Genomic DNA, 70,116 nt, shown 5'->3' with positions numbered 1-70,116 from the left:
CTGTCAAATAAATAAAATCTTTAAAAATAATAATAATAATAATAAAGACAAGTAGACGGATCTGGTGTATGGATTATCTGTTCTTGGCAGTCCGTCAAGCTCTTTCCCTTCTTATACTGAAACCCGGTGTTCCTCTGGGGACCCTTCTCCCTGGAAGCCCTCCCATGGAAAGGCTATCTTTCTTCTATCTTTCTTTCTTTCTTTCTTCTATCTTTCTTCCCCCAGTGGACCTGGAAGAGAGTAGAGTTCCCCTTCTTGCACTACCTCCAAGATCCCCATCTGGCAGCCAGTTCCAAAACCTCCAGCTCTGGCTCCAACTCCCCCTTGCTGGGACCCCTGGTCCTCAGCTGCTGTCAAACCCCATCTTTCCAGTTCTTGGCCTTCCTCATTTGGCTTCATAATTTTCCCCTTGCCCCTTTGCTTGACAGAACCCCAATCCTGGTTAGCTCACTTCTACATGTCCTCTTCCCTCGAACTCAAGTTACCAGAAATAGTTGGCGAGAAAAGCCCCTGGGGACGAGCTGAACTTGTCCTTAGCACCCGACAGCCGTCCTTCTCACCCGTCCCTCACCTGCTTGCTCTGCTCTCCCTCCTGGAGCTGTGGTTGAGCAGTCCTCCCGCCTATCAACAGGACCTGTGCACGCAGCCTACCAGCGTGGCTCCTGGAGTGGCCTTTCCCTTGCTCGGATTTGACCTCTGCTGGATCATTAAGTCAGCCTCATTCATGGCTTCCCACTTTAAAAAACAGCCCGCCCTTGGCCGCACACCCCCGTCTTGCTTCCCATCTCTGTAGAGTTTTGCAAAGGACTCCCCTTCCCGTTCGTCCCTCTGTGCTTCCGAACCCACCAGGCAGGATTTCTCGCTGCACAGTGAGTGGCCTCCATCTTGCTAAACCCAAAGGGCATTTCTTTCTCCTCTTGGTTTCACACAGCTGGCCCCTCACCTGTTCTCCCCCTACCCTTAACCTCTCTCTACTCTCCTGGTTTATTAATCAAACCTCCTCTCCCTTCCCATTTGCATCGCTATGATCTTGTCCAGAGCGGAGCATTGGATCAACCCAGAGCTCACCGCTCAGTTACCTTTCCTGGGTTCATCACTCCTCAGAGGAGCATGGCTAGGCCTGGGCTTTGAACGTGCTCCACCCGCCAGGGGCACCCAGCCTCATCTTGAGCTTCCCAACTGTCCATGGAGCTCCAGAAGTTAAGAGACCCAGTGGGTCGCCCCAGCTCTAAGTCTCTGGGACCAAAGCAATGACTCTATCCCAAGTCAGCAACGGCGCCCCCATTCACCTTGCTGTGGACCCCAGACCCAGGGGACAGTCTTGTCTCCTGATAGCCCATGCATCAGCTCCCCTGGCCCAGGGAGAGGAGGTCTGCCTTCAACACACCCCTGAACCTAACTGGGCTCCCACCCCGTCCTGTGCGGCTACTACCTCCAGCTTGCGCCATTGCAACAGCTGAAGTGGGTCCTGCCTTCTGCTTGTGCCCCTGATTTTCCAAGTGGCCGGAGTGACGGGTTTTGCCAGCCAGGGTCCTCTGTCTTCTCCTCCATAGGTATTTGCCCACCTAGCTAGGACGCCATGCCTGGCTTCCCTGCAGCCGGGGTGGCCCTCTGCAGGCCATGAGCACACGAGAAGTAGTTCAGAGACTTCCAGACCTCAGTGGCGGCACAGGACAGCTCTTCCTGACTGACTCTCCTGCCTTCCTAGGGCCTGGGACATGGACACGGACATGCCCGGGGCCCATCCGTCACAAAGATGGGAAGGCATCAGCAGAAGACTGAAAGGAGCCAGGGCTGCTCTGTGACTGAACAGTGCGGCCCTCCTACCTGTGGGCATCTAGGCGGGAAACGGGGTCTGTTCCAGCTCCTGAGGCCCTTCTGCGTGGGTCCTGCCCTCCTCCTCCTGGCTCCTACTCCTGCCTGCCCTTTCCTGGCTCTCTGGGCCTCCCAGGAGCATGGGCCGGTCCTTCCCTTTCCATCCTCCACCCCGCTTTCTAGCACTGGCCGATACTTGAAGCCATGGTGTCGTCCGCCTCCCCACGAGAGCTGGGGAGGGAGGCTCACAGTCACGGCTCAGTCCCCGGCACTGTTCGTGTTTAAAAAGGACTCCCGCAAGGACTCCCTTGGGGATACGACTAGACAGCTCAGGCAGGAGGAGCTCACTAGACTTGGGGAGGAGTCTAGTGATCTTGACCCCCACCTCCCACCCTGCAGACGGACCTGGCACAGAATACCAGGAAGGACCTGGCACAGGGACCCGAGGGTCTCTTACCTGCACAGGTAGACCTCTAGAGGCATCTGGGTGCTTGGAGTGAAGACACAAGGGGCCACCCGGAACACCACCGTGTCTTTGTATGCCAGGGTCTCTGGAATTGACTGGAAAGTCACACCGGGTCCCGTTGGTGAGCCGGTTCCACGTCGCCCCTCCCCCCCAGCCTGTGCACCCCTGCCCACCTCTGGACCCTCCCCTGTCCTCTGCCAACTATTCTCCCACAGGAGGCACAAGACCGAGACCGTAGCTCTGTCTGCACCAAGCCTGGTCTCCCCCCATTGCTGCGCCACATGAGAAAGGCTTCCTCCCCATGCGGCCCCTGGGAACATACCGGGTCTTGCGACTCTTCCAGCAGGGAGACAGAGTAGGAGACGAGGCCCGAGAAGCTGGCAGACGGGAACTCCACAGCCTCCACATAGAAGGTTTCCTTCAGGGGGCTCTCGAGGGGAGTGAGGGTGTAGGTGGACCGGCCAGGCCCCAGCAGTAACTCAAAGGTGCTTGAGCTGTCTCCTGAGGACAGAAGGGACGGGCCAGCTGCTGACATAGCCCGGTGCCCATCTCCCCCTCGGACGGTTGGGGTGCCGGCTCGTTCCTCTGGGCAGAAGCCAGGCCGGGAGCTTCAGCCGAGGAGGAACGAAGCTGGCTTTTCTGTCCCCGCATTTCTGGTGTGTGGGGCTTAGGGGACAATCAAGTGTTTGTTCACAAACAAGGGCCAGAGCTCAGCAGCGCTGTTCAAAGACCTAGCACACGTATCACAAGGTCGGGGCTCGGATGAAGATGCCGGCCTTCGAGGCTCCGGGTCCGGGGTGAAGGCCAGAGGCAGCTGGCCCCATTCTCGGACCAGCTTTGGGGAGGAAATCCTAAAGAGCCTCGAAGGGGAGAAGCAGCCAAGGTGGGCTTGGCAGCCTCGTCTGAAACAGCAGACCCTCCTCGAGTAAGCGGCAGGGAGGCTTCCGTGGGAACAGCCTGTCGGACAGGGCAGGCCTCGGATGGTTTCCAGAGAAGCTCAGGAAAGCTCCCATCCGCTGTGCGGGTCCCAGTACCCTCAGGCTTCTTGGGGGTGTGAAACAGAAAACCACGCACAGAACAGAGAAGTTGACCACACCCTGCGGTTATCTCTACTGAACTCTGTTCACTGTCCGTTTGCAGAGATGGTCCTGACCCGAAGCCACCAAACTTCCCCACCTGACCTTCCAGCCACTCTCCTTGACCTTCTGACCCATTCCCAGCATGGCCACGCTGCCCTGATGGCCTCTAGACTCCCAACTCCAGGAAATCCCAGTCTCGGTTTCCCTGGGTCACCAAGAACCATCTGGGCACCACATGCCTCTGCACAGCGGGGGCCAGCTGCCTTGGCCTCGGACTCCACCACGCCACAGATGGCTGCCGAGGTCACTGCCGTCCCCAGGACAGAGGCACGGCTCTTGTTCACTGACCTCTTACTCTGGGTGATGGCACTGCGGTGGCCTGCGTGGTGGCTATACCCCAGATACTAGCTATGGGGAATTCAGCAAGAAAGTCTTACAGGCCTGGGGTGCCAGCTGCGGGGGACCCCAGCTTCTGCTGGCCACGTTTGGGACGGCTTCAGCTAGGACTGCCCCTGGGGACTCCTGCCTCTAGTCGGCCTGAAGGCTGCCCTTGCTGGCCCGGAGCCGGGCCTCAAAGGGGCACACCCGGACAAGGTGGAGCCTGCCACCAGGACCCCCAACGCGGCCCAGCACAGGGACACAGCCCTTCCAGCAGGCTGTGCAGGTTCACAGCTGCCTGGAGCATCGCCGGGTTCCCAGCCGCCACGACTAGACTGTGCTGGACACCGCTTGGCGCCCCAAGGACGTTCAGCAGCTTCAACTGCGCAGGGCCCTGGGCTCCCCATGGCCCCTGCATATGAAGGTGATGCTCCATGGCGTGGTGGGGCTCAAGAGGGGCCCAGGTCTGCCTGCTGCGGGCCCTTCCCAGCCACTTCAGTCCTTCTGTGGCTGGCTGGGGGGTGGGAGGTCTCTCTTCTAGCTGTTGGTCTTTAAGCATAGCTGATATTTGGTTGTGGCTGTCCTATAGGCCAGGAAGCGTGGCGGAGGCCCGCGGACTCCTATGCACCCTCCCCACATTTGATGCAGGTGCTGTGACTGTCAGCCCCATTTTCTGGGTAAGGAGGGAGAACAGTACCTGAGCTCCCAGACAGGCTCTTCCTGCCCACATTCCTGTTCGCACTCAGCTCTTAGCTCCCCTACCCTTGAACTCAAGCCACTTCCCAGCCCCTGCTCGGTCCCTGGCTGTCCATCCCTAGCAGACTTGGAGAACAGGGAGTGAACTTCCCCTTCTAGAGCTGGGACCCCAGAACCCAGTCAATATGGATGTGAGTCATGCTTTCTCCCTACCTGCTAGGACCATGAGGGTCTGTCCTCAATACTTCTAGCTCATGTCTTCATCCTTCAAGAATCCTAATCCCTTTGAAGGTCACGCTAGCAGATCACGCCACCTGCCCCCGTCCTCGCCGCGCCGTCCTCCATAGACTGTTCTAGCCCTGGTCCGTCTTCCCCACGATCGTGGTCATGGCTGGTCACACCATAGCCCAGCCCAGCCCATCCAGTCCGTGCTGTTCCTTGACCTCATTGCCATGAGACAGCCCTGCACCACCTCAGCCGTGCCTCCCCGTGCTCACGGCCCGGACGTCCCCTCCACACAGACCATCTGCATGTTCCTGCCTTTTTAGGTCACCTACACGCCCACCTCCATGATTCTTCACCCCAGCCCCCACCCTGCCAACTCCTCCCTCTTTCTGCCCCTCCCCTCCCTTCCCATTCCAAGAACTACGCCTGCTCTCTTGCACACACGGCCGGTCCCTTCCCACCCCGAGGCCTCAACTCCGAGTAAGCCAAGTCTGCGGAGCACTTTCGTACCCGAGCAGCCAGAGGAACCACAACGCTGAGAGACCACACTTAGGAGGGGACCAAGCCTCAGAGCTGCTGTCACCGCGGCTCAGGAACACGATGGTCACACTCCTGTCTGTTAGTGGTCCCGTTTCCAGGGTCCTCTGAGGAGGATGTTCTCCTCCCTAGTTTCCTCCTCTGAGTTGCTCCCTCACCCCCACCCCTGCTAGGCCCCACCCCCCACATAGATGGGCTACGTTCATCTCCAGTCACTCCCTGCTCCCTCCCAGCCCCTAGTCACCACCTCCCCACGGTTCCCTTCACAGCACAGTCGGCCCCCGTGCCCGTCCGCGGTCTGTCCGTTTCACTTCCAGCCCCACATTCTTACCAAATTCATGAACGACGGGCATGTTGAGAACTGCGACATTACCGCGGATTTGATTAGCCTAACAACAGCATCAGCCCCGGCCCATCGCGGCCCTCATGAAAGGCTTCCTTTCCTTGCTTTCTAGAACTTTCTCTGGCTTTCTATTTCTCTGCAAATCTCCCCTCAGACTCCTTTGCTAGATCTTACAAAGCAGCCTGCTTCACAATCACCCGGAGGGCTCGTGAAAACACCGCGTGCTGTGTCCCCGCCCTGTATTTGTAGAACTTAAAAAAATTTTTTAAGTTTAAACTCTACCCCCAATGTGGGACTCGAACCCACAACCCCGCAATCAGGGGTCACATGATTCACTGATGGAGCCAGGACACCTGGTTGCCCTGGATTCCTAAGTTTTTCAATTTTTAAGTAATCTCTACACCCAGTGTGGGGCTCAAATTCATGACCCCGAGATCAAGAGACAGAGCCAGCCAGGAACCTTTAAGTTTTTTTGAGTAAAAAAGCCCCGACAGTTGGACACAGGTGATGAAGTACACCTTTAGCAAGGTATACAAGTCATGGTCTCGGTTATCCGTCCACAAGGGACCACACTGGGCCAAAGCATCCGCATGGCCTGAAGCTGGCTTAGACCCAGCATACAAGTGGAAGCCCCTGAGCACAGGTCAGGAAGCAGCCGAGGCGTGCTCTGCAGGACTGGAGACCAGGGATGGTCGTTCTAGAGCAGAACCTTCCCTAGTCACCCAGTGGAAGCTGAACTTGGCTTCTCAGAGAAGGGAGCCTACTGGCCCATGCCTCCAGAAGCAACGTTAATGTCAGTTTGATGAATACAGAGGCACTGAATGCTAAGTCAGTTTAGTTACATCAAAAAAACTTGTTCGGGGACGCCTGGGTGGCTCAGTTTGTTAAGCGGCTGCCTTCGGCTCAGGTCATGATTCCAGCGTCCTGGGATCGAGTCCCACATCGGGCTCCTTGCTTGTCAGGGAGCCTGCTTCTCCCTCTGCCTCTGCCTGCCACTCTGTCCCCCTCTGCCTCTGCCTGCCACTCTGTCTGCCTGTGCTTGCTCTCACGTCTCTATGACAAATAAATAAAATCTTAAAAAAAAAAAACTTTAAAAAAACTTGTTCGTTCGAGGACATTTTGCTGGACACGCCCAGTTCTGCTTTCTGAACCAACAGCCCTTGGGCCTTTATCTATAGGATAGGAACGTGCACCTGCCTTCCAGGTAGGGCTACAGACGGGCAGGGTGCGGTGTGACGCCAGGGACAGACATGCGGGCACAGCTGCCACGCAGCTACTTGGCCTCTGAGTTCTGGAAACTCAATCTAGTGGGGCCTTGTAGAGGAGTGAAGACGGCCTGTCCCGGCAGGAGTGATTGGGAGAAGAGCTTAGCGGGTCTGTATAAGGCAATAGCTTTCAGCCAGTATGCATTTCTTGTCTCCCAGCCGTGAAACCTTGCTGGACAGGCACTGCTGTCATCCCTGCTGGGGAAGTGGCTTGAAGGGACACTGACTCGCCCACATGTATAGCCCGAGGAGAGGGAGATGGCAGCCGGAGGGTCTCAGGGACACAAGTGTGGCCCTACCAGGCCCCGACCTGCAGCCCCCGGTCCCTGCACGCCTCCAACAAGGTCCCTGCTGGGAACGACCTGGCCTCGGCTCCCCCCTGGTGTGTTGGAAGAGAAGCCAGAGCTGGATGTGGTACAATCAAGAAACTCACTTTGGGGCCGGTAGACTCTGGCCTTCTCTGCCTCTTCCTCGGAGGTGTGGAGAAGCAGTCGGTATTTCTTTAAAGCACAGCTGGGCCCTTGAACATTCAGGGTCATCTGGGACAGACTCTGTATTTCTAGGCAAAAGGCAAGATAAAGCCAGTGCTGCAGGGGTGGAGGGAGGAGGGGAAGGGGCTGTCGGGCCAGGGCTGGGGCTCCTATATCAGGGTCCTGGGGACCCTCTGCCTTCCGCTCTGGCCCAGCCCTGCAACAGGTCTCTGCTCCCTGCTTCCCCACATGGCCGCGGGCAACTTGTCATCCTGGGGTCTGCCGGGAGTTAGGATGGCCGTGACCCCAGCTGGGGCCAGTACACAGCCCCTACAAACTGAGAACAGGGCCTGGCACGGTCCGCTCAAGGAGGGTCCCCCGCCAGCCTGGGTGTGAACCAGGGCATCCCTTTATACTGCTAAGACCCAGAACTTTGGTGCCGACCACAAGGGAGGACCAGATCCAAGACTGCTCTTGCCTAAGACAGTTGGGGCTCCTGGCCCAGGTCACAGGAGGGTTTTTTGGAAGATGCTTGCAACCCTCGGTTTGGCCTTCTCATCTAATGTGTGAAGCCAGCTAGATCATCCCCATTTTACAGATGGGAAAGCGAGACCAGGGAAGTTAACTTGCTCAAGTCCATAGCCAGGAAATAAGGTTGCTATCCCACACCAGGACCCATGCTGCCCCCAAGCCAGAGCCATGTGGACTCTTTCTTCCTAGTTATAAGCTTCAAGCCTCTGACAAGAGACTTTAGGCTCAGAGTGGGGACACCCTTGCCTGGCATCCATGTTTGCTGGGGCTGTGGCAGCAAAGCCCAAGGGAGAGGTGGGTCCCAGGAGAAAAGCGGCAGCAGTCCCAGGACAGCAGCCAGTCCTCACCTTCTGGAAGGAACACCTTCGTGGTCTTCTCGTCTACAATCTGGCCCTTGTCGGCAGGGCTGCAGTTCACAAGCAGGATGGCACCCCAGCCGCTGGGACCCCAGACCCAGTTTTTCTGCAAAGACGACAGGAATGTTGACTCAGGAAGAAGCCAAGGAAATCCTGCTTTCCAGATGCTATCCCACAGCAGGAGTGGACCTGAGGCTTTACAGGGGGACTGGGACCTCTTGGGGAACTCAGGTACTTAGAAGCAGGCAGCATCAGGGGAGTGGGTGGAGAGGCAGAGAGGAAGCTGGGTCGGGTCACGGCTCCCCCGCCTGATTTCAGTGCTGAGCCGCCCGGTCCCACACAGGGGGCCTGTTCTGGTTCTGGTTGACTGTACAACCAAGTTAGGATGGGGACTTAGCGTCACCAGACATTCCAGCTTTTTTTTTTTTTTTTTTGAAAGAGCTAGACATGGACTTCTGTTTTGTTTTTAAAGATTTTATTTGACAGAGAGGGCTCGAGCACAAGCAGAAGGAGTGGCAGGCAGAGTGAGAGGGAGAAGCAGGTTCCCTGCTGCGCAAGGAGTCCCATGCCCGCGGGGCTTGATCCCAGGACCCTGGGATCATGACCTGAGCCGAAGGCAGACACTTAACTGACTGAGCCCTGCAGGTGTCCTGGACTTTACCAACTTGGATTGTGTTGGAGCCATTGGACTTCGAAGACACTGTGTGATCTAGACAGTCTGTGGGCCCGCGCCCTTCCCCGGGCCGCCTCACCTTAGCCTGCTTGTCACTGGTCATCTGGACCTGCCCAGTACGGTAGATGTCCACGTCCAGGGAGACCACTGAAACAAGAGAGAAAGTTTCCACCACCCACATCTGCTGCACGGAGCCTCGGAGTGCCAGGTAATCCCAGCGGTGCCCAAAGCTGGGATCAGGGATGCCCAGCCTTTCAGGCATGCTGTCAGCTTAAAAGAAAGGTCTTCTGAGGCCGACTGCTTCTCTGAGGGAGCCTGGAGAGGACCAAGTACCCGCGTGTCTCCCCCAACCCCCTGGGAAGTCACAAAACCAGCCAAGGTGGTCCTGATCCATCTCGTGCCTCTTGGACTACCCAGGTGACACCCCCCAGAATGAACGATGTTCCTACTGCTCTGGAAACCTCCTGGTGCTCTAAGACTTAGGAAGGGCCAATCCACAGCATCTCCAAGCCTCTGAGAGCAGAGGGATCCAGGCTGGGCTCGAGTATCATCACCGAGGCTCCTCCTACAGTCTCCACACTCCACCTTCCACTCCTCCCCACCGCACGCTGACCACCGTGCAGCTTTGCCCTGGCTTTATTTTCGTTCACAGAGCGGATCACCTGATGTGCTCTACCCCAGCTGGAATGCCAGGGCCAGGAGAACAGACCACAGTCGCCGTGTGTACTTAGCCCCTGGTCAGGGATGCTCAGGGACCAGATCCCTGCTAGGAATCAGGTACAGTTCTGGGTCCTAGGGACATGGCAGCGTGTGAGACAGGCTCGGTCTTCTGCAATCTTGGGGATGGGAGTGTGAGGGCGCGCGCGCGCACACACACACACACACACACACACACACACCAGTGATAAGGGGTCAAGAAATGAGTAAAATGCACATTATATCTGATGGCAAAGTGTTTAGGAAACTAGGAGGGGCTTGGGGGGGTCGTTTTAATTTTAGACAATCCGAAGTCTGCTAAAGAGTTGAAATATAAACAGAGGCCAGAAAGAGGGAAAAAAAAAATTGGTGTTATTTTTGGTAAAAACAATTAGAACAGGAAGTGTGAAGTGGTAAGTTCAAGGGCCCAGGGCAGAATGAGCATGGAGAAGAGAAACAGGCCACCGGGCAGAGGTAGACACCCAGCTCATGTAGCTTTTGTGAATAAAAGGGACGCCAGCTTCCGTGCGACTATGCAGAAGCACCAGAAGGCTCTGATCTGAGGAGACATTATCAGATAGCCTTCTGAAGACACGCTGCTCTGGGAGCCAGGTCAGGAGTGGACAGTAGAACAGGAAGGCCAGGGTTCCCACCCGGGGAACCTGTGCAGTGACCCAGGTAGGAGAGGATGGTGGCTCAGATCAGCCAAGAGCAGCCAAGGTGGCTCGTGGCTGGATTCCAGCGAACTCGGAGGAATCAGCAACAAGACATAAGGACCGACAGGGGTGGAGGGAGAGGGAAGAGGAACCCCCAGGGTTTAGGCGTGACTGGCTAGAAGGGAGGACCACAGTCCACGGCGATGGGAAGACCACCGGGAAGGTAGGTGCTGGAGGAAAGGGAAACCGATCTGGGTCCTCTTACTCTGCCACCATCTTCCCAGAAGTAGAACCAGTTCCATTCGGGATATAGTAAAGATGGAGACGTTGGTTAGACATCCAAGAAGTTATGCTGGGGTCAGCGGATACCTGCGTCAAGCTTGTGGGAGATGTCTGACTGGAAAAGTTTGGGGGATCTCCTTCAAAAAGTTTGAAGATGATCCAGAATCAGGTTTAAGAGAACAGAGGCTCTCTCTTGTTCCTTAAGACAGTAGACAGCATAGTTTGCTCCTACTAAAGGAATAGAGGTTCTGGCTTGTTCTGGAATGATCCAGAAAAGGAGTGAGGAGAGGAGTAGAGGCTTCCTCCATCATTAAGTTGAGGAAGGAAGGTTCTGAATCAGTGGGGAGAGGACCGGATGTGAGAAAGTGAACTTTGCACCAGACCCACCATGGTAACACGGGAGGCAGAATGCTGGTTTGGCCAAGGGTAGGCAGGCCAGACAGTAGAAGCTCAGGGAATTTCCCATGCCTGTGCTCAGGGAATGAGGTCAGCGGTGAGTGAGCGTGGCTGGAAGGGACTGTGTGAATGGGCACGTTGGGATGGCCCATGGGAATGGGTCCATCCAGGACCCACAGGAGGGGTCTTATTGCCAGGAGAGCCCCTCCCCACCCCCCAGGGTACTCACCGATGCCGGTAAGGCAGAGGACAGCCGTGGCCACAGGGACATCCTCATCAGACAGATAGTATGAGACGGAAACCTGTGGAGACAGCACCCAGCACCCATGGGGGGAATGGCGGGGGAAGCAGGAACGGGACCTTGGGCTAAGCACCCACAGCCAGCCATTGGACTTCAGCCTCCGTTACAGCTTCTGCTGTCAGCCAGGGGGCTGGGGGGCAGGGTCCTCCACGTGCTGGCTGTCTCCGGGGCAGAGAGCACTTCTCGGGTCCTCTGGGCTCAGCCAGGATGCGTCACAGCTGTGAGTTTTCCCTGGGAGCTGCGTCGTGCTTCAGGGTGCCCTGTGCCTCCTAGGGAGGGGCCGCTCTGGGCAGAGGGCAGCAGCGGACGGGTACTGCCCATCGGTCTCTTGCCAGTCACCAGCAGACCGTTCCAGTAAGTTTTGCCGGCCGAGTGCCCTGGTCCTGAACGGGCCTTCATGTTCTCACTTCCACTTCACAGTGGAGTCAGCTGGACAGCTGAGCCGCAGAAGCTGGGCTCCCCCGGGGGCTGACTTAATTGGCAGAGGGTGTGGTCTGGGAGGTGAGTGTTAGAGTCCCAGGTGGTCCCAATGACCCTGTAGGAGCCATCAGCGGCGGCCCTAGAACCCCCCCAACAGCAAACCCGGGAGCTGGCTTTGCAAGGAGGTCATCCTCCTGCCACCAGTGGTGCCCCATTAGAGGGACAGCTTGCCCAGGAGAAAGAACACGGCCTTGGGCTCAAACCCTAGATCTGCCCCCACTAGAGTCACGTTTTTCAGGTTGAGAAAGGTCATCCTGTGCCTCAGTTTCCACGTATGGAAGATGGGGGTAGGGCTGACCTCTTGGAATAGAACCCCAGATACCCAGGACACAGCATATGCATTTACTACATGGTAGCTCCTCAGTTTCCTTAAGCTCTCCACACCCCGAAGACCAGCTTTAGCCAAACAAGGCCATCTGAGTTTTGCTGCTAAAACCTTTGAGCCAGATTTGCAAAGCAGCTTGTTGGGAAGCTGGCCCAGGATCGTGGTCAGCAGCATGGGGAGAGACAGACGTGCTGGAGCTGGAGCCGATCACGCCCTCCCTCCCCGCTTGTCTGCATCCTGGGGTCACCGAGCGCCCCCCTCACAATTCTGATGCAAGCATTGAATGGCAAGCAAAACACCTGCATGGTTCACAGACTTGGGGCCCCAGGGAAACACCAGCTCCCAGGAGGGAGCCCCTAGGGGTTGGGTTGACCCCTCCCCCAGCTAGGGGGTTCTCCCTCACCTCCACGCCCAGGCTTACCTTGTCACCGTCGATGGCAGAGCTGGGGGCGGTCATCTTCACCAGCACGTCTATGGGATGTGACAGAGGCCACCGGGTCGGGGCAGCCTCCTCTCCACTCCCTGCCTGGATTGTGTTGAGGACATCCACCAAGACCCCCGGAGAGCCACTGACCGTGAACGACTTGCACTTCTCCGGGGCACACCTGGTTGGCCCAGCAAGGAGACAGATCTCAGGGCACAGGGGTCTCCATCCTTAGACCGCAGGGCAGGTGGCTTGGTGGGGCATGAGCTCTGACCATGGCTCCCCTTGGGGTGTTGAGCCAGAGGCCAGCTGGCCAGGACAGGTTTGTGGACCTCCATCTTCAGCCTGTTCCTGCCTTCACCCACTCCAAGGAGCCCGCCAGTGAGTCTCCAGAAATTACCAAAGCTACATCTTATTTGTAAGCCCGTGGAGGGAGGAGCCGTTTGTATGAGCCAGAAGGGATCCCCATAGGGGGAGAAACAGGACCCGAGCCTCGGGAGGTCCACGTGGTGGCTCTGGGGAAGACTCAGCCTCCAGAACAAGTTCCACCCCTCCCCCTCCTCTAAGGCTCCAATTTACAGGAGCTCCCCCCCACCTTAATTAATCCTCATGGCCTCCTGGAGAGCCAACCTCACCCCTGCTTTCCCAGTAAGGGCACAGGATCGGCAAGGCATTGTTTCTCTAAGGTCCCACAGCCCATACGGGGCTGAGGCAGGATTTAGGTCAGAATCCTGCAGCGTCAGGATCACAAGGCCCGTAGAGACCCCAACCAGGCTCCTGGAGATGAGGCAGGAGCCAAAGGTGTAGAGAAGGGCAGTGACCCCCGCCTAGCCTAGGGGTACCCCCGTACATGAGGCAGGCACCTGCCCCCCCCCCCCCCCCCCAGCCAGAGCCCCCAGCTCCTCACCCATTGATATCCAAGCAGATTTCCGTGCCCAGGACACACAGGGCATGCACCGGGCTGTCCAGAGACAAGCGGACGATGCTCTGGAAAGACATGGCGCGGCCTTCTAAGCCGTCAACCCTCAGACCTGCAAGACGGCCCTGACTCAACACAGCAGCCTCACATAAACCCCAGGGCTCACCTGCGTCCTCCCCTCTTATGGGCTCAGGGCCTCCCCAGGCCACTCCCTTGTTAAGGAGGCTTCAACAGCTGCCCAGGTGTGGCTGATTTTCTCCATTGAGACTTGCTGGGGTCGGGGGGTGGCATGGAGGAGCAGGTGGGGTCCAAGCCCCGTGGCTCCTAATCAATCAGGCAACTAGTTCCTACAGATCCAGGGCCTCTGAGGCCGGCTGCTTAGGTCTCTGGCCTTGAACTAGGAGCAAGAGGGGCTCTGGGGAGCTCGGGCCGGGGGCAGGGGTGAGGGTAGGGGCAGGGGGCTGGGCAACCTGGCCATGACACCGCAGGACTAACTCGGCTGCAAGCTGCTGTCAGGAGCAAATATCTACAGAGGGTACATGGGGTTTCACGCAGGAGGGCAGCGCACAGCAGCATCGCCAGGCACCGGGACCTCAGCCCTTCCAGAAAATTCCCAAAGTGAGCCGGGCAAAGTAGCTGGATCAGTGGTCCTCGATGCATGGTGGTTGCAGAAAGGATCAGGAGGCTTGTTAACATTATAGACTCCTGGGCCTGGCCGGTCTGGGGTGTGGTCCAGGTGGTGGGGTGCTTCTTGTCCTCAGGGGTGGCAACAACTCCCAGAGGGGGCGGGGCAAGTATTGCTGGAATGAATGAGCCGAGGAGTCCCTGCTGAGCCGGGTTCAGCAGCTGCCTCCCATCGTCCCGGAGCTCACGGAGCAAAGGATGAAGGATGGCTCCCGCACCAGGGACCCGCCAGCTAACTCTAAAGCAGGGTTCATGACATGGTTTAAGTGAGGGTCTGTGGTTAAGTCTATCTGTTCTTGAATAGGTACCACGTTCACAGGGTCCCGAGTTCAAAGGGGGGTTTGCAACAGTGTCCCTCCTGCTCTATCTCTCACCCACCCAGTTCCTTCTGGAGGCAGTCAGGGGCATGGGTTTCTTCAGTGTCTTTCCAAATAAATGTGATGCTTGAGCAAGCAAACACCATGCTTATCCTCCCTCCTTATTTTTATGTAAGTGGCAGCAAATGCTACACAGTATCTATATCTTGCTGTTTGCATTTCATAGTACAACTTGGAGAGAAGTTCATCCTGGCAGCATGTGAAAAGCATCCTTATCCTTTTTTATGGCTGCTGGAGCCTCCCAACAGAGCCACACTGCGATGGGTAGAAATATTCATTTTCAGTCTTTGACACTGACACACGACGAGGTGGTGTGTAACCAGTGTGTAACGGCACAGGGGGCGTAAGCTGGTCCTGCGTGAAGTCTGCTCGGTCAGCCAGACTTGTTAAATTCAGGACAAAAAGTAGAAGTATCCCTCCCTGGAAGCATTAAGCATTCAACGTACCTGTTGGGGTGGCTTTACTTAGGAGGCTCTTGGAGATTATGGGTCAGCCGGGAAGACCCGAAAAGCCCTTCTGTTTGGGCTGAAAGTGGCAAATATTGAACAGGTGGGCCGTGCTCAGCACACGGCTCACACACACGCCAGCCGGAGGTGGGCCGGAGGGAGGGGGTGGTCGGGCTGGGAAGGGGTTGCTGAGGGCTGGGTTCTGGCTTCTGGAGCCAAACAGTCTGGGAGCTCTGTCCCCCTTGAGCTCGGACAGCCCTGCCTTGTGCAGGGTTCTGAGCGCACGTGGGGAGGACACTCTCAACCTGGGGGATGGAGACCCCTCTGGGCATGGATGGGATCTGGAGGGATCTAGAGTGGGTCTTGTTCCCTCTCCAAGGGGTTTCCTGTTCACCACTGAATCCCCAGCACCCATAAAAGAATCCTGAACATAATACATGCTCAATAAATTCTTGGGGTGCCCATGATGACATGACCCCGTGACCCTCAAAAAAATGCCTCTGTGGGCTTCCATCGGGCTCTCCAATCAAACTAAGAGCTTTGTGACCATGAGGCAAGTTTACTTAGACTCCCACAGGCCCGTATGCTCTCATTGTAGACAGTGCCCCTCAGCCGAGGACTGTAATTCAGTAAATTTTCCTCAGTTTTTGCACAATCAGCTCTGTGTACCTTAGCCCTATGCAATGTTATCTGTCCCTACATCTCAGTCTTTACTGATGGATTGATTTGAAGATTTATTTAAAGATTATTTTATGGGGGTGCCTGGGTGGCTCAGTGGGTTAAAGCCTCTGCTTTCGGCTCAGGTCATGATCCCAGGGTCCTGGGATCGAGCCCCACATCGGGCTCCCTGCTCAGCGGGGAGTCTGCTCCTCCCTCTGTCTCCTGCTCCCTCTGCTTGTGCTCTCTCTCTGGCAAATAAAAGAGTAAAATATTTTTTAAAAATAAAGATGATTTGTTTTAAAGAGAGAGCAGGGGGAGGGGCAGAGGAATAGGGAGAGAGAGTCACAAGCAGACTCCGTCCTGAGCGAGGAGCTTGACCCGGGGCCCGATCTCGTGACCCCAAGACCACGACCTGAGCCGGAACTAAGAACTGGTACTCAACTGACTGCACCACCCAGGGATCCCTTTATCTCAATTTTGTAAAAAGTTAAGTCTTGTCCCTTTCCTGCTAGGGTTTAGTGCAGGTGCAGCGCTTCAAGCTGTGGCAAAGGGATGCCTCTTCTTTCTGCTGCAGCTGGACACGGTGGTTCCTGACCTGTGGGAGGTGGACGAACAGCCCCTAAAAGACGTCAGGTTCCAACCCCTGGAACCTGTGACGTCTCACACAGGAAGTCTTTGCACAGGGGACCACGAGTCTTTGAGATGGGGAGATCATCCCAGATTTCTGAGTGGACCCTAAAAGCAGTGACAAGTGTCTTTATAAGAGAAGCCAAGGGAGCTTTGCCACACACAGAAAAGTAAGCAAGGTGACCCCAGCAGGTCCTGGAGGTTGCCGGCGGTCACCAGGAGCTGGGAGAGGTGAGGAGTGGACTCCTTCCGGAGCCCCCAGAGGGAACACAGCCCTGCCCGCCCCTTGATTTCAGCCCCCTTGAAACTGATTTTGGACTTCTGCCCTCCAGAAGGGAGAGAACAAATTTTGGTTGTTTCAAGACACCCGGTTTGTGGTAACTTGTTATGTACGGCAGCTACAGGCAAGTAACTGGTGACTGCCGGGGAGGGGAGGGGAGGCAGCTGGAAAGTTCTTGTTTCCCGGGGCGCTGTCCTAGGACGGTTCTGTCTGCTCTGCGGGGCTGGCAGCACTTCCAGAAGGTGCTTCCTTGCACTTGGGCTTCCCCAGTCCTTCACAGAGGCTCCTGCCCTGTGTGTGGGGAGTGGGTCCATGAGGCTCCCCTGCATCTGTCTTGATGCCAAGGCTGCTTCAGTCACCAGCTTGTCCCTCGGTCCATCGGCAGCTCCTGTAATCTAGCAAAACCTCTGGCTTCTGCATGCTGAGCCGGGTAGCTGTCCTGTCGGTCACATTCAGGGATAACCTCACACCAACGCCCCTCTGGGCACAGTCCACTTTCTGGTCCACAAAAATGGCTCCTGCATCTTTTGCTGCAGCAATCGTGAAGGGGAAGCTGCTGACTGTCTTCGGAGAAGCACGGTTTGACCCAGGTTTTTTGGATCCTTTTCTCTGTGGTCTGTGGACAGAGGCTTTGGAAGTCCACTCTTTCCACCATCACATGCTGTCCACGACCACACGGAAACAGTATCTCTGGGTGTTTTCTGAGCATCACAGACTCTATGGGGCCAAGGTCTGCTCTTCATTTTTAAAATCTGAAGGCAAGGGCGCCTGGGTGGCTCAGTGGGTTAAGCCTCTGCCTTCGGCTCAGGTCATGATCCCAGGGTCTTGGGATCCAGGCCCACATCGGACTCTCTGCTCGGCAGGGGGCCTGCTTCCTCCTCTCTCTCTGCCTGCCTCTCTGTCTACTTGTGGTCTCTGTCTGTCAAATAAATAAATAAATAAAATATTTTAAAAAAATAAAATAAAAGCTGAAGGCATCAGATTTCATTATCTATAGAGGAACCTAAGTCTCTGTGTCATGGCCATAAAAGAAACCAGACACAAGGCACACAGAGGGAGACAAGTGACTTCATCCCATAAACACCCCCCGCCCCCCGGCTCCTGCTATGGGCCACACCCAGCTCTAGGTAGCCTGGGGACAGCATCAAACAAGCTCCTTCGCGGGGCTTGGAATGGAAACCACACATGTGAGGGACACAGAGAATTCGCTGGTATCTGGATGGATCTCACAGGGCAGTCAAATCCTCACACTCATGCCCCGTCGTGTTCTAGCACTGGCCGTCTGTTGCCTTTTCCTCAAAGGACAGCATGAACAAGAATGCAATTCCCAGCCCCACCTTTCCCCTTGGAACTTTGTATGCATCCCTTTGGGGTCTCCCGAGACGTCCCAGGCGGACGTGACTGTCCCTGTCACACTGCCTGCTGAGGCGCTCGGAATCTGGTATGCTTCCTGTATATTTCTTTATCATGAAACACACAGCTGAGGTGTGTCTTTCACACATACATGTGAGCGTGAATCATCAGACAGGCGACTGTATGTCCCGGGATGCTCTCCCGGCTGGCTGCAGGGGAACCGACGTCAATGCAGCTTAGCGGAGAGATGGGCCGTATCCTCGGGGCTCAGCCCTCCTCCTGCCCCCCCACCCCCAAAGTCTCCGTGGGAACTTAGAATGAGCTGGGCTCAGATCACAGAAGATTTCACAGACCAAATATTGACCTGGGAGGAAAAGCCACACGTCGTAACACTGACATTCAACACATCCTGTAGCATCTTCCCGTTGGTAACATTCAATCTGACCATGACAACGAGGGAACATACGAATGATAGCAATGATAGTGTGACCTCCCTGACAAAAAGATTATACAGCTTTATTGCAGCCTCTCACAGCAGAAATGAGTTTGCAAGGATGGGTCTATCTTGGGATCTTCAGAGGGGGTGCCCAGGGGCTCCAGGGCATCGCGGAAGGGAGCAAGCCGCCGCGGGAGGGTAGCCACGCCCAGGGAGCTGACCTGTCCCCCAGAGCTCTTGCAATGCCACACTGCAGGGTCCCAGCACCTCTGGCTGGACCTGGGGGGGAGGGTACGCAGGGGATAGGCTCAGGGCACCATGTGCCACCACTTGAAGGAGAAGGGCTGCCGGCGCACGTTGGTGCCGCAGTGGACCTCCCCGTGCCGCACGTGGTAGGCGTAGAAGTCGTCGATGAAGGTGCAGTGCAGGCCCAGCGGCTCGAGCAGGGCGCGCACCTTCTCCTCCAGGCAGCAGCGGCCGTTGATGACAGGTCCGAAGGGCTTGGGGATGCCCAGGTGTCTGCCCAGCACCAGCATGTTCACCTGCAAAGGAGCGGGGTCCCAGCGCGGGGCCAACGGTGTGCAGCCCGCATCCCCCGCCCATGGGTCCCCTTTTCCTTCTGACCTTCCGCACTAGCAGCCCACTTCACAGATGGGGAAACAGAGGCCCAGACAGGTCAAGTGGGCCACCTCCAGCCGCCCTGCTGGTCTGGGCCTTATACCCAATTCTGTCGGACTCCAGCACCCATGATCTCACCGCTACCCTCTCCTTCCCCCTCTGCCACCTTCTGGCAAATTCTCTGTCCCTCCAGGCCCAACTCAAGTTGTACGGCCTCTGTGAAGCCTCCCGTGAGTTCCGAGTCAGTGCTCCTCCTCTGGGGTCCTCCCGCGGCTGCCAGCCCGACGCCTGGCCCATCGCAGGCTCTCAGTAAGTATCCGTTGACTGGACGAATAAAGGACTACCTTTTTGGTGTCACTCTCCGTGTATTATCGTTTAAGGTAATGACTGTTTCCTCCCTTATACTGGAGGTGAGCGGAGGAGGATTCTGGCTCTAGGCCCACATGGGTTTGCATCCCAGCCCATCTCCTCAACCGCTGTGTGACCTCAGGCAAGTCGCTTCACCTCTCTGAGCCTCATCAGCCAGATGAGCCCAAGGGGGTTTCCGTTGCTGTGACGCTCAGACGTCAGGCTCACGGAACAGGTGTGGGGTCTGTCTCTGGGGCTCAGGAGTCGGGGACGGGCGTCTCATTCTCTGTTATGGTCCAGACCCAGCCCCTGCTGTGAGTCTTGTACCCTGAATTTCTCGGCCTGTTCCACACCCACGACCCGACCTCCCACTGTGGGCTCCTGGGGTGAGTCACAGCTCGTGCTCAGGCTCCTTCCAGAGCCTCCAGCAGCCCAGGCACAGAGTAGCACCAATGACTTCATTCCCCATGCCTCATCCCCTGCTAGGTATCAGCCTTCTTTCCTGCCTGGGAAACCCGGAGGAGCTAACACCGAGAAACAAAATGCCTGGGGCCAAGGAATTGTAGTCAAGATGCCCCCTCCTGCTTTGTTTTAGCCACAGAACCTCTTCCAAATAAAATCCTGTGTGGTCCCTTGATGCCTAAAACAGAACAAATCCAAAATACCAGCTTTAAGACACCGTCTTGGAACCCCAGTGACCTAGGGAAACCAGTTTGACGTCCCTGTGCCGGGGAAGGGGGGCTCCTGGCTCCTCCCTGAACGTGACCTCCAGCCCCAGCAGGAGAGGGCGGCTGCAGGGCCCCAGCAGAACTGGGTGAGGTTTCTGCCTGGCCCTCGAGTATCCTTTGGAGAGACAGAGTCAGGGCACAGGGACTGTAACAATACAATAGATGTGGCTTTGAGATGGTGCTTGGCAGGGAGTGGGGCAGAAACGGCTAAGAGTTCTCACCAAAGGTGGGATCTCCCTCAAGTCCCCCCTTCACGGGACAGAATCCACCCAGCCTGGGCCATGCTAGCCTCGTGGCCTCAGAGAGGCCTTCCTGGACCATCTGAAATGGTGCCCCCCCCCCCCCCCTATCCCTTCCAAATGCGACCCGAGAGCCAAGCTCAGCCGCTTGTTCTGCCCACCGCCCACCCACGGTGCCCCGCACAGGGAAGTCCACAGCGGGCAGTGCCATGTGGTGAGGGCATGGGCTCTGCAGCCAGACCCGCAGCTTTGAGACCCAGCCCCGAATCCCATGCTGCCAGAGACCCGACTTCTCTGTGCCTCATCTTTGAGGTGGGAGCGTTGAGAGTCTTGGGCTCCCAGGGTGGTTGTGAGATGCCCAGAGCCACCCTGGGAACTGCCCACGGCCATGCAGACCCCCAAGCCGACAGCCAGCCCCCCACCCCGATCTGTGCCCAGGGTCTCTGACTTCAGGCCATTGGCAAAGGTGGGCTGACCCCGAAGACCACCTTCCTCACCATGTTTGGAAAATAGGCTTTGGCCTTGAGGGTCCCTTTGACCTCTTCCTGGAGCTTGAAGAGCTGGGGGATGTCGATGATGTCCCGCTCGGTCAGGCCCAGCTCCCGCTTCAGCAACTCCCGGTTCCAGTCGATGCAGCTCTAGGGGCGTGGCGGGGGGGGGTGCGGTGGGCAGGGTGGAGCCAACTGGCATGGGGGTCGGGTGGTGGGGACGGTGAGAAGGTGGAGGGTCTGGGTAGGGGTGATGGGGCATGACAGAGCCGCCACGGGGAAGGGGTGGGGACAGCTGTGGGGGAGGGCGGTCTGGAGCTGAGGCCTGGCCAAGGGAAGGACCAAGGACAGGGCCAGGAAGACAGTGATGGGCCCTTCCTTCTCTTTCCTCCTTCCCTCCCTCTGTTCTGCTCAGTCCCTCTGCCTCTGGCTTCTGCCTCGGTGTCCCCATCTTTACGGTCACTCTGTGTCTTTCTAGCACTTGGCTTCTCTCCTGCTAGTCCCTCTGTCTCTGAGAGTGTCCCCTGTCTTGCTGTGGCTCCAGCTTTCCTGACTGCTCTTCCTCTCTTTTCCACGCATCACCACTGTGTGTTCCCACAGTGGTGACTGACGTCTGTCTGTCCCACACACATTGACCTAAATCCCAAAGCCATTCACCAAGCTGACCCGCAGCCAGTGGGAGGCTCTGCCTTACGGCTCCCAGGGAGGGGAAGGCGGTGGGGTGGGTGGCTCAGTCCCCCTGGGCTGAGGCATCCCCTTGGGCTGGGCACCCAGGCCAGTACCTCCACATATGAATTATGTTCTTTCAGTTTCTTGTCTTTCAGAAGGTCCTTTATTTTCTGGTTTTTTCCTGTCATGAAGGAAAAGGAAAAAGAATGAAGATGAATTCAGAGGTTGATGTCCCTCTTCCCAGTAGGCACAGTGGGGACTCAGTTTTCCCATCTAGAAAATGGGGGCAGTTATAATTTCTAAGGTGCAGGTTTGTGGCGAGCATCGAGGAGGCAACGGCCTTTAATAAAGTATTTTATCAGTGTAAGTTCTCCTTCAAAGTGTTTCTCACTCCTTTAAAGTATTTCCAGAGGGATCCCAGCTCCCAAGAGGCAAACGGAGATCTAACCATGGTCCGATGCCACGCAACATGCTGTAGATATTAGATAAAAACTCCCATCCGCGGGGAGTTACCAACACTGACCCAGCGCATGTCTGCGACCTTTAGGATCCCCTTCTGTGCTCCAACGAGAAGGCTCTTTCTTTCCCTCCCTCCTTCCTTCCATTCAATCATCATTTGAGCCAGACTGAACTTTCCTCAAGTCCTCAAACACATTTCGTTTTCTCCTGCCTCTGTGCCTTTGCATTCACTGTTCCCTCTGTCTGAGATCTCTCTCTTCCTCTCCTCCCACTGCCTGCCCCACTGGGCGAACTCCTGCTCCTTCCTCGTGTTCCTGCTTGGTCTTTGCCTCCTTTAGGAAGCCTCCCTTGAACTCTTCCCAGATACTCCTAAAGTGCCTGTGTCACCATTGTTTCCTTGACTACTTTCCCAGGACTGTGAATGAGCACCTGCCCCCCAACCCCCGTGACAGTGGGCGCCACTCCGTCCTGTGCACACAGCATCCCTGGAGCTCAGCGTCGTGCCCAGGGCATAGGAGGTGCTCAGAGGAGAGCCGTTGCCCAAAGGCCCCCATCTGGCAGTGGGCGACCGCATGAAGGCAGAGAAAGGACCTTGGATGGAAGAATATCCTTTGCACATGCTCTTTGAGATTCCAGAACAAGGCAGAGCCAACTTACTTTTGACGCCTTCAAACAGCGCAGCTTCCCCGTGGCCCTTCTCCAGCTGCTCCTCGAACAGTCTGTAACAGGACCTGGGGCTGGCCAGGAGCAGCCTGAAGCCCTGGGGGCAGAAACACTGGGCTCAGAGGTCAGCTTTGCCCCTGGGGCTCCCAGAAGTGTCAGCGCAGACCTAGGCTGCCAGTCTCCTTTGTGGCCCCTCCTGGGATTGACGGGGAGCTGGTCACGCTTATAAGGCCAGGCCTCCCAAGCAGAGTGCAGACCAATGCTTGGGAGCCCAGGGAGCAGGCGTGTGGCTTCCTTCAGGCAGCCCCCCCAGACTGCGCACCTTCTTGTGTGCTGGGACGAAGCTCAGGAACTCATCCACGTGGCCCACGTACAGCCAGTCGGAGTACAGCCTCACCGGAGCCTGCACCTGCTGGGCGCTGAGGAAGTCCTGCACGGCCTGGTTCATCTCGTGGTTCTCCGTGCTGCCGACACAGGATGAGGGGAGCGTTGCAGGGTGCGAGGTGCAACGGGGGGCCTCTGAGGGCATGGAGGCTTGCCAAGGGGGTCGAGGTTCTCCTTCAGCTAGGGAAGGGACTCAGAAGCCTGGATAACTTTATTCTATCCTCAAACATCAGAGGAGTTTACCATTGGCCATTCCAGTTTTTTTGAGGGAAACTGAGACACCACGTCAGTCCAGTGAGTACGACCAGAGCCCGGCTTCCGAGAGCACTGCCCACTGGCTCAGTCCAGATGCTGGGGTTGTGGGTAAACATGGGGCTAACCTGTATTATCCACAGTGACAGGGAGAGCCAATCCGACCTCAGTGGGTAATCCCTTGTTAACCATGTAGCTCTGGGGACGTTCCTTTACCTCTGTGGCCTGCAGTTGTCTTCCTGCTCCGGCCTCCAAGGGCCTTCCTGATCTAGGCCTTTGCTCTTTCTCACTCAGTCTCTTCCAGCCACTCTGGCCTTCTTGAACACACCAGGTTCAGTCCTGTCACAGGGCCTTTGCACATGCTCTCTGAGATTCCAGGAACCCTCTACCACAGCTCTCCCCATGGCCATGTCCTTATTGTCATCAGGCCTTCCCTCATGAGCGAGGCCCTCCCTAGTCTCCCTATCAGTTCCCATTCCTCCTGTGTCCCTGTCTTTTTTGTATTCTTTGTTCTTTGAAATTATCTTACTTGTTTACCTTTGTGTCTTTCTTTCTTTTTTTTTTTTTTAAAGATTTTATTTATTTATTTGACAGACAGAGATCACAAGCAGGCAGAGAGGCAGGAGGAGAGAGAGAGGAGGAAGCAGGCTCCCTGCCGAGCAGAGAGCCCAATGCGGGACTCGATCCCAGGACCCCGAGATCATGACCCGAGCCAAAGGCAGTGGCCCAACCCACTGAGCCACCCAGGCGCCCCCCTTTGTGTCTTTCTTACTAGAATAGCAGCAAGGCCTTGTCTGTTAGGCTCATGGCTGCCTTCCTTCCTAGCACCTGCCTAGTGCCTGGCACACAGTAGGTGCTCAATAAGTGTTCACTGATGGAGAGAGTGTAAGTGGCAGCGCTTGCATTTGAGCTTGGGCCCGCCGGGCTCCTAAGCTTTATTCTTTGCTCTGTGTTTTATTCCTGTCTAAGTCCCTAAAGTTTGTTGAGGCTCTTGGATTGGGAGCATGTAGGGAAAGCTTCTGTTGTAGCCTCTGCTTTTCCATGACATGCCTGGGTCTCCCCCTCCTTGCTCCTCCCCCTGCCTTTAAAAAATTTTATTTATTTATCTGACAGAGAGAGGCACAGCAAGAGAGGAAACACAAGCAGGGGGAAGGGGAAGGAAGAAAACAGGCCTCCCGTGGAGCAGGGAGCCCGATGCGGGGCTCGATCCCAGGATCCTGGGATCATGACCTGAGCCGAAGGCCGACACCCAACGACTGAGCCTCCCAGGCGCCCCCTGCCCCTTCCCTTCTCACCTGGGGTAGCTGCTGCCCCCAAAGAGGATCCTGCCCAGAGGGTATTTCTTCTTCCCAACTGTGACTGGCGGGCTCACTTCCAGGTTTCCAAAGGAGTCGAAGGTAGAAGCCTCTCCGGTCGTGGTTTCGCGAGTCACGTAGCCAAAATCCGGACCCTGAGATGGGAGAAGCAATGGCCAAGCGTTAGAGAGCACGATCCCTGCATGAGGGCAGGGTGGGGGCCAGGTCACAGGCAGGATCCGGTAGTAAAGTCAGAGCTGGCACCGAGCGGGCACCGCTAGGATCTGCAGGACGCCACAGGAGCGCTGACTCAGGTGGTAAGAAAAGGGAGGAACACTTATGGGGTGCCCCATGCGTGCCTGCTGCTTTGTAAACCTTAACTCCGGCATTATAACAAATCTATGAAATATCATTTTTGTCCTCATTCTGCAGAGAAGAATGAAGGTCAGAGTGGTGGGTGACTTCTTCGGGCCCCACAGCCAGCTGGTGGAGGGATCTGAGCTGTGTCTCCAGCAAGCCCTCTAGGACCACACGGTGCTCCGTCCTGACTGGGCTGGAACCGGCTTCACCAAGGGGCTGTGATGTCCCTGCGTGGATCTTCATGGGAAGAATGGGTTGGTGACACATCTCACCCCCTCTGTGCGTTTCCTGTGGCTGGGGGAATGCAGCTAGTAGCTTAGAACAACACACATGGATTCTCTTTCGTCTACGGAGCTCAGAAGTCTGAAAGCACTCTCACTGGACTAATCCCAGGGGCCAGCTCCCTCTGGAGGCTCTGAGTCTGTTTCCTTGCTCTTTTAGCTTCTAGTGGCTGGTGGCCTCTTTTCTCAACTTCATGTCCTGTGTTTCCACCATCACATGCCTTCTCCCACTCTGCCTTCCCTCTTCCAAGGAGCACCATGATGGTACAGAGCCCGTCAGATAACTCAGGGGCACCTCCTCATCTTGGGGTCCCTGACTTAATCACACCTGCCAAGTCCTTTTGCCGCAAGAAAGCATCAGGTCCTGGGGATTAGGGCAAGGCCGTGTTTGAGGACACCACTCTGTCTACTGCACTAGCCCTAGCTTTCTACGAAAGGGGAATCATTCCCAATCCCTCTTCTCCCTTTGTCTCTCTCTCTCTCTCTCTCTTTTTTTTTTAAGATTTTATTTATTTATTTAACAGAGAGAGATCACAAGTAGGCAGAGAGGCAGGCAGAGAGAGAGGAGGAAGCAGGCTCCCTGCTGAGCAGAGAGCCCCACGTGGGACTCGATCCCAAGAGCCTGAGATCATGACCCGAGCCGAAGGCAGAGGCTTAACCCTCCGAGCCACCCAGGCGCCCCCTCCCTTTGTCTCTTAGCAGCGATACCAGCCTGACTCCCATGCCCACTCTGCCCTAGAAACTTCATGACCCCAACGCTGAGCCCAAAAGGCAGTGCCCACCAGCATCGGGGAGTCAGTTGGTCACACCCATGTCCTGTGCTTGGCCTTCCCGACACTGCACGCTCTTGGGTCCTCTCAGTCTCCTGTGTATGGGACAGGGAGTCCCCAGCCTAGTCCCTAGTCTTTGATTCCCTACAATTCTCTTCCTCTTGGTGCTGCCACCCAGTCTCACAGAACACTGACCACGTGCTGACAACCCCACGTGTCTCCCTCCTGTCTGCACATCCCCACTAACCCCAGACGGCCATCCGCTGCTTGCTTGACTTCCCACTTGGGCGTCCACCAAAAATCTCCCACTCGCCCCCGATGGACCAGTCGGCCCCTCTCCCCTCATCCCCCGTCCCTCCCACAGTCCTCCCCACCTCAGGGCAGGATGGCTGCTGTTAAAGCCTGCCGTCAGCTTGGGGTTCCCTCTCTCTCACAGGGGTCAGGGAATCCTGTTGGCTGGGCCCCTTCAAAGCATGTCCAGAATGTGGCCCCTTTTCATGCTCAAACCTGCAGGCCCATCGCCTCTCACCGGGTTACGGTGCCTGCTCCCTCCCCGCACCGCCTGCCCACAGGACCTGCCCCCTGCTCAGTCCCCTCCATCTCTCTGACAGTCTCTCCTTCCACCTTTCCCTCCCTTTTTTCCTCCACATCAATCCAGCTTTTATTGTATCTTTCAAACATCGCAAATGAGCCTGGAAAATCACCCGGCATCTTGCTATTTCTCTAGCTGGACAGCTTAGATCTGACTCGTTGGTCCACTGAACCGTTCCTTTTTCAGAAACGTAGACACCGTCCCCCAATTTCCCAATATCCTTATTTTTAACGCCTGTGGCTTGCTGGATCAAAGCTGCTGAGTTTGATGCAAGTTCAATGTCGTTTCCTTCAAGAATTAACTCATCTTTCTGGGCTCAACACCCGGCCTCATCCGAACCCTGCAGATGTATTTTTCACCCAAGAAATTTTGGATTTCAACAAGAGAACCATTCTCCTGAACAACAATGTCGATGGGGAAGTGAGTGTACCCAGACCTCGTTCCGGAAAGGGAGCCCAGGGGCCACGCCCTTGACCGTGCTCTGTACACAACTACAGATAGTACAGACAGGGCAAACGGTAGCCAGTTCTGGTCTAGTGCTCACCATTTGTCCACGTAGAGCCTCTTCTTCTTTGCAAGGAGACTGACTCCTACACTGATGTGATTGATGTCCCTCTGCAGGGCTCCCCTGGGTCCCTTCACAATAACAGTGAGTCCCTTCCCGAGTGATGTCAACATTTTCTGGAACATCCATGGTCCAAGGCTGAGAACGGTCTTTGTCCTCAGTAGATGCAGCACAGAAACCTCACCCTTCCTCCTGCTCACTCTGCTCTGCCCCTTCTGGCCTCCTGGCTCTTCACCCAACATGCGAGTCTTGCTGCTGTCTCAGGACCTTTGCACTGGCTGTTTCTTCTGTCTTTAACTCTCCACCCAGACATCCATACAGCCAAATCCTTCACCTCTTTGGAGTTTTTGCTCCAGTGTCAGCTTCCCAAAGGGGCCCTACCCTGACCATCCTATTTAGAATTGCAATGTAATTCCCCCACCCCACCACTTTGGCACCTGGGAGCCCCTTGATTCTGTTTTTTTCTTCCTACAGCACTAGATTCCACTTTCCAACACGCAATATAATTTACTTATTCAACATACTGCTTGTTTATCGTCTGTCTTTCTGGGCTAGGATGTCACCTCCATGAGGGCAGGATCTTTGGCACTGCTTGCTGATAGATTCCAAGTGCCTGGAGCAAGGCTGGGCACAGAGCATGGGCTCCAGTAAGTTCATATGAGTCACTGCCTTGGCCGTTGCCATGAGAGGGGCTCAGTTCCACAGGCTGCAGGCTTGGATTTCTGAAGGTGAATGAAGGTGCGCCCTTTGCAGAACTGCCCCCTGCCCCCAGGAGTGGGAGGGGCAGGGGACACCCCCACATGCCACCTGATACTATTTCCGGCTCAGACTTAGACACCTGTCACCCTGTCCGCTCTCCTCGAGTCTCTGTTCACTGAAGCCCCAGCGTGTGCAAATCCATTCTTGAAACCTGCTGATCTGTTTTCACAACCAGAGAGCACACCCGGGCTCACCTCTCGCACTCACTAGCACTGAGCTGGCTTTAATAGCGTTATTGTGTTTTAACTGTTTACCTTCCCAGCTGCCTTCTATTTACAGTAAGCACCGCTGGTTTTCCGCTTATAGGTGGTGTAGCATTTACCGACATGGTCTAATGGAAGAATACCCACCGTGCGTCAAGCTGTGCGCTAAGCGGCCCCTGAGGGGTGAAAAGGGAGATGATGAGGCAGTGATTTATAACAAAACAGTCCCGAAGAAACCAACGAGGTGCTGCAGCCCAGAATGCCAGGGACCACGGCGGGGCGTCCTTCAACGCCAGGGATGGTCTCACAGTGGGGAGCACTGCAGCCGAGATCTGGAGGCAGGGACACCGTCAGGCATGGGAAGCAGGAAGAGCATTGTGAGCAGAGGGAACGGCATATGCAAAGGTGAGGAGCAGTTGGGCACATTTGAAGAACGGGCAGGAGGCCTGTGGGATTTGGAGCTGGGTGAGGGATGGGGAGAGTGGCCCGCAATGAGTTTGGAAAAGCCGATGGGGACACTGTCTGGTGACGAGTTTGACTTTGGCCCAATTCTCTTCCTGAATGATGGGTGTCAGAAAACCACAGCCATGCTTGCCTAAGAACACGTCGCAGCCTCTCATCCAAGCCTGGGTGTGGGAGAGGCGGGGACCCCTGTGCTGAAGTGTCCATCTGCCTGGAAGGACTCGGGAGATGTGGCTGGTGATGTCAGAACATCTGGCCTCTGTCACCCTGGGAGCATGGCAGTGGGAGACCGGTTGCTGAGCAGAGCAGGGCTGAGAGCAGGGGGATGGGCTAGGGTCCCCACGGGCCATCAGGATTATTTATTCCCGTGGTGGTCCTGAAACAGGGGTAACCTGGTTCCAGTCGAAGAGACGCCATGGACCCAACAAAGTCTCTCCATCATCACCACCCAGGGCAGGGGAGTGAGCGAGACTCAGACGAGTCGCTGAGTTGAACTCAGATTTCCTTTCAAAGCCTCCTGTGTGGGCAGGGCTGCCTCCTCTTCCCTGGGGCTCAGGGTGCTCCCGGGGAAGCAAACCTTGTACCCCACACACCACACCCCTTCCTCCGTGCTTCCCCGGCGCCTGGAGTCAGGGGCTCTCAGCACCCGGGGTGCGCGCCTGGCAGCACACGGGGTACAGAGCTCCCCAGGGCCAGGCCCGCCCGGTTTCGGTGCCAGCTTCTCCTCTCATCGTGTGACCTTGGAAAAGCGGTTGCCCCTCTCTGAGCCTCGGTTTCTTAATCTATAAAATGGGCCTCGTGATAATATCTAGATTAAAGGTTGCCGGGCAAATTAAATGAGTCAGTGCATGTAAAGAATTTGGTGTCATGTCTGACCCAGGACGCACGCTCGATGAACGTAACTATTCCCCTCGTTAGCATTCTGCGCTGAGCTTACGCGATCCTGCCGGGCTAGTCCAGCTTGATTCACCGACATGTCACCCCACCCCCAAACACCTGCAGAGTCACACCTGGGAAATGACCACTCTGATCCCCAAACCCACCCCATATCCCTCACAAAGGCCAGACTCTCCTTCCCCAAAAGACAGAGCCTCCAGCCAGACACCGAAGAAGGTTCCAGTCCTGGCCCAACCCACCACACCTTGCAGCAAGAGCATCTTCAATGGGACAAGGAAGCCACAGCCAGACCCGATGTCCTTGGCAGGGCTATTTTGAGGACAGGCCGAACTCACGGCTGGAAAGAGCTTTGGGAAAGGGGGAGCCAGATCTTATCTCAGAGGCGACAAAAAGGTCATGGCCCACCTGCGTGATCGCTGCCCCAGCAGGAAGGGCTCCTGCTATGGAGCCCGGGTGCTCAGCCACAGGTGGTGAGGAAGGGGGCCTTGGGCGGGGGGATCTCAGCAGCCGCAGCCCCACCAGCACGTACCAGCAGGCATTTGATGGGGAACTCCTTCAGGCCCCTGTTCCTCGGAGAGTCAAAGACCACAGGCAGGGTCTTGTGTGGGGCTTGGATGTAGCCGATTTCTATCTCGTCCTGTGCAGGGGGAGGGGAAGGAGCGCTGATGGGCATGGCCGTGACACCCAGTGCAAGGAGGGGGCATGGACCCATCCACTCTCCCTCTGTGGTCAAGGGCAAATTCCCATGCAGTGTTCCAGGAGGGAACAGAGCTTGTCTTCCCGTGTGTGCACAAGAGGGCTCACCCCCACTGCTGGTGAGTGCAGGGGCTGAGTGCTGTAGGTGCTGGGGACCTGGTAAGTGAGCCTCAGGCTCTGTCCTCGGGGAGCTGGTCACCGAGCACCCAGTGTGAGGATGTGATGGGTCAGGAAGGAGGGGCTCCTGATGGGGTTGAGACAGGCAGAGAAGGGGGGCAGTTCAGACCCAGCCTTGCCCACAGGGCAGAAGTGGGGAGGGCTCCGAAGTGCACCTGGTGCAAATTCTGCCTGTATTCTGATAGAAGTGATGTTGGATGGGACCCCCCTATGACCCCCCCTGAAACGGCCACTCTTGTAGGTCAAAGACGGAGCTACCAGCACTTTTATACTGTTCTGTCTGACTTAGCCCAGACAGGACTTCTAGAAAGGAAGGGGTGTTCTCTGTGGGTTTGGGAGACAGATGGGAGATTTTTGCGGGGGAGGCTTTCTAGCTGGGATTGTAAGAACGGGACCTGGAGGATAGCGGAGAGAGGGAAGAGCAGGCGCGGAGGCATGGAGGAGGTGGGAGCAGGGGGAATGCCACGGGAGGGCAAAGAGCCCGAGAAAGCAAGAGAGTGGCAAGAAGGCTCGGGTGGGTCTGCCAGCCGCCTGCAGCCACTGCCCCGTGCCGGGTGCTGGGGTGCTGAGCTGCGTGAGACTCAGTCTCTGCCCTTGGGGAGTTCATGGCCTGATGGGCAGCCTGGCACAGGACAAGGGTACAAGGATAGTGTGGCCACCAGGCAGGCTGGCCAAAGGTGAGGGATCGCCAGGTTGGGGTGGGGTGGGGCTGGAGGCAGGCTGAGAGGGAGGAGATGGAAAGTGCTGGAGCAGGGGTGTGGCCTGGTGTGGTGGCTGAGCCCGGGAAGCTGGCTGGGATCCACCCCTGGAGGGATGGGTTGAGCTCCAACCCTCTGAGCTTTGCGTCATTTCCGGGGCATCTGAGAGTTTCCAGGCAGGAAGGTGGCCTGTACCTTGGTGACCCTGCCAGACAGGCTGTGGCTGGCCGTAAAGGTCGCTTTACTCACCAGCCTGAGCCCCCACATGCCCGGGCCCTCAGAAGCACCTCACTTCCTGCCCATCTGAGGAAGGGTGGCCCCCAGCCCCAGGAGCCTGGGCCTCCCATGTCCCCTGACCTTCAGGAAGATCCACCCTGTGTGTCTCACCCACCTCACCCCCCGCCCCACGGGGCACAGACCTGCATCCACCGGTCATCGTTGCTCTGCTCCTCGGAGGGGACAGTGACCTTGCACTTGGCTTCCTTGGCTAGAGCTATCACTGACTTCAGGAAGTTCTCATTTTCAAGCACCCTAGAAAGGGCAAGACAAAAGCTTCTCAGGGCTCTGGATTCAGCAGATGGTGGCCTTGGCCAGGCTCTGAGGGGGCAAGTTGCACCCCTGCAGGGTCCCTAGGGGTGGAGCAGGAGCTCAGGCCTGGATGGATGGGGGGAGGGGCACAGTGGTCGCTCAGGAGACGCTCGGGAGATGCTCGTGGCCTGGATGGCAATGCCGGCTCATCCTTTCTCTCTGCTCTCAGCAAACATCTCACTGAACTCTTACAGCAATCCCTGAGGGGACCAGCAGGCTCCCCTTCCATCTGGGAGAAGCCACAATGAGGAGGTCAACGCTCAAGGTCAACGCTCAAGGCCCCCCTGGAGGAGGGGATGCCTCAGCCGAGGCAAAGAGTTGGTTTGCCACTAAGGGTCATGCCACATGGCTAGACAGCACCAGGCTTTGAACCCAGGCCTTGTTGGCTTCCAGCCTGCGACCTGACCTCCCGGCAGCCACCAGCTCACCCCTCACCCCTTCTGCCCGGAAGCAGCTGCAAGAGAAGAGCAGAGGGGCCCTCTGAGACCCCAGTGTACTCAACAGGTGTTCTCAGATGGTGAGATGGATGCCAAGGCTCCCCACGGCAGCTTGTTAAAGGGCAGCTGGGCCCTATCCCCAGACCCCAGACCCCACAGATCTGGGGTTGGCCGGGAACAAGCATTTGAAATGGTCTCTGGTGCGGGAGGTCCACAGGCCACCCACTGAGCCTGGGCAGGCCGGCTCAGAGACGGAGGGCTTTCATCTACCAGGTCTAGAAAACTCTCTGGGCCTTCGGGAGAGAAAGCTGCCCCCCCCCACTTCTGCATTAGGGTAGGAGAGCAAGGGCAAAACAGTAGCAACAGGCACTACCCTGCCTTTTTATTCCAAATTGGCCAGAAGCCTTCGGCATGTTGCTGTGGGAGTCATTTTCCCCCATTTAAACAGCAGATATTTCGGGTCCGGGGTGGGGGCTGTGGCCAGAAGCCAGGGCACCTGCTGGTGCATCTGTGCCCCACCGGGGACCCTCACCTGCACACGTACACCTCCTCTGGGGGCTGAGTGTTCGGGGTCATAATCCAGGGGGCCACACGGAAGACCACGCTGTCTTGGAAAAGCAGGGCGGCGGGAAGATCCTGAAGGTGTGGGTGAGGCCAGGGCTGTCACCACGGCTGGGCTCCGATACCTACTGCTTCCTGGCAAGGCTCTGTACCCCCCCCCCCCCCCCCCCCCCCCGGTGGGCCAAGGCCCGGGAGCTCGGGTCTCCTCTCAGGCTGCCATCTTGGCCTACCGGGTTGGACGTGTCCAGCAGGGAGACGGTGAGGGAAATGAGCCCCGGGAAGCTGACGTCTGGGAAGGCGAGGCCCTCCACGTAGAAGTCCACGCTGTGTTGGCCGCCCGGGAGCTCCAGGGGGTGACTGGGCTGCTGGGGCCCCAGGACCACCCTGTACCTGGAGATGTGTTTGCCGCCTGGTGAAGAAAGGAAGCTCAGGTCTTCGTGTCCCCCGGGGGCCGTGACGCCTTCGTGAGGCCACCACACTCCGGATGACATGTCACAGCTAAATGGGCCCACCGTAGGACAAAGAAACTAAAAGCATCAGGTGGGACATGGTCCCCTGGCTGGGGCTCCAGGGGTGGAGTGATGGGGGAGGGGGAGTCTGAGCCATTCCCAACCATACACACACCAGTCCAACGCACATTACAGTTCCTTCATTCATTCATCATTCACCAGGCATTCATTCATTCCTGAGCACCGGCTCTCAGCGGACGCCTGGGGAGACCAGGGAGGTAGTCCCTGTCCTAGTCCCCAAGGAGTAGGGGAAGGAAGGAGGACCAGAGACAGTCAAATCACAGATGGTAATGCGTGCTGTGATGGAGAGAACCCCGAAGCGTCATGGAAGGCTTCCTGGAGGAGGGGATGCCTCAGCGGAGGCAAAGAGTTGGTTTGCCACTAAGTCAATGTCAGTCTAATCAAGTTGATCCGGGATGGAAGTAAGTCAGATCTAGTCGTGCCTCTACCCAAAGCCCTCAGCTGGCCTCCCCACGGGGCTCAGACTAGAAGGCAGAGTCACCCCTGCCTACCCGAGCTGGCCCCGCCCCTTTCTTCTCCACCCTCATCAACCACCTGAACGCCTCATCCTGCTCTCCAGCCACACCGGCCTCCCTGCCTGCCTTCCTCAACCCCATAGGAATGATCCCACCTCAGGGCCTTTGCACTTGAGCTTCCCACAGCCTGGAATGCCCTTCCCCTGGGTGTCTGCGTGACTGTTCCCATATCTCCTTCTGCTCAAATGACACCTTAGGGGGAAAGCTTTCCCCAGCCCCCTCTCCTGCGGGTCCCCAGGCTCCACCCCTCAACCGCACCCCATTCCCTGCTACATTCTTCAGCGCAGGATTTAACCCCATCAGACACACTAGATGCTTTACTTAGTTATTCTGTACATGGTCTCTCTCAACCCAGCCAGAGGAAAGTGACACATGGACAGGAGCTTTGTCCTGTTCTTTGCTCCATGCCCTGAGCCTCGAACAAGCCCGGCACTCAGCAGCGGGGGCTCGTGAGCCACTGAGAAGTTCATGGTGTCTTTGATGAGCAGGACGCTGGCGATCACACTATTACCTAACACCGCGGTCAGCTCGCTCGGATGCAACACTCTCTGTACACAAGAGTCCTGTGTGTGTGTGTGTGTGTGCGTGCGTGTGTGTCTGTGTGTGTGTGTGTGGCAGAGAGGAAGACACAGACACTGTTACAGCAGTCCTGGGGAGGGAGCTCCTCTGGTCTCACCAGCACCAGACACCAGCTTCTTGTTTCTTTGCATTTCGTCTGCCTGCCCTTTCTAGAAGGGAGAGAGGCAGGGATGTCCACCTTGCTCACTGCTGTATCTCTGGTTCTTAGAACGTGCTACTGAACAGGGGCTCAGGAATTATTGGCTGAAGGGGGGTGAGAGGGGGCTGTGCCAGGGCAGGAAGGGGACCCCAAGTGAATGTCGAAGGCAACTCACGGCTGGCTTGAAACACCCTGACTTTGTCCATCTCTGACTTGGACACATGGAGGAGCAGCCGGTGCTTGGTGAAGAAGTCCCTGGGGGTGTTGGTGTTCAGAGTCATCGGGGACATGTCCTGCAGGTCTGGAATGAGAAGACCCTCTCCTCTCTCACGGCTCCCCTCAGACCCCACCCCCCTCAACCCTGTCGCCTGGTTTGATCTTCATCACGCCCTTGCCAGGATTTAAATAATGATTTTCATTTTGGAATGAGCTTAGGAGGCAAGCTCGGTGAAGCAGGGGCCACGGCTGGCTTGTTGATTGCTCTGTCCCCAGCCCCCAGAGCCTAGAAGCATCTAGAAGCGCCGAGAACAAGGACTAGGGCATAACAGTGTGCTGGGTAACTATTTGAGTGGATGTGTTTTTCCTCTGGGCCGGAGTGGGAAGTGAACCAGCCCGAATGATAGCCAACACAGGTGTGGGGAGAGGGAAGCTGGACAGGGGTCTCCTCTGGGCATTAGCTCCCGGGTGAAGGGAATCAGAGGTGGTGGGTTCGAGCCCTGGATCTGTGGGATCCTGGGAGGTATTTCATCTCTCCGTGTCTCTGCTTCCTCGTCAGTAAACAGAGCTAAGGGTCGTGTCCATGCACAGGGGAGGGTGAGGTCATGTGTATGAAGGGCTTACTGCGGCAGCCCGCATCCCAGGAGCACCCATGAAGGGTACTGGCTCTTTTGATTAGGGCCGGGCACTTCATAGGGGCTGCTCCTTGGCATCAGGCAGAGACAGTTGCATGCAACTTCCAAATGCATCCATTTCTATGCTGCGTGTGCAGCTTCCCGGGAAGGCCAGCGCTGCCGCCGTGGCTGGCCGACATCCCTCCCCCAGAGCCCTCCTGCATCCCAGCCACACTTCAGAGGGGTGCTGCTGGCGGAGACCCTACGCCCACCACCATCCTTGTGTCTCTCCGTGGTGTCAGGGTGCCTGATTCCACATCCGGAGCCTGTGACTTACTGGCTATGTGGCCTTAAGCAAATTGCTTCAGTTTCCCCATCTGTAAAATAGGGCTGAGGACAGTATGTACTTCCAAGCCTTGTACTGAAAGACCAGATGGGTTAATTCTGAAGAGGTCAGAGCAGTGTCCGGCATGGGGCACGGGCTCAGGGCTGCTCTGACAGGGCTTTGGGGCGGAGTTTGGCTTTCATTTTGAATGATTTTGGGTCCCAGCTTTGACCCAAGAGCAGAAATTTAGATTGGGCCATGGACCGGAGCATGGGTCCTGGAGGAGGCATTGGGAGACTCAGTCCTGGTCCTGGCTCTTCTCTGGCTACTGTGTGACCTTGGGTGAGTCACTTACCCTCTTCGGGACCTTGTCCATTCTTCTTCTTATGCAATGGACAAGCTAACAAGAACATGCTTTCTTTAAACCCCATCTCTGAGGGCTGTTACCAAGCTCAGGCTGCATAGACAAAAGGACTTTACAAAAAGACCAACCAAGCTCTATTTCCATGAGCTCTCTGGGCAGGGGGACGCTGAGGGCCGGGGGTCCTCACCTTGGCTGTCCAGCACATCATTGTCCTTGCAGTCCATGGTGGAAGATTTGGGATGGTCTCTGTCACAGTTCACCAGCAGGATGGCGCCTTGCCCGCGTGGGCCCCAGGTCCAGGTCCTCTGTGGACACCCAGCACAGACGGGCCACATCTAGAAACCTGCATATGTCCCTCCAGCTCTTGGGGGAAGCATAACCGCTCTCTGCAGCCCCTCACGAGCCTTGTGTGGTTTACAGATCTTGCTTCCACATCAGCGAATTCTTTAGCCCCAAGAGGGGAATGTTCGCCTGTTCCAAAAATCCTAAACACGGTCACCAAAAACGCAATTGAACCACTTCAAAAAACGACCCCCAAGATAGTAACATTTATTTTAACAGCTTAAAAAAAAACCCAAACTGTCAGATTGGCAAACTGGACTAAGCTAAATATTCATGTCAAGATCCTAATCTAAATCGTTACTCTTTTTTTTTTTTTTTTAAAGATTTTATTTATTTACTTGAGAGAGAGACAGTGAGAGAGAGCATGAACGAGGAGAAGGTCAGAGAGAGAAGCAGACTCCCCATGGAGCTGGGAGCCCGATGCGGGACTCGATCCCGGGACTCCAGGATCATGACCTGAGCCGAAGGCAGTCGTCCAACCAACTGAGCCACCCAGGCGTCCCTAAATCGTTACTCTTATGTGAACTCTTCATTACTCATTCGCCAAAGTGTGGGTACTATTCTTAGCAGCCAGTTGCTGTCCCTCCAAAGATTAAAGCAAATTCAGCAGCCCCTCCCAGCAGGGATCTAATAGGGATGACCTCTTCTATTTGCAGGACTGCGTTGGCCCCCTGGGAATGACTGCATTCTAGGAGGGACAGAAAGACAGATTCCACTCCTAGAGCCGTAATCCCTCCCTCCACTTTTAGCTGACCCCACGGAGGGATCTTCATCTTTTGACAGGACATATCCTCCTAAAGGGCACACCAGCATTAAGCTGTACAGGCAGCTTGGGGATTTCAGGAACACCCTGGGCTTTGTCCTCAGATCCAGGTAAGGCTACCTTTATGCCGCACCTCTTAACCCTCCGTTGTCTTTCAGCAACAGACTTTGGCTGTCCCAGTGCAGCTCCTTCCCTCTTCTGCCCCCTGCCAGTTCTCCCTTTCTCTGCTCTTCACTCCCTGTGGGCAGCACCGTGGGGACCTCTCCCCCTAGCTAGGGAAACCCGGGCATGGGGGGATTTTTTTTTTCCCCCCAGAGTTAAGAACTGCCAGCAAATTTTTTCTCTGCTGGGCATTAACCTGATGACTCTATAGTTTCTAATTTGCACAACACGTTCTCAGAACTCACAACCGGTGAAAATCTAGTTTTGCAAAAGAGATGGGAAATACGTAAATCAAAATGGAAAGGGTGTTTTTTTGTTTTCTCCTTTGCCTTGTTCTTCCTGGAGGGACAGACGGCCATTCATGCCATCACCACCAGAGGGCGCAAGAGGAGACCCCAGCAGAGGTAGCACCTGGAGTGTCGGGAGGCTTGAGCATACCTGGCCCTTCTTGGCACCGATGGGCTTCACTTTGCCAGTGCGGGTGATGTCCGTGCTCAAGGAGATTTCTGCAGCCCCACCGAGTAAGAGGAGAGGGTTGGTGAATGTACAAGGTCAAGGCACTCAGTGTGGTCCCCGGGAGATTGCCCCATGGCTTCTCTCCCTCCCCTTCCGAGGAGGCACGAATTCAAAGACACCCCCATGTCTCCAAAGAAGATGTTTAATGGCAACCCAAAGAGCAGAGCTGGAGCTTCTGACCACACCCATTCTCCTTGGCAGGGGTTTGGGGGGCCTCGCCACAGCTGTGATGCCAACCAGATCCTACACATCTGGCGACTTTCAGGGGCTCAGAAAGAATTCAGAAAGATTTCCTGGCCACCCCAATGGGATGCTTGGAGCCAAACTCCTGGAAGGACACCTAACCAGGTTCTCAAAGTCCTCTGGCCCCAGTGTTAGCCCCCAGTGACCTTGGAACCAGGGATACAGTGGTCACTCCAGCCCCACCTGGCTTTTCCTGATGCGCATTATGGCTGCAGTGGGGACAAACCATGGCCCCAAACCTACCCCCCTCTGTCCAGATGTCAGGGCTAAGAAAGCATACATCTGTTTCTAAGTCCTTCCCACCGTCATCAGAACACGTGATCATAGTCTTCCCAGTGACATAGATCTGTGTGCCCATACCGTAGGTAGTGACTTTGTGAGCTCACCGTGTGAAACTGACCTGAATGAACTTTTAAACACACCCACAGCCATATTTTAGCATGAGGCCAGAGCAGCATAGAGTTTAGTGCTCTGGATTACTGGCTCCTTCACTAGCCAGCAGCATGAACTTAGGGAGATCTGTCTACCTCTTGTGCCTCAGTTTCCTCATCTGTAAAATGAGATATAATAGTACCAACTTCATGGGATTGTTGTAAGGTTGGTTTTTTTTTTTTTTAAGATTTTATTTATTTATTTGAGAGATAGGGAGAGAGAAAGAGCACAGGCAGGGCCAGGGGCAGAGGGAGAAGCTGACTCCTCAGTGAGTGAGGGGCTGGATATGGGGCTTGGTCCGGGGACACTGGGATCATGACCTGAGCCGAAGGCAGATGCTTAACCACTGAGCCACCCAGGGATCCCAGGATTGTTGTAAGGTTCAAAGGTAAAGTCTTAGCAGAGTGCCTGGTATAGAATTAGTGCTATATTATTTGTATTATTTAAATGTGCTCTAATGAAATGAATGTGTATTTACAAATGAAACTCATTAACGAAATGAAAGCTGAAATTTTCACATGCTATTCTGATACTTAATGCACATTTTTTTTAATTAATTAAAAAATTTTTTAAAAGATTTTATTTATTTATTTCACAGACAGAGATCACAAGTAGGCAGAAAGGCAGGCAGAGAGAAAGGGGAAAGCAGTCTCCCTGCTGAGCAGAGAGCCCAATGCGGGGCTCGATCCCAGGACCCTGGGATCATGACCTGAGCCGAAGGCAGAGGCTTTAACCCACTGAGCCACCCAGGTGCCCCCTTAATGCACATTTAAATGGTAATGATAATCATATAATATTATTGTTCAAGATGAGTTCAAGTTAGAAAATTACTTTATTTAAAGAAGAATGTTAAATAAATATGAGTGTAGTCAGATCGTTGGTATGGCAAAATGGTGAAGACAAGATGTAAGTCATGGCATTTGGGGAACATCAGTCTATATATTATTGTATAAGACAGTGTCATCATCTACTTTTTTTATAAATATTTGAAGTGTCAAAAAGGTATAGAGACTCATATGTGGAAAATCCATATACCACCACTTATGTTGAGAAAATATTAACATATGATGGAACTCCCTGGAAATGCTCTCTCTCTTGCCCCAGTTGAATTACTTTATGGCTCACCAACTGGGGAGGGAATATTTATGAACCACAAGATGTATAACTAGCAAGAAAATTGTCCCTTTTCTCTTCTCAGTCTAAAGTAAGCTCCAGAATATAGTTTCTCCTGAAGAGACACCTTGCAAAGGTGTGTGTAAGTGGAGAGGGGCAGTGGCATCCCAAGAACCCGGTCATCACTTACCAACACTGGTGACATAGAGCAGGGCTTGGACGGGGTTGATCTTGGGTCCATAATATGAAATCTGAACCTAAAAGACAGAGCAAACCATGAAGGTCTTTTCTTAGTCATTCAACAGACACTAACTGGACTCCTGCTCTGTGCCAGTCCAGAGTGAGATGCTGAGAAGACAGGGTGAGTAAGAGGTGGTACCAACCTATAGAAACACCCAACTGATGTGCATGGGGGTGGAAATAACTCAAATACTTATGATACTTAGATGAGGGTCCTGTGGGAGCCCAGAAATGGAAGGGCTGAGCCAACCTGGGTAGTATCAGGGAGATACACTCTGAGGGACGAGTAGGAGCTCAGCAGCCAGAGACATGGTGGAGGGGGCATCAGTGGGAGGGCACTTGCTGTAAGCCATAGAAACTGGCTCCAGCAAGCAGAAGGGGTGGAGAGGACCTGCAGAACCAGATCTTGGAAAGGCTGGAGCCGGAGCCTTCTGGGGATCTGGACAGTGGGAGCTTTGGGGAGCTGGTCTCTTCAGTGCTGGTGAAGATCAAAAAACACCAACCCTTACTGCCCAGGGTTCAAAATCCAGGAAGAGTGGATCTGACTGACCCACCCTGACCAGGGGAGGGCAGAGCACCAGGATGGACACTTTGAAGTGAAAATGGCAGAGGGGAGTTTCCCCAATGTAAACCCAAAGAGCCAGAAGAAGAGGCTCTCCTGAGGGGATAGACTGAGGGGTTTGGGTCTGTCCTGAGGGGAGTGGGGATCCAGGGAAATGTCACAGCCACCATCACTTCATGTCTAGATCATGGCACCAGCCTCTAGTCGACTGCCTGGATCCAGTCTACTCAGGACACTGCGGCCAGCAGGGTCTTTCTAAGACAAATGCAAACGTTATTCCCTAGATAGTAGGTTTTCACTGGCTTCCTGTTGCCCTCAGAAAGTGAGGTCCCTGATGCCAAACTCTCTAATACTGGCTACCTCTGTCCCCCAATTCCATCTTCACCCTCTTTTCTTGCCATACATCTCTTCCTCAGTTTCCCCAGCACATGCCTGACCATCTCTTCCTCTAGAGTGTACACACAGGCCACATATCCCATATAGAGTTCTCACTCTGATTTCCCTCTCTTAGGCAGATCATTCCTACCTCCTTCAGCTTGCCACTTCTTCCAGGAAGTCTTCTTTGGTTGCATATACCACCACTTATGTTGAGAAAATATTAACATATGTATTTATGTTACATAATACTTTGAGGCTCAAGTTCTATGCTTCTATAGTAGGCAAGTACTCTCTGTCCCAAGGGAAGACTGAATGGACTGTCCTGCTGGAAACAACTGCTCATTGGCCCAGATCTCTGTGGGAACCCCAGAGGATCTTGTTGAGCTTATCTATAGTCAGAGGGGTGGAGTGGGTTGAGTGGTGGTCCCCAAAAACATATGTCCACATCCAAATTCCTGAAACCTGTGAATGTGACCTTATTTGGAAAAAAGGTCTTTGCAGATGTAGTTAAGGGTCTTGAGATGAGATCATCACGGATTATCCAGGGAGACCTTAAATCCAGTGACTAGGGTCCTTATAAGAGTGAAGCAGAGGGAGAGTTGACAGCGTGGGGGAGGGGGAACAAGACCATAGAAGCAGAGACTAGAGTTTAGGAAGCTGAAGGAGGCCAAGAACTGGTTCTTCCAGAGCCTCCAGAAGGAGTGATGCTCTGAAGACACTTTAATTTTGAACTTCTGTTCTCCAGAGAGAATACATTTCTGCTGATTTAAGCCAGTAGCTTCTGGTCATTTGTCCAGCAGCCACAGGAAGTGGGCATGGACCAGAGCTTCCCAGGGCTTCCTTAGCACTCACCACCTCTTATAACGACTTACCTGTATTTTACCCATAGTTTGTAAGCCCCATGCAGGCTGCAACCTCACCTGTCCTGTTCCCTTCTCTATCCCCAGTGCCTGGCAGTGCCTGGCATGTAGGAGGTGAATACTAAACATTTGCTGAATGGAGGAATTTAGTAAAAACCCAGCTTCCATAACCCTCCAACATCCCTGTATTGTCTGCCAGGATTCTATGGCTGGAACGGTCTCCATAGTATCCAGAAAAGGGGACGCTCTGCCAGGGTTGGGGCTGTGGGTCAGTACGGGGTGGACCGTGAGCAGCTGACCTGCTGCCACCTGCTGACCTCCTCCCACACATCCCACCCCACGGCTACCACACTCACCTTCTGGTCACCTGTGCTACTGCTGGCAGCTTTCATCCTCAAGCTCACTTCCAGGCTAGGGTCCAGGGACCACTTGGAGGAACCTGTGGTATTCTTCTTGGCTGGAGGGCCGTGGGCAACATCCACGACCACTCCTGGGGATGCATTGATGCTGAAGGATGTGTAGCCTGTGGGGGCAGAGCTGTGGAAGAGACAATAGGGAGGAAAGAGGGGCTCAGTGAGGGCCCTCCACTGCTCTCCCAACATTCTTCCCTTTCCCCCCAGCAACAGTAAATCCCACATGGTAGCCAGTCAACTCTGACCATGGAAATGAAGTACTGTGAGGTTGTTGGTAGGTAGCGAGAAACAAAAAAGAAATTTTCCTGACCTGAAGAGGTTACACTTGGGCTAGGAGAATTGCAGAGGGATGGACACACAGAGCAGCACAAACTGCTGCTTCTGGCATATGGCACACCGGTACTCTGAAGGACCTTCCCCTTGCAAAACAACTAGATCGTGATTAAAATATACTTTTTAGAGCATGCTGAAATCATGACATAAGAGAGATCTCCAAGGACTCCCTTCTCTGTGTGCATCCACACACATACACACACATACACACCATGGAGGTTAATTTGAGGAACACTGAAAACAAAGAGGAGATATTAAAGATATCCAGAAAGAAGAGTCAGGTCACCTATGAAGGAATTACTATTAGATTAAAAGCAGGTTTCCCAATAGCAACAACAAAATCCAGAAGACAACTGAATAACATCTGCAAAGTATTTTGGAAAAAGTATTTTACTTTGAATTGTATACCCCACAAAATTTTATACATATACATAAATATATGTATATATATAAATAAATATAAATAAAGATTTTTAAAATTTATTTGAGAGAGTGAGAGAGAGAACATGAGTGATGGGGAGGGGTAGATGGAGAGGGAGAAGCAGACTCCTTGCTGAGCAGGGAGCCTAATGTGGGGCTTAATCCCAGAACTCCAAGATCCTGACCTGAGCTGATGACAGATGCTTAACTGACTGAACCATCCAGGTCCCCCGATAAAAAACTGTAAAAATAAAAATACCAAAAAAGGTAAAAACAAGTCCAAATATATGTATAATCAAAATAAGTGTCACTGTATCAATGTTACCAGTTAAAAGAGAGTTTTGACTATAAAGAAACAAAACTCAGCTATATGAAATTTGTAAGAGGCATACCTAAAATATAAAGATCCAGAAAAGATGAAATTTAAAGGAAAGGAAAAACATACATTAGGCCAATACTGACCAAAAGAGGGTTGGGGTGGGTATATTAATATCAGATAAAGTTAATTTTTAGATTAAAAAAACACTATTAGCAATAGAGAGGAACACAACCTAATAATTTAAGGCTCAATTCACCCAGAAGATATTTCTAAACTTGTATGCACCTAATAACATAGCTCCATATACATATAAGGCAAAACTGATAGAAATGCAGGGAGAAGTTGACAAACCCATCATCACAGTTGAAGACTGCAAGTCTTCTTTCTCAATCAACAATAGATTAAGCAGATGAAAAAATTAGTAACAAAATTAACAAGCTTGATTTGTTACGCATATATGGAATTCCTTGCTCCACAAGTGGTAAATATATTGCGCACATGGATCAATAAAAAGACATTGATTTCATAGTTAACCATCAAAGCAAGTTGCAGCAAATGTTAAAGGATAGGTCATATACAGCATAGGTAGCACAATCTTTGATCAGAATATGACTAAGTTAGGAGTCACTAATATAAAGTCCATTTTTAAGCCCCATACATTTGGAAATTTAAAAACCAGACTTATAGGTAATTTACAAGTCAACGGACAATTAATGGAAATTAAATAATAATACTTAGGATTGAGCAATATTTAAAATACTACATTTCAAAACTTTTGGGGGAGCTAAAGGTGTTGCTTTGTGCCTTAAATGCTTAGATCTTCAAAAAGAAGAGAAAAGTTAAAAAATAAGTATATAGGACAAAACAGAAAAACCGAATAGAATGTAATCTCCCAAAACACAGAAAATAAAGATGGTAGAAATCCGTGAAATATAAAACAAGTAAATCAACAAAGCAAAAATAGACTAATATAACTGGTAAACTTCTGGCAAGATTGATCAAGGGAAAAAATAAGAAAAATGAAAAAAAATCCCCACAGGAAAGGCAGATTATTTTGTAGATAGTTGATAAAAGGTAACAGAACCCAACAGCATGATTATCTGTAACATCCCCTCCAAATTTTAAACCCTAAATTAAAAAAAAATACTAAGAATTCAATAAGGCAGATAGTAAGGTGGAGAGGCAAAAATCAGTTGCATTTCTGTACAGCAGCAGTAAATAGTTAGAAAAATAATTTTTATAAATAGATATATAATTTACATTAGGAAAAAACACTGTAAAGTACCTAGGATAAATCTAACAAAAGATATGAAAGGATTTTATGGAGAAAACCAAACCTATTGAAAACATTAGAGAAGACCCAAATTAATAGAAGGAAATAACATGGAATTCCAGGACATTTCATGGAACTTGACAAGTTGATTCCAGGAGTGACATGACAAACCAAGGGATTAACACAATCAAAGTACTCCTTAAGGAAAAGAAGCAAAAGGTAAGGGACTTGCTATACCAGGTACGAGTTACCAGGAAGCTATGGATGGTGCTATAATGGCACAGGCAGGGACAAATGACAGAAGTAACTTAAGAGAGATTCTCCCTGAAAGGTGAAACCTCCTATACTGAATGCAAGCTGGGGCAGTTGCTCTGGAAAACAGTATGGAGGTTCCTCAAAAAGTTGAAAATAGAGCTACCCTATGACCGAACAATTGTGCTACTGGGTATTTACCCCAAAGATACAAATGTAGTGATCTGAAGGGGCACCTGCACTCCAATGTTTATAGCAGCAATAGCCACAGTAACCAAACTATGGAAAGAGCCTAGATGTCCATCAGCAGATGAGTGGATAGATGTAGTACACATACACACACACACACACACACACACACTGAAATATTATGCAGCCATCAAAAATGAAATCTTGCCATTTGCAATGACACAGATAGAACTAGAGGGTATTGTGCTAAGTGAAATAAGTCAACCAGAGAAAGACAAGTTTCATATGACTTCACTGATATGAAGAATTTGAGAAACAAGAGAGAGGATCATAGAGGAAGGGAGGGAAAAATGAAACAAGATGAAACCAGAGAGGGAGACAAACCATAAGAGATTCTTAATCTCAGGAAACAAACTGAGGGTTGCTAGAGTGGAGGAGGGTGGGAGAGATGGGGTGGCTGGGTGATGGACATTGGGGAGGGTATGTGTTATGGTGAGCACTGTGAATTGTGTAAGACCTATACCCCTGAAAAAAATAATACATTATATGTTAATTAAAGAGAGAGAGAGAGATTCTCCTTGACCTGTCTGAAGTGATCTTGTAAATAAGCAGGCAAAGGGAATATTATGTAACAAATGGTGGTGGAACAATTGCTCGCTCATAGGGAAAATAGTTAAATTGGATAAATAATTAAATCGATCCCATCCTCACACCATATACCAAAACAAGCTCCAGGTGGATTTAAGGCTTAAAAATGAAAAGTAATAATTTGAATTTTTTAAAAAATAGATTTTATTTTTTAGAGAAGCTTTAGGATCACAGCAAAATTGAGTGGAAGGTACAAAGATTTTCCATATATCTCCTGCCCTCCACCCCCATGCACAGCCTCTCTCATTATCAGCATCATCCACTGGAGTGGTACACTCGTTAAAATTGATAGGTCTATCATAATCATCCAAAGTCTGCAGTTTACATTATGTTTTGCTTTTGGTGTTGTACAGTCTATGAATTTAAACAAATGTATGCATGGTGACATGTATCCACCATTATGGTATCATACAGAATAGTATCATTGCCCTGAAAATCCTCTGTACTTGTGATTGAGTTCCAGTTTCAAAGCATTATGGTCCAAGAATATGCAGGGAATAATCGCAATCTTTTGGTATCGGTTGAGACCTGACTTGTGACCCAGTATGTGGTCTATTCTAGAGAAAGTTCCATGTATGTTCGAAAAGAATGAGTATTCTGTTGTTTTAGGGTGGAATGTTCTGTATGTATCTACGTACTCCATCTGGTCCAATGCATCATTCAAAGCTCTTGTTTCTTTGTTGATTTTCTGCTTAGAGAATCTGTCCATTGCTGAGAGTGGGGTGTTGAGGTCACCTACTCTTAGCATATTATTATCAATATGTCTCTTTATTTTGGTTAATAGTTGGCATATGTAGTTGGCTGTTCCCTTGTTGGGGGCATAGATATTTACAATCATTAGATCCTCTTGTTCAATAGCCCCTTTTAGCATGATATAGTGTCCTTCTGTATCTCTAACTACAGTCTTTAGCTTAAAATCTAATTTGTCTGATATGAGAACTGCTACCCCAGCTTTCTTTTGAGGTCCATTGGCATGAAAAATGGTTCTCCATCCCTTCACTTTCAGTCTGGATGTATCTTTAGGTTCAAAACGAGTCTCTTGTAGACAGCATATGGATGGGTCCTGTCTTTTTATCCAATCTGCAACCCTGTGCCGTTTCATGGGAGCATTTAGGCCATTCACGTTGAGAGTGATTATCGATAGATAGGATTTTATTGTCATCATGTTTCCTGTGAAGTCTTTGTTTCTATAGGTAGTCTCTGTAAATTTCTGCTCTATGTCACTCTTGCGGATCTTTCTCCTTTTATAGAAACCCCCTTAATATTTCTTGCAGGGCTGGCTTTGTGGTCACATATTCTTTCAGTTTCTGCTGGTCTTGGAAGCTCCTGGTCTCTCTGTCCATCTGAATGACAGCCTTGCTGGATAAAGTATCCTTCAAAATCCTAGAGGAGAACATAGGCAGTAACCTTTTGACATAGGTCACAGCAACTTCTTTCAAAATAGGTCTCCAAAGGCAAGGGAAACAAAAGTAAAAATGAACTTTTGGGACTTCATCAATATAAAAAGGTTCTGCACAGCAAAGGAAACAGTCAACAAAAAGAAGAGACAACCCACGGAATGGGAGAAGATATTTGCAAATGACACTACAGATAAAGGGCTGGTATCCAAGATCTATAAAGTACTTCCCAAACCAAACACCCAAAAAACAAATAATCAAGTCAAATAATGGGCAGAAGACATGAACAGACACTTTTCCAAAGAAGATGCATAAATGGCTAGCAGACATATGAAAAAATGTTCATCATCATTAACAATCAGGGTGATTCAAATCAAACCCACATTGAGATAACACCTTACACTAGTTAGAATGGCAAAAAATTGAGAAGACAAGAAAAAACAATTGTTGGAGAGGTTGTGGAGAAAGGGGAACCCTCTTACACTGTTGGTGGGAATGCAAGTTGGTGCAGTCACTTTAGAAAAACTGCTTTCCATGACCCCACCCCCACCCCCGCCCTGGCCTCCTTCTTTGCCTGCTTGTTCTCTCTCTCTTTGTGTGTCAAAAAAAATTTTTTTTAATCTTTTAAAAAAAAAGTTTAAAATTGCACTACTGGGTATTTACCCCAAAGATACAGATGTAGTGAAAAGAAAGGTCATATGCACCCCAATGTTTATAGCAGCAATGTCCATAATAGCCAAACTGTGGAAAGAGCTGAGATGCCCTTCAACAGGTGAATGGATAAAGATGGTGTGGTCCATATATACAATGGAATATTACTTAGTCATCAGAAAAGATGAATACCCAACATTTGCATCAACATGGATGGGACTGGAGGAAATTATGTTGAGTGAAATAAATCAAGCAGAGAAAGTCAGTTATCGCATGGTTTCACTTATTTGGTGGCACATAAAGAAAAACATGGAGGACATTAGGAGAAGTAAGTGGAAAATGAAGGGGGTAGAATCAGAGGGGGAGACGAACAATGAAAGACTATGGACTCTGGGAATCAAACTGAGGGTTTTAGAGGGGAGGGGGTTGTACGGGATGGGTGAGTCTGGTGATGGGTATTAAGGAGGGCATGTACTGCTTGGAGCACTTGGTGTTATATACAAACAATGAATCATGGAACACTACATCAAAAACTAATAATATACTCTATGGTGACTAACATGATTTTAAAAGTTATACCCCCCCAAAAAAAAAATCCTCTGTGTTCTGCCTATTTATCCCTCGTTTTCCCAACCCCTGGCAACTGCTGATCTTTTACTGTTGCCATAGTTTTGTCTTTTCCAGAATGTCATATAGTCAGGATCACATGGTATGTAATCTTTTTAAAAATTATTATTATGTTATGTTAGTCACCACACAGTACATCATTAGTTTTTTATGTAGTGTTCCATGATTTATTTTTTTTAAAGATTTTATTTGTTTGACAGACAGAGATCACAAGTAGGCAGAGAGGCAGGCAGAGAGAGAGAGGAGGAAGCAGGCTCCACACTGAGCAGAGAGCCTGGTGCCGGGCTCGATCCCAGGACCCTGAGATCATGACCCAAACTGAAGGCAGAGGCTTTAACCCACTGAGCCACTCAGGCACCCCCATGATTCATTTTTTTGCATATAAACCCAGTGCTCCATGCAATCTGTGTCTTCCTTAACACCCGTCACTGGGCTCACCCCCACTGCTCCCTTCTAAAACTCCCAGTTGTTTCCCAGAGTCCATAGTCTCTTATGGTTCATCTCCCCCTCTGATTTCCCCCTCTTTCATTTTCCCCTTCCTTCTCCTAATGTCCTCCATGTTATTCCTTATGTTCCACAAACAAGTGAAACCATATGATAATTGACTTTCTCTGCTTGACTTATTTCACTCAGCATAATCTCCTCCAGTCCCATCCAGGTTGATGTAAAAGTAGTTCATCCTTTCTGATGACTGAGTAATATTCCATTGTATATATGGACCACAACTTCTTTATCCACCCATCTGTTGAAGGGCATCTCAGCTCTTTCCACAGTTTGGTTATTGTGGACATTGCTGCTATGAACATTGGGGTGCATATGGCCCTTCCTTTTACTACATCTGTATCTTTGGGATAAATACCCAGTAGTGCAATCATTGGGTCATAGGGTAGCTATGTAGTCTTTTCAGATTGGCTTCTTTCTTACTAATATCCATTTTAAGTTTCCTCCATGCCTTTTTATGGCTTGATAGCTCATTTCTTTTTAGCACTGAATAACATTCTATTGTCTGAATGGACTGCAGTTTCTTTATCCATTCACCTACTGAGAGACTTCTTGGTTGCTTCCAAGTTTTGGCAATTATGAACAAAGCTGCTATAAATATCAGTGTGCAAATTTTGTGTGGACATAGGTTTTCAACCTCTTTGGGTAAATACCAAGGAGTGCAATTACTGGACTGTATGGTAAGAGTATGTTTAATTTTGTAGGAAACCACCAAATCGTCTTCCAAAGTGGCTGTACCATCTTGCATGATCACCAATGGTGAAATGAGAATTCGTATTCTTCCACATCCTCTCCAGCATTTGGTGCTCTCAGTGTTCTGGATCTTGGTCATTCTAATAGGTGTGAAGTGGCATCTTATGGTTGTCTTAATTTGCATTTCCTGGATGACATATCATGGGGAGCATCTTTCCCACATGCCTACCTTCCATCTGTGTATCTTCTTTGGTGAGGTGTCTGTTAAGATCTTTAGCCCATTTTTCAACCAGGTGGTTTGTTATTGTTGTTTTAAAGTTCTTTGTAAGTTTTTGATAACAATCCTTTATTAGATGTATCTTTTGTTAATATTTTCTTCCAGTCTGGGGCGCCTGGGTGGCTCCGTGGGTTAAGCCGCTGCCTTCGGCTCAGGCCATGATCTCAGGGTCGTGGGATCGAGTCCCGCATCGGGCTCTCTGCTCAGCAGGGAGCCTGCTTCCTCCTCTCTCTCTGCCTGCCTCTCTGCCTACTTGTGATCTCATTCTGTCAAATAAATAAATAAAATCTTTAAAAATATATATATTTTTTCTCCCAGTCTGTGGTTTGTCTTCCTTATTCACTTGGCAGACTTTTTTAGAGCAGAACTTTTAAATTTTAATGAAGTCCAACTTATCAATTCTTTCTATTCTTTTCTGGATTATGCCTTTTGTATTTTACCTAAAGAGTCATTGTCAAGGTCCTCTAGAGTTTCTCCTATACTACCTTGAGAATTTTATAGTTTTCTGTTTTACATTTAGGTCTATGGCCTATTCTGAGTTAATTTCTGTGAAGGATGTAAGGTCTGTGTCTAGATTCCTTTTTTGAATGTAAATGTCCAGTTGTTCCAGCACCATTTGTTGAAAAAACTTTTTTCCCATTGTATTGTCTTTGCTTTTTGACAAGGGTCAGTTGATTATATTTACATAGATCCATTTTTGGTTCTCTATTCTGTTCTATTTATTTACTTCTCTATTCCTTTGCCAATACCACACTCTCTTGATTATAGATTTATAATAAGTCTTTATAATATAGTTTCAGCCCTCCAACTTTATTATTCTCCTTCAAAACTGTTAGCTATTCTGAATTTTTTCCCTCTCCATAGAAACTTTAGAATCAGTTTGTTGACATCCAGAAAATGGGATTGCACTGAATCTATACATCAAGCTGGGAAGAACATCCTGGCAATGTTGAATCTTCCTATCCATGAACATGGAATATCTCTTCAATTATTTACTTCTTTGATTTCTTTCATCAGGGTCTTGCCATTTCCTCATATAGATATTATACATACCTAAGTATGTATACCTAATACCTAAATACCTAAGTATTTAATTTGGGGAGTACAAACGTAAATGGTACTGTGTTTTTAATTTTCAAACTCCACTTGTTTGTTGCTGGTAGGTAGGAAAATGATGGACTTTTCTACATTAACACTGTATTCTATAGCTTTGCCATAATTGCTTTTTAGTGTTTTTTGGGGGGAGGGTTAGGGTTTTTTGTTGTTGTTGTTGTTGTTATTAATTCATTTGAAGTTTCTACATAGATGACCTTGTCATCTGTAAAGAAAGATAGGTTTATTTCTTTCTTTCCAAAATTAGTATCTCTCTTATTTCCTTTTCTAGTCTCATTGCATTTGCTAGAAATTTTAGTATGATGTTGAAAAGCAGTAGTGAGTAGAGACATCTTTGCCTTTCTCCTCATTTTAGTGGGAAAGCTGCAAGTTTCTCACCATTAGGTTGATGTTATCTGTAGGGTTTTTTGTTGGTAGACTATCAGGTCGAGGAAATTCCCCTCTAAATTTACTGAGAGTTTTATCATAAACAGGTGTTTGCATCTTTTAAAAGAAGATGACACAAGCATCTTTGTGTCCTTTCTTCAACAAGGCATAAAACCAATAAACATTAAAGAAAAGATTTTAAGTTCAACTAGAAGAGAATAAATAACTTCTGTTCATCAAAAGACACTATAAAGAGAAAAGACTTAGCATCATCTACAGAGAAGATATTCTTGACATCAAACCGAAAATGTTTAGCACCTAGAATATGTGAAGAACATGGGTGAATTGATATGAAAAAGATAACTCAATAGAAAAAAAAATAGCCAACAATATGAACAGGTATTCAGAGAGGCTGCAACAGAAAAGGATGACAAACATGTGAAGAGTCACTCCATCCCACTCATGAGTAAGGAAACAAAAATATCCAGGCCATAGCGGGACAGGGATACTACCGTGACTGGACTGGTGAAAAATAACACTGTGGACAGTTCAAAGGCAACCCTAACACACTGCTCAGAGGAATGTGAACTTTATCACTCTGTAAAACAACTTGGTGTTCTGTTTGAAGTCAAACATCGGCCCGCCCCAAACCCAGCAATCCACCGCAAGGCAGACACCCCAGAGCATCCCTGGCACGTGTCCACCAGGAGACATGTCCGGGATCGTTCGGAGCAGCACTTTCTGTAACAGTGAGTGACCCACAGACAGTGGAAGGACTAGAGCATCGTAGCAGATTTAGACCATGATGGAGGCTCCCCGGAAAGGCAGAGCTCACTCCCCAAGGACGCAAAGATGTGTGTTAGAATTGTGTTTTTTGTTTTTATTCTTGCCATAAAGTTCTTAATCTCTATATCAAAAGCTACATGTATTCCTTCTACAGAATTAGGAAAACACAGGAAAAGTCTGTGAGAAGGAGACCTCAAAGATGGTCTCCAGTAATCCCCACCTCTGGTGCCCATACCCTTGTGTAAATCCCTCCTCAGGGAGGGTGGAAAGGGCCTCTCGAGGGCCTTCTGGCCAAAGGGAAAAACCAAAGGGATGGGTTGTCATGTCTGTGATAAGGTTACAAAAGACCCTTTCTCTGTCCCCCCATTTCTCTTCCTCTCCCCCCAAACTTGGCTTCCTCACCTTGATGGAGCAAGCCACCAACAACCATAAGAGGGGGGCCTCGAAGCAGACCCTTGCCTCAGCCAAGCCTCAACATGGTTATAACCACACGGGCACCTTGACCCTGACCGCTGAGGCCCGAGGCAGAGGACCCAGCTAAGCCACGGAGGAGTCCTGCCCCACAGAAAGAGTAAGATAATAGCCACTACTGTTTCAAGCCACTGGGTTTGTGGACTATTTGTCCCATGGTGATCTTTAGCTAATAGAGGTCTAACAAGGAAGACAGGGGGAGAGAGGCAGACCGAGAGGAAGGAAGGAAGAGAGGAAATGGAGAGAGGGAGAGAGGGAGGGAATGAGGAGGAGGGAAGAACTGCCTAGAAGAAAATGGAATATTCCCACTTAGGGACCATCTTTGATGGACATTTTGATTATTTTCTTTCAGGAGACAAATTTTTTAAGTCTGTTTTGAAGGATCAAGAAGTAGATGAAAAAAGAAACATATTTCCCCTAACACTCTCCCAGTCTCTGCTCCCAGATTTCCTTTCATGTGTTACCCAGTCCCCTGCCCCCACCCCTGGCCCGCGCGCCATCCACACAAAGTCAAGCTCAGGTTCTTAGCCTTCAAGGACAGTGAGCATTTACAGAGCATTCACTCTGCTCCAGGCCCCGCACATGTTCTTCCCACACATCAGCTCGTTGACTTTTCACCACCAACCTTCTCTCCATCTCACAGGTGCCGGACTGAGGCAGAGGGCTGCAGACACCTCGCCAAGGTCAGCTTGAGGCATTGCGCGTCTCTGCGCAATGGGTCGGGATGGTGCCAGTGCCCTTCCTTCATGCGGCCTACCTCCACCTTCTCTCCATACTGCGGTCACACTGAGTTCCTCGTGCCACCCCTCACCTCCCCAGATGTACGTGTCCGTGCTGTGTGCCAGACCTTGAGCTGGGGGAACAGAGGATGGGGTGGGGGCAAGCTCTGTGGTCCCAAGGGGTCCTGGCTAGGAGAAGGGCGATTTCCTCAGCCAGAGGATCTGCTGTCCCGTTGTGGGCTCCCCCAAGTCTTCCTCGACAAGGTCACCATGCCACATCTACTGAACTCCACTAGTGGGTGTCCCTGCCACCGGGATTGGACCTGGAATGTCTGTTCTTTCCTTTGGCTGTTTTCTAGACCCTCTCAGGTCTCCTAACAAGGGACTTTCAAAAACATAAGGGGGTTTTCACTGTGAGTGGTGGGGAGCAGCCATGTGTGCTGTTGTGAGACAATCCGGAGCTGGTCTTCCAGTGATTTCTACTAGCCTCTGCAGAGCCAACACTGAGAGCTTGAGCCCCAGACAAGTGACATCATCCCTCCAACTCCTGAATCCAGCATCTCCTTCCCTATGACCCCAGGCTGGACAGCACTTAGCATCTGAGACGCTCGCCTTCAGTGGCTCACACAATCCTTACAGGAAGGGGGACTGCTCTGAGGACACTCAGCATGCCTTATGTGGTTTCATCCTCACCACGACCCAAGAGCACGGATGTTAATGTTCCCATTTTACAGGTGGGTAAACTGAGGCTTAGAGACATCCAGGCTCCCCACTGTCACACTGAGTAACTATCTGCTGAGAAGGAGACACTGGGAGGAAGAGGACAAGCCCCCTGACAGCAGCATCAGGACACCCACCATCTTCCATGGTTGGCGACTCCAGACCCTCCCCACCCACAACATTCTGGTCCTTCCAAGCCCTCTGGAAGCTGCGTGAGCTCCACCAACCAGGCAGCAGGGCCCAACAAGGCCAGTGCCACAGCACTTAGAGGCCAAGTGTGCTAGGGAAGCAAGTGAATTTGGGGTCTGGCAGTCCTGGATTTGAATTTCCTGGCTTGGTCACCTTGAATTTGCATGACCTTGAAACCTCAGTTTACTCATCTCTAAAACAGGCTCATTAGACATCACCGACCGAAGGACCTGGCACATAGTAGCCAGGGTCACGCTACCTCCCTGACTCCAGCCACGAGCATCACAGAAAGCCCTCGACGGGTTTCAATATTTGTCTCAGGTCGGTGGGATTTTGTCTAAGTATAATCAACATGCTTCTCATTATAGGAAAAGTACTTCCCAAATGCAGAATGAAAATCACAAGCAGCAGCTCTGGAAGAGATTCCTACATCCCTGGGTCTGCTCCTGCCTCTGCAGCGCTGTCTTTCTATCCCGGGGGCTCTGAGCCCAGCGGTAGAGGACACGGCTCCGGCAGGGGCGTGGAGCACGCGTGTGCTGGGAGGAGGTCAGGGGAACAGAGCTGGAGAGGAGGCAGTACCAACCCCATCTGTGTTTCCAGAAGGGAATTCAGGCCACAGTCAGGGTGGTGGCTGGCTCCGGGCTGCTGTTAAGAGTGGATGGGAAGTGAGGGGGTGGGGCCCCAGAGCCCGGTTTGAATCCTGGCTCCCTCACCTACGAACCGTGTGGCTTTACATGGTTACTGGACCTCTCAGAGCCTCAGCTTCCCCTTCTGTAAAATGGGAATAACAGCACTGCCTGCCTCCTAAGGCTGATGACGGAGTCCTGTGTAGGCAGTGGGGTGGAGCCGGCAGCCATTGTCGTAGGGGATGGGCAGGGCGTGGACCGTCTCACGGAGGTAGGAGCTCACTCCTGGAAGACTCAGTGGCCTCAGGTGACATGGGTCTCTCTTTATCCTTCACCACTTGGCCTCTCTGTCTCCTGCCTCCTAGCCACAGCTCCAGACAGCACCCCAGAACTTTACTGCTGCTCCACCATGGCCCGGGGGTCAGGCACTCAGTGACACTTGGAGGAAATGTCCCAGGCACTCCTATGGCCACATACTAGGACCACAGACGTCCAGCCTGGGTGGGAGGAAGCCCGGGGCGGCCACTACGATGATCGATAATGACACTGACCATGCACACTTGCTGAGCGTCCATAGACCATTTTGCATCACTGGAGCCTGGCGCAGGCCGGGCGCATAGTAGGTGTGCAGCTGGTATTTGTTGGGTAAATGGATGCATGGGTGGATGAAAATCCACCAGCAATACGTCCGGCTCTGCGCTAAGTACTTCCGCACGCCCACGGCCTTTCCCATTCAATCCCTCTGACCACCCTACGGAGTCGGTATCGTCCCCATTTCACAGATGAGGGACCTGAAGCTCAGCTGGCCAAGGCCAGCCAGCTGGCCAACAGCAGGGACAGGTTTCCCGCCCCAGCCTCTCCCACCACACATAGGTTATTCCGCACCCGTGGAGGGAGGCTTGGCTGAGAGGTGTGTGGTGGGGGCAGGTAACGAACTGCACCGTGAACCAGGTGTGGGTCATGAAGTCCAGGGCCCCGCCTTCCTTCCAGGGCACACCTGCTGTGTGACCTTTGGCAAGTCACACACCCTCTCTGAGCTCCAAGCTGCCTCAATGGTGAAAGGCGAAGGTCCTGCTTGCCCTGTGATAATTCACCTGTGGTGAGGCCTTGGGGAGCCCTCGCCTGGAATCCAGCACATCCCAGGACCATACGAGCCTCACCCCTCCAGCATCTCCCCTGGCAGCAGCTACAAAGGCTGCAGCCTAAAGCCTGAGCCAACCCCACGTCCTACGTCTGCAGAACCTGCTCATCCAGCATCGGTGGGCCTGTCCCCCGCCCCCAGAATGTCCCTGCTCACCCGTAGACATCCAGCTGAGTCTCGGTGCCCAGCACACACACGGCATGGGTGGGCTGTTCCGGGGTCACGTGGATCACCGCACCCTGAGCCATAATCCCGCCAGCCCGTCCCGCCAGCTGCAGGAAGCCCCTTGGCTGGTTCCTTTATAGGGCCCAGCAGAGCCATGAGTCAGCACCTGTGGTTTACAGGCTCCTTAGCCCCTCCCCACTCAGATCCCAGGGCGTGTACTCCCGCTGCTCTTCCTGCCCAGGAGCTGCCCCTCCGACCCGCATGAATGTCAATGTCAGAATCACGCCAAGCTGGCTCTCTTAGTCTCCTGGGAAGGATCAGGGGCTCAGGAAGCCTCGAGTGCAGGTCTGGGTCCTCACGTCACAGCCCCCTGCATGCCTGGGGCCCTGAACACCGGGGTCCATCCAACATGGCAAGAAAAGCCATGGAGCTCAGGGGATCATAGCAAGGAGGTCACCCCTGGGCTATGCACTCGAGGACCGAGCTGGCTTGGGACCAGTCTCCCCAGGCTGGCCCACCCACGTGACAGCGCACCTTCTTGGGTCTGTTCTGTGCACCAGGCAGCTCTCTCTGCCCCTCACGTGGACTCACCCACTGAAGCAGGCCTGTGGGGTAAACACTATCACTCTTCCCCACCTGGTCCTCGAGGCAGCTCTTGGAGGTCGGAATCACCATGATTCCCACAGGACAGAAGAAACTGAGGCACAGAGAAGCCAAGTAATACTTCCAAGATTCCACAATGCGTAGAGTGGGCGTCCGGGCCCCAGACCGCCTTCTCAAGGCTCAAAGCCTTGCTGTGCCGCAGGTGATGTGGCCACGTGACCCTCTGGTGTGTCCACACAGCTGGCCTTAATAAGCCCACTTTCTCCAGCTGGGCCCAGGGTTAGGACTCCCCTGAGCTTCGGATGGAAGCCGGGGAGGGGGCTGTCCATTGCCAGACTTGAGAAGACCCTCACCACCAGATCCAGTCATCCTGGGGATGGGAGGGTGAGACCCAGGGGGCAGTGGTGTGCCCGCTGTCACACGGCAAATCAGCTGCAGGGCCGGGCTCTACCTCAAGCCTTAGGTCTCCTGGTGTGATTTTCTGTTTTTCCTTTTCCCCCCCATTTTTCTTCAGCATTTGGGGTTTACACTGTCTATGAAAAAGCCACAGAGAGAACAAGCCCAAAGCAGTTTTATTAATTCAACAAATACTTCTTGATTGCCTACTGTTTGCCAGGCCCTGTTTGGGGCACTAAGCATGCAAAGCGAATAAAGCAGACAAATAATTCTGTCTTCGTGGAATGTTTTTTCTTTTAATAGAAAGAGACAACAGATAGGCAATAAATACAATAAGTGAATGACATAGTATATTAGCATTGTGGAAAAACGAAACAAGAGGACGTGGGATAGATTGCCATTTCAAATAGGATGGTCAGAAAAGAGGACATCTGAGCAGACTTGAGGGAGGTGACAATGTGGATTTTGGGGAGACAATATTCCAGGTTGAGGAAAGAGCACAACTTGTGCAAAGGCCCTGAGGCAGAGACATGCCTGGAGCATGACTGGAATCCATACAGGAGGGAGTGGGGAGGGAGGGCAAAGCTAGAGGGTGCGGAGCCAGTCACAAAGGGCCTTGCGGGTGTTATGAGATGTCGCGGCCGGTGCGACAAACCGACCAGGGTCCAGAGGGTAAGAGGATGGTGAAAAGAAATTAAGAGACAAAGAGATGGGGGCAGGAGGAGCACCAGGAAGGATGTCCAATAGTGTCAATTTTATTCAAGGCTGTGAGGCATTATATAGCTAACAGAAACAATCATAAGAAAGTATCTATTTTTAGCTGATTACTAAAGAGTTTGCAACATGCACAGAAAATCCTTCAAGCTTTCCCATGATCTGTTTCCCAAGCACCAATAGCAGACCTTCTAGCGCCAAATATACTGACTTCCAGGCCACTCAAGACATAGTTTGTGTAAGCACAGCTCAGTCTTACAGTGGTGTCGTCTAGAGCCCGCGCAAGGACAGCAAGGACCAGCCAAGAATTTCTGACCCCGGCCCTATCGTCTGTATCTGACTAGCAAACCTGTGGGAAGTCACGTAGGCGCGCGCACAACACGTAGCACAGGCCCTTTCTCAGTGCTACTGGACTTTATTGACCTTAGCCTTTTGTTCGGCTATTTAGCCTTTAAAGGAGGCACAAGTCAGGGCCTGGTTTGGTCCTCGTCTCAAGCCTTAATGTGGCCTCCCACAATGAGGACTTTGGCATCTACCCCAAGTGAGAAGGAGAGACACAGGGACATTTTGGGCAGAGGAGGACCACGGTCTGATCTCTTTGGCCGCTGTGGGAGAATCAGCCACAGGGAAACCAGTGAGGAGGTTGCTGCTCTCTGGCAGGTGGTAGGTGATGGGGCCAGGCACACAGTGCTAGTGTGGAGGAGGTGAGAAGCAGTCAGATTCTGGACATTCCCTGACAATATAGCCAATAGGATTTGCAGAGGGACCTGACTGGGGCGGGTGGGGGGGGGGAGGGCATCAGCAAAAGTGAGGAATCAAGTTCTCCAAGGAGATGAGCCCGAGGAGGGATGGAGCTGGCTACAGGTATGGGGGAGAGTTGAGGAGGGAATGGCTGCAGGCAGCGGTGTGGCTGTCTATGAGAGTCTGTTGGGGACACCCTATAGGCCATTGGTTGGACACATGGTTCTGGAGTTGGAGAGGATCAGGCTGGGAATGATAAGTCTGTGGGCTGTCAACATCTAGAGCTCCCCTGGGTGGATGGAGAAGCCCCGGGGCCTTCGACCAGAGACTGAGAAGAGCCACCGGCAGGAAGGGAACATTTCATAGGGTCGTGTCTACGCCCACACACAGGAAGCAAAGCCTTTTTGCAGACTCACATGCTTTGCCGTGGCAGGGCAGAGAAGAAAGGCTCTGTGGTGGGCAGGGAGCCGAGGGCAGACAGACCTGTGGGGAGCCTGGGTACCTGCACCAGCATCTCCAGCTGCATCATTGTCCTCGCTCCCTGTCCTAGATCGGCTGCATAATAAAACAGCCTAGGCTGTGGCCTTCAACATCAGAAATGTATTTTCTCACAGTTCTGCAGGCTGGGAGTCCTAGATCATGGTGCCGGTACAGTAGAATTCTGGGGGGGACCGTCCCCCTGGCTTGCAGATGGCCGTCTATGCCTTGCATGGTGGGGGTGGGGCGGGGAGGAGAGAGAGAAACAGACAGAGTTAGTTCTCTGGTTTTTTCTTTTCCTCTCCAAAAACCACATGGGAGGGGTCAGGGCATCAACTTGGGAATTTGGGGGGAGCATGATTCAGTATGCAGCACTGTTGGATGCAAAGGCTGTTTGCACGTTTCTGAGATAGAAACCACATTGTGATGCACAAATTGCATCCAAGTCCGGGCCCCCTGGTGGCTCAGTCTGTTGGGCGTCTGACTCTTGGTTTCAGCTCAGGTCATGATCTCAGGGTCGTGGGATCGAACCCTGTGTTGGGCTCCATGCTCAGCACAGTGTCTGCCTGGGATTCTTTCTCCGCCTCCCTCTGCCCCTCCCCCTGCTTGCTCTCTCTCTCTCTCTCTCTCTCTCTTTCGTTCTCCCTTAAATAAATAAATGAATATTTTTGAAAACAAACAAACAAACAAACAACAACAACGACAACAAATTGTCCATGACTGTGGCTGTTTTGCAGGAACATCACTGGTTGATCTTTGCTCCTCTTTATTCCCTTATAGGGCATTTTGGTGTTTTTCCTGAAATTTGTTATAGCTTATCATTACGTGTGTGTGTGCGTGTTTAACACACATAATGGCAGGGCTTCCACAGGTCTCCCCTGTGTTTCCGGTGCCTTAGAATAGCTCCTGACTCCTAGTAGGTGCTCACTAAACACTATGACTGAGGACCAGAGTGTTCTCTGGCACCCAGCCGGGCCCTGAACCCCAGGGCGGAGCCCCTGAGGACAGGTCCCCGCAAGGATCCCTCAGAACCCAGCCTGGTTGTTACTTCTTGGAGGGCATTGAACTTGGGTAATTTGGGAAGCAAACTGTCTGGTACAAGAGCAGCTGGCCCAAGGCCCAGGCCAGAAACACTGCAGGAAGGGGCCCCTCTCCCCCCCTCCAGCACCTGAGCGGATGCCCCAGCCACTGGCTGGATGTATGCCCTTCCTCCAGGAGATTGTGATGACATCATTTTGGGAAGAGACACTGACATCGGGGACTCTCCCTGAGCCCCCGAGACTGGGTGTAGGGCTGCACGGTGTTTGGAGTGGATGGCTGAGCTGTTCTTCCACGGACAACGTTCAGATCATTTACGTAGCTCTTCACTCAAATACTTACCAGAGCCTCCTAAGTGCCTGGAACTCTCTTAGAAGCTAGGTTGGGCTTTATTTAAAATAGATTCACAAGGACCCAGGATGATAACAGAGACCATAGTCTATTAGTACGTGCCAAACTTGTCACCAGGTCCTTGGCGATATTATTTCCAGTTATCAAGATAACCCAGTGGGCAGGACTTATGATCTCGTTTCTAAAGAGGAGTAAGGCACCATGTTCAAGGTCACCGGGCTCCTGAACAGGTTTCAAACCCAACTTTCCTTAACATGCTCTGATCCTTGCAGCAACGTGGATGTCTGAATTACGCTCTCCCCACTTTCCAGGTGAGGAAATCGAGTCTTAAAAGGCTTACATAACTTGCCCAAGATTACGCAGACCAGAAGTGGCGACACTTGGGTCTAACTTTGTCCCTTGTCCCACTCTGCCTGCCACGCAGCTGCCTCCTGGTCAGGTCCCTTGGCTGATGAGTTCTGAAACCCCTTCCAGCACAAAACCACCCTCCCCAACTTCTCCATAACTTCAAGCAGAAAAGTAGGCGTGTGTCTAGATCATCCAGATTGGGAGAAACTGGCAAATCTTTCCCTCCTACTAAGGTTTGTCTAAGTACACCGTGCAGGTAGTGGTGGGGTGGGGATGGGGTCCTTGCTCCCTCTTTCTTTGCTCCCCCAGCTCTGTCTGGCTCAGTACCTCTCTGCTTTCCTTCATAGAACCCTAGTAGGCTCTGGAAAGATTCATGGACACACAAGGCAACGTCATGACTGGCGTGTGCCAGGCCCCACCCTGCACCATTGTTACTGTGCCCATTCAGGCGGACCCCACAGCAGCTTGATGAAGGGAAGACACCTGCTAGTCGTGGATGGTTGAGCGCTATGCCAGGGGACAGAGACGCGAGGTGGGACACAGGTCTGTCCACATAGATCGCCTGCAAACAAACGTCCACGATGCCATCTTTCAGGAAAGGAAGGGGATCCAGCCAGATGAAGGTCAGGGCATCCTAATTCCTTTTCTGGAGCTGGCTTCTACCCCATCTTTGATCCCAGGTGCCCACATTGCTTCTCCAGCACCCAGAATTTCTCTTGGGGACCATGAAAATGTCAGCACCCCCAAAGCAGGGACTTCCCTTTGTGTTCCCTGCTATGCCCCTAGTACTAGAACTAATGTCTGGGGGCAGAGAACAGGCATAGGAAATACTATATTGAATTGAAAACTGTTTATTTTAAGATACATCCTTTGCTCCATCAACCATTTGTTGAAAGCACTTTCCTTCCTGCTTTGAATTGCCTTTGCAGCTTCGTCAAAAAATCAGTCGGCCATACTTGGGTGAGCTGTTTCTGGATTTTCACTTCTGCGCTCTTGATCTAAGTGTCTATCCCCCAACCAAGCACAGCCTTGATTATCATGGTCGCATCTTGAAATTGGGTGAGCTAATTGCTCCCACTTTATTCTTTTTCAAAAGCATTTTGTCTGTGACAGTTTTTTTTTTTGTCTTTCCACATAATTTTATTTTTATTTATTTTTTAAAAAGATTTTATTTATTTATTTGACAGACAGAGATCACAAGTAGGCAGAGAGACAAGCAGAGGGGGGTGGGGAAGCAGGTTCCCTGCTGAGCAGAGAGCCCAATGTAGGGCTCGATCCCAGGACCCTGGAATCATGACCTGAGCCGAAAGCAGAGGCTTAACCCATTGAGCCACGCAGGTGCCCCTCTACATAATTTTAGAATAATCTTGCACGTATCTGCAGAAAACCTCACTGGGATTCTGGAAGTCACTGCATTAAAGCCTGGATAGTGATTTGCAGGGGACTGACATCCTGCTACACTGTGTTTGCCAACCCATGAACACAGCACCCCCCACGTATCTTGAGTTTCCAGCATACATTCCAACCCTTGTACACGTTTTGTTAGATTTCTACCTACGTGTTTCATTTTAGCGGAGGGACTGTAGATGGTCTTGTATTTTTTATTTATTTTTTAGTTTTATTTATTTACTTTAGAGAGAGAGAGAGAGTGCACCCATGTGGTGGGGAGGGGCAGAGGGAGAGGGAGAGAGAGAATCTTAAGCAGACCCCCCCTCCCCCGCGCTGAGGACGGAGCCCAGCGCAGGGCTCAGTCTGATGACCTGAGATCACGACCTGAGCCAAAGGCAAGAGTTGGACTCTTAACCAACAGGAGCCACCCAGTTGCCTCAGTCTTGTATTTTTTTTTTAAGATTTTATTTATTTATTTGACGGACAGAGATCCCAAGTAGGCAGAGAGGCAGGCAGAGAGAGAGGGGGAAGCAGGTTCCCGGCTGAGCAGAGACCCCCATGCAGGGCTTGATCCCAGGACCCTGGGATCATGACCTGAGCTGAAGGCAGAGGCTTAACCCACTGATCCACCCAGGCACCCAAGTATTAGGAATTCTACCTCTAGGAAAATAAATGGGAAAGTAGTCTTACTCAAAGACAAATGCTTACTTGGGATTCATACTATCCAAAAATGAGAGTCATAGTCGATCAAAATGTGAAAGCATTTGGGAATGGATAGGAAAATGAAGATACCTCCATTTGATGCCATGTCAAAGGATTTTATGATCACATGACAAATACCTCTTGTATTAAGAAAAAAAAAAAATCTGCTACCGAAGGACGTGATCTGTGAAATAGCAAAATCCCTAAATGCGGGTGGTCAAGGTGATCATTGCCCATGGAAAGGAGTTAAATGAAGCATGATTTGCTTTGCATATGTCTCTTACAATTTAAGTGTATGAACGGAAGAAGAAAATCAGATATATACGTACAGGAGAGAAAGTTGTCTGAGACCTCGAACGTGAAAAAAGGTGCTTGACTGTATGTGTTTCCCTTCGTAATTCCGATCCCAAGATGCATGGGCGGAAGGGTTCAGACTTCTATTCTTGGAGGCTGGTGTTGATGATCTTGTTCTCTCCTCTGTGTAGGGGACATCGTCCTCCAGCATTGATTATTGGTGTCAGGTGTGCTGCTCAACCAAAACCAATGTAATCCACCATGTAATAGACTAAAGAAAAAAAATCATACCCTCATATCAGTGGAAGCCAAAAGAGAATTTGAAAATAAATTCCAACAGTCATTCATGATTAAAACTCTCTGCAAATGAAAGGGCCCCTGGGTGTCTCAGTTGTTAAGGGGTGCTTGGGTGGCTCAGTGGGTTAAGCCTCTGCCTTCGGCTCAGGTCATGCTCCCAAGGTCCTGGGATTAAGCCCCGAACTGGGCTTTCTGCTCAGTGGGGAGTCTGCTTCCCCATCTCTCTCTGCCTGCTTGTGATCTCTGTCTGCTGAATAAATAAATAAAATCTTTTTTAAAAATATGCAAATTAGAGATAGGGAGGCACTTTTCCAGCCCAATAAGAGCATCTACAGAAGAAATCTACAGCTAACAACATACTTAATTGTGAAAGACTCACAAGATTGAGAACAAGACAAGAATGACCATTCTCACCACTGTTATCCAACCTAGCGCCAGAAGTTCTGCCTGTGTGATAAAGCAAGAAAAGAAATAAAAGATGTACAAACAAGGAAGGAGGGAATGAAACGGACTCTAACAGCAGATGCCCTAATTATCTATGTAGAAAATCCCAAGGAATCTACTAAAAAAACCTTCCTAGAACTAGTAATTGAGTTCAGCAAGGTCACAGAATAGAAGACCAATACATAAAAATGACTCATATTTTAATACACTAGCAATGAAAATGTGGATACTGAAATTAAAAATACAAGACCAGGGGCGCCTGGGTGGTTCAGTGGGTTAAGGCTCTGCCTTCAGCTCAGGTCATGATCCCAGGGTCCTGGGATTGAGCCCCGCATCAGGGTTTCTGCTCAGCGGGGAACCTGTTTCCCCCTCTCTCTCTGCCTGCCTCTCTGCCTACTTGGGATCTCTGTCCGTCAAATAAATAAATAAAATCTTAAAAAAAAAACATACACACACAAGACTGAGACAACTGGGTGGCTCCCGTTGGTTAAGAGTCCAACTCTTGCCTTTGGCTCAGGTCGTGATCTCAGGTTATCAGACTGAGCCCTGCGCTGGGCTCCGTCCTCAGCGCGGGGGGGGGGGGGTTCTGCTTAAGATTCTCTCTCTCCCTCTCCCTCTGCCCCTCCCCACCACATGGGTGCACTCTCTCCCTCTCTCTCTCTAAAGTAAACAAATAAAACTGAAAAATAAATAAAAATACAAGACCATCTACAGTCCCTCCGCTAAAATGAAACACGTAGGTAGAAATCTAACAAAACGTGTACAAAGGTTGGAATGTATGCTGGAAACTCAAGATATGTGGGGGGGGGCGCTGTGTTCATGGGTTGGCAAACACAGTGTAGTGGGGTGTCAGTCCTCTGCAAATCACTATCCAGGCTGTTATTATTCTGTCAAGTAAATAAATAAAATATTTTTTTAAAAAAGAATTCCCAATACTTGAAACTGCTTTCTAGGGGATTGTGTGATCACATCACACCTGTATGAGCACTCACACAATCTGCATGTGTGGCAGCTGAGGGATTTAATTCCTCATCTCACTCACCTTCCCAACAATCTTTTAGGGGGATATTTTTCCTGCTATTCTGATGGTGGTGTTTTGGGTTTATTTAGCTCCTTGTGGGGTCGATACACATTCCAGAATTTTGCCGACCAGTAGCTGATGGTGCTGAGCAATTCTGATCGAGAAAGACGTTAGGGAAGGAATGAGCCAGAGCTTGGCGCCGGAGCCCTGCGGGCAGCGTGTTCTCCACAGATTTGTTGCTTTGCTTTTTTCCGGTTGGACCATGATTGCGTCTCCTCCAGTGGAGACTTGGAGGTTGAACCTGGAGCTACATTAAAATAACATTGCTGTATAAACTTGAACCTAGCACCGGTATAAAATAACACTGACACCTCACATTCTTCTCAGCCAGGCTTGGGTGACGATTGTCTCCGGAATTTGTTTGCTCAGTGGATTCACACCCAACCAGGAAGCCAAAAGGCGGGGCTGGGCGGCTCTGCCTCAGAGGGTTCTGCAGGGCCTGACTGCTTGGTGGCCGACCCTTCTGGTGCTCTTCTTCCTGGTGCTCCTGACCTCTGAGGCGTCCCCCTCCCTAAAGAGGGCTGCCCAGGCGTCCTCAGCTGTCACTCAAGGGCCCTGTGGCATGCCTCTCGTCCTATTGCGTCCAGAGCCCAGCAGCCATCATGGAACAGGGTGAGGCAGGCAGTTGTCACATGCTCTCGTCCCCATATTTTAGAGCTCTCCGCCTGTTTCTCGTTGCTTGGGGCCTCGGAAGGCTGCAGCATACTATTTGTACGCCATCTCTCCACTCAGTTTCTTGCACACTCACTGTGTACCAGGCTCTTTTCCCAGGTCTTAAGGAATCCTGGCCTGGATTATTCTGGGATGTTCTGATTGCCAGGATGCTATCCCAACACAGAGCCTCCTTAAGTATCTCAGTGCAAAGAATCTTACTGTCCTGCTCACTGTGTCTCCAGCCACCAACATAGATGACAGGGGACTGAGCTCTGGGCAGACTCTAGGCTAAAAGTCCCTGACATGCAGCACCTCATGGGATCCTCGGAGCAGGCCCAGGAGGAAGGGAATTTGCAGGCAAGGAAATTGAGGCTCAAAGAACGTGAATGGCTAGAACAACATCACACACCCGGTAGTAAGAGAAGTCAGGATTTGAATCCAGATCGAGAGGATTGCAAAGCCTTAACCACCAGGTTTACCGGTCAGTGGTGGGGAGGAACAAAACTCCCAGCCTCTGCCGTCTTCCAATCTACGTTTATTCACAGACATCTGCTAAACACCCCTCTGTGCCAGGTGTTGGGCCTGGTATTAGGGACCTTAAGGTAGAAGGGTCCTTGCCTTCAAGGAACATGAACAAAGAAGAGCTCGCGCGCTTTCTCTCTTTCTCAGAGTATGTGTATTCCGGGACAAGGATCTGAGAGCAAGTTGTTGATCTTGGAGGAGCAAGATACACTGGGATGGAATGGGGAAGCGGACAGGGAAGGTGAGCCAGGGAAGGTGTGTTAGCGAGCTGCTTACCACCTGAGGGTGGTGGAGCTTAAGCCACTGGGGAGTGCTGGGAAGTGTGGAGCCCATGCCCCACAGTTAGGCCGCCCCTGCAGCAGGCAGCTGGGGCACACATACACGCATCCCATCACTTGCTGGGTGGGGGCTGCTCCTGGGGGCGTCAGTGCCCCAGCCTCTGGTCAGCAGGCTCTGACGGGCAGAGAAGGCTCAGGCAGGGTGCCAGCGCAGGTGCTTGGAGGCCAGGTTCCGTGAATTGAAGAGGAAGGGGATGGCGTGGGTGGGTAGGGCACTGATAGCATCTGCCACAGGAAGGCAGGGGCATTGCAACCCCTTCAAGGAGCAGGAGACAGCTGGGGACACCTCCTCCCTGAGAAATGCACATGGAACATGTTGCATATAGTTGGATGGGTTCTTGGACCCCTGGAGCCCCCACGTGGAGATGCGATTTAAGACCTCTACCTCCTGTGACTCATCCTTTCTCTTTCCCCCACACCCACTTACGTGCCCCCAGCAGGAGATGGTCAAGGCTTTCCAGACACAGCTGCCCTCCTCCCACGTCCACTCAGGGACTCTTCCGGAGGGAGGCGGCTCAGTGGCGGCACCGTGGTTCCGGTCACCAGGGTGCAGGCGCCCTCTGCTTCTCTGACCTTTGGGACATCAGGGCAGCTGGCTCCCTGGCAGGCGCCCCCCGGGGGCCCCTCTTCCAGGGACGGCAAATCCTCTGCTAGCTGCCTGCTGGGGGCCGGGATCTGCTCTCTTTCCAGCCAGTGGGAGCTGCATTGTTGAGCTGGACTCACTCACGCAGGCGTTCTGAGGCTGCCTTTCAGTCTGCGTGCATTTCTTCAAACTGTGTAACATACCGTGCATATGGAGGAGGGCAAACATTCAATCATTTTAAGGAATAATAAAGTGAACACCGTGGAAACACCACTTAGTTTAAGAAATAGAAACTCCTCCGTACCTTGGGAGCTACTTGAGGACCCTTCCCTCACTACAGCCCCCTTCCAACCCTGAACTAACAATTAGACGAACTTTTTGGTCATCATCCCTTTGCTTTTCTTTACAGTTTTTACTGGATTGGTTAGTTCTGTCTGGTTGGCCTTGGTGTCAACGGAAGCACGCGCCTGCCATTCCTCTGCGACTTGCTCCCTTCACTCAACATGACCTTGAGTAAATGACCTTGGGTGAAATGCATCCACGGTGCCGTGTGAGCCCTAAAGGGCTCTTCCTCATTGCTTTCCAGTGTCCCGTCATATGGATGCCCGACCATTTAGCTAGTCATCACACTGGTGACGGGCATCCTTTCCAGTCTGGGGATAATCCGACCACGGCTGCCATGAATATTCGTGTCTCTCGGGGCGCAGTGCGAGAGTACATGTTCTTTGCGGACCATTATTCTGCAGGCATGTACTTCGGAGTTGACTTTCTGGCAGAGGGCGGCATTTTTAATTCACTGGGTAGTAACAACTGTTTTTTCCAAGTGGTTGTGCCAGTTTCATTCCCATCAGCAATTTGTGAGTGTTCCAATTGTTCCACATCTTTGCTCACAGCCCCTCCCCCTTTTTAAAAGATATTTTTTATTGATTTGACAGAGAGAGACACAGCGAGAGAGGGAACACAAGCAGGATAAGAGGGAGAGAGAGAAGCAGGCTTCCCTGAAGCAGAGCCTGATTCAGGGCTCAATCTCAGGACCCTGGGATCATGACCTGAACCGAAGGCAGACGCTCAACCAACTGAGCTCCAAAGGCACCCCTAACAGTTCTCCTTTATATGCTTATTTATTTTGGTCTATCTGGTGAGCATGTGGTAGTCTGTCATCGGGGTTTGCTTCTGAGTTTCCCCGACTAAGAACAAAGCTGAATACCTTTCCATCTCTTCATTGGAGACCTGTGCTTTCTGTTTTGTGAAGGGCCTATCCGCCGCTTTATCCTTTTTTTCTGTGGGATTGTTTCTCTTTTTCTTATTTTTGTTGAATGGTAGGAATAAAGGTCCGCAAAGAACAAAATAATAAAGGAAAGGAATGATTAACTATATTAAAAGGGAGAACTTCTATTTGTGAAAGACAGATTAAGTGAATAAAAAAATAAACCACAAACTGGGAGAAAGTAGATCTGTAATACAGGCAAATGGTGACAGACCAGAATACGGAGTTTATAAGCAATCGCTGCCATGTGATAATAAGACGTCTGACCCTCTGATCTGGGTAGCTGGACTGTCTGTCCAGTTGCACATGAATTACACATCGCCCTCATGACTACAGCTTTTTAACGAGTCTTAATACCTGGGAGAGTTCATTCTCTCCTCTTGTCATCTTAATGACTCACTTAGCTATTCTTGGCTCTTTGCACTTCTACATAAATTTTAGAATCAGCCTTTAAGTTCTACACACACAGACACACCCTGCAATGGTTTTGATTGGGTTTGCATTAACTTATAGATCTTGGGGAGGAGTAACTTTTTTTTTTTTAAGATTTTATTCATTTATTTGAGAGAGAGTGTGAATGCACAAGCAGGAGGAACGACAGAGGGACAGGGAGAAGCAGGCTCCCCACTTACCAAGGAGACTGAAGCAGGGCTCGATCCCAGGACCCCGGGATCATGACCTGAGCTGAAGGCAGGTGCTTAACCCACTGAGCCACCCAGGCGCCCCATGTACCATCTTTTCAATATGGAGCCTTCCATCCATGAGCATGGCATTTCTCTGCATTCATTCAGATCTTCTCCAATGTTTGTAGTTCGGTCCTGTAGCATACCCCATAGAGGATTTTGCACATCTTTGGTTAGATTTGGTTTTGGGGGTTTTATTTTTTACTTTTTTATTGCTATTATAACTGGCAACTTTAACTTTTAAATTTTCTACTTGCCATTGGTATACAGAAATACAATTTATCTCTGTGTATTTGTTTTATAGCAATAGTCTGTCTAAACCCTCTTATCAGTTTTTATAGTCTATAGATTCTATTGGATTTTCTGTGCATATAATCATTCCTTTCCAGTCCTTAAAACTTGTATTTCCTTCTTTTTAAAAGATATTTATTTATTTATTTATTTGACAGAGATCACATGTAGGCAGAGAGGCAGGCGGCGGGGGGGGGGGGGCAGGCAGGCTCCCCACCGAGCAGAGCGCCCAATGCGGGGCTCGATCCCAGGACCCTGGGACCATGACCTGAGCCGAAGTCAGAGCCTTTAACCCACTGAGCCACCTAGGCGCCACACCCCCCCTTTTTTTTAAACTTGCGTTTTTCTCTTGCCTACTGTACTGCATGAGCTTTTGGTTCTAGGCTGAATAGAAGTGATGACAATAGTGTTCTTGTCTTGCCCTGGTCCTCTGATCCTACGAGAGTAGTTTCAACACTCCCTCATTAAGTGTAATTGTTGATGTGGGTTTTCTGCGGAACAGTGGTTCTCGAAGTCCAGCTGCACTGGGGTTACCCAGAGGGCTCATTAAAGTGCAGCTTGCTGCCCCCCTCCACGCCCTGACCCCAGAGTTCCAGATTCAGCAGGTCTGGGAGAGGCCTGAGGCCTTCATTTTGGACCAGTTTCCTGGCTGCTGATGCTCTGGGGATCACGCCGTGAGACGCGCTGTTGTAGATGTTTATCAGGTTAAAGAGTTCCTTCTGATGCTTTAATTTTAAAGTCATGGATGGAAATTTTGTCAACCATTTTTTCCTGATTTATTGAGATCATTGTATAAATTGTTCCTGATTTATCTATTGTATTAATTTTCTTTTTTAAAAAGATTTTATTTATTTATTTTAAAATATTTATTTATTTATTTATTTGACAGAGATCACAAGTAGGCAGAGAGGCAGACAGAGAGAGAGGAGGAAGCAGGCTCCCCGCTGAGTAGAGAGCCCGATGCGGGGCTCAATCCCAGGACACTGGGATCATGACCTGAGCCGAAGGCAGAGGCTTTAACCCACTGAGCCACCCAGGCGCCCCAGAAGATTTTATTTATTTTTTTGACAGAGAGATAGAGAGTACCGGTAGACAGAACAGCAGGCAGAGAGAGAAGGAGAAGCAGGTTCCCCAGGGAGCAGGGAGACCGACACGGGGCTCAATCCCAGGACCCTGGGATCATGGACTGAGCCACCCAGGTGCCCCTGTTGAATTGATATTCTAAGGTGAAACTTGGCATTCCTGGGATCCATTTCATTTGATCCGATAGGGTATCCCTTTTGAATTTTGCTTGCTAAGGTTTTGCTTATAATTTTTGTATCTATAAACGCGTGGCTCTGTCTACAGGTGTCCTTT

General features: G+C 51.7%; 2 protein-coding genes across 2 annotated transcripts in view; both read right to left on the bottom strand.

The window, feature by feature from the left end:
• PADI6 (peptidyl arginine deiminase 6) overlaps window positions 1-13,411 on the bottom strand; it is a 20,971-nt gene extending 7,560 nt beyond the window's left edge. The window contains exons 1-8 of the mRNA XM_059375178.1: window positions 13,302-13,411; window positions 12,392-12,575; window positions 11,094-11,166; window positions 8,914-8,981; window positions 8,153-8,267; window positions 7,238-7,363; window positions 2,604-2,782; window positions 2,273-2,376 (exon numbers count right to left, since the gene is read on the bottom strand). Of these exons, the coding sequence (XP_059231161.1) occupies window positions 2,273-2,376; window positions 2,604-2,782; window positions 7,238-7,363; window positions 8,153-8,267; window positions 8,914-8,981; window positions 11,094-11,166; window positions 12,392-12,575; window positions 13,302-13,393 (941 nt within the window). The 5' untranslated portion in view covers window positions 13,394-13,411. The remainder of the gene's footprint in view (window positions 1-2,272; window positions 2,377-2,603; window positions 2,783-7,237; window positions 7,364-8,152; window positions 8,268-8,913; window positions 8,982-11,093; window positions 11,167-12,391; window positions 12,576-13,301) is intronic.
• Window positions 13,412-18,235: 4,824 nt separating this feature from the next.
• Window positions 18,236-55,634, bottom strand: PADI4 (peptidyl arginine deiminase 4). Its single transcript, XM_059376396.1, has 16 exons — window positions 55,539-55,634; window positions 41,615-41,795; window positions 39,409-39,475; window positions 37,353-37,420; window positions 35,835-35,952; window positions 34,304-34,429; window positions 32,596-32,774; window positions 32,337-32,440; window positions 31,199-31,310; window positions 29,738-29,845; window positions 24,320-24,474; window positions 22,711-22,852; window positions 22,383-22,485; window positions 21,380-21,447; window positions 20,607-20,747; window positions 18,236-18,718 (listed from the first exon to the last, which is right to left on the bottom strand). Exons 1-16 carry the CDS (start codon window positions 55,628-55,630, stop codon window positions 18,485-18,487), a joined length of 1,998 nt encoding a protein of 665 aa, XP_059232379.1. The 5' UTR covers window positions 55,631-55,634; the 3' UTR covers window positions 18,236-18,484.
• Between the last annotated feature and the right edge of the window lie 14,482 nt (window positions 55,635-70,116).

This window comes from Mustela nigripes, chromosome 14 (genome assembly GCF_022355385.1).
Source record: "Mustela nigripes isolate SB6536 chromosome 14, MUSNIG.SB6536, whole genome shotgun sequence".
In the NCBI taxonomy this organism is placed as follows: Eukaryota; Metazoa; Chordata; class Mammalia; order Carnivora; family Mustelidae; genus Mustela; species Mustela nigripes.
This window is presented reverse-complemented; position numbering and strand designations above follow the sequence as displayed.

Excerpts from the sequence above, each read along its gene's own strand:
- PADI4 (XM_059376396.1), bottom strand. The coding sequence starts at position 55,630 with ATGGCTCAGGGTGCGGTGATCCACGTGACCCCGGAACAGCCCACCCAT. Across the intron at positions 29,846-31,198 it reads ACGATGACCGGTGGATGCAG|GACGAGATAGAAATCGGCTA; the intron begins GTCTGTGCCCCG and ends CCCCCTGCACAG. Across the intron at positions 24,475-29,737 it reads TCCCCATCAAATGCCTGCTG|GGTCCGGATTTTGGCTACGT; the intron begins GTACGTGCTGGT and ends CTCCCATCTCAG.